At 45.8% G+C, this 60948-nt stretch overlaps 3 protein-coding genes across 3 annotated transcripts; 1 reads left to right on the forward strand and 2 right to left on the reverse strand.

Annotated features, from left to right (window-relative positions):
• Positions 1–21934: 21934 nt before the first annotated feature.
• LOC132456132 (aquaporin-3-like) lies at positions 21935–27614 on the forward strand. The gene is made up of 4 exons (XM_060050347.1): positions 21935–22156; positions 24362–24480; positions 25863–26080; positions 26871–27614. Exons 1-4 carry the CDS (start codon positions 21991–21993, stop codon positions 27046–27048), a joined length of 681 nt encoding a protein of 226 aa, XP_059906330.1. The 5' UTR covers positions 21935–21990; the 3' UTR covers positions 27049–27614.
• Positions 27615–36630: 9016 nt separating this feature from the next.
• LOC132454868 (netrin receptor UNC5D-like) lies at positions 36631–53562 on the reverse strand. Its single transcript, XM_060048417.1, has 6 exons — positions 53221–53562; positions 48053–48233; positions 39795–39910; positions 39586–39595; positions 39323–39444; positions 36631–36814 (listed from the first exon to the last, which is right to left on the reverse strand). Exons 1-6 carry the CDS (start codon positions 53421–53423, stop codon positions 36631–36633), a joined length of 816 nt encoding a protein of 271 aa, XP_059904400.1. The 5' UTR covers positions 53424–53562.
• Positions 53563–53618: 56 nt separating this feature from the next.
• On the reverse strand, positions 53619–60726 carry LOC132454869 (netrin receptor UNC5D-like). Its single transcript, XM_060048418.1, has 5 exons — positions 60493–60726; positions 59952–59984; positions 57384–57569; positions 53777–53935; positions 53619–53626 (listed from the first exon to the last, which is right to left on the reverse strand). Exons 1-5 carry the CDS (start codon positions 60716–60718, stop codon positions 53619–53621), a joined length of 612 nt encoding a protein of 203 aa, XP_059904401.1. The 5' UTR covers positions 60719–60726.
• Positions 60727–60948: the final 222 nt, after the last annotated feature.

Below are 60948 nucleotides of genomic sequence, written 5' to 3' on the forward strand. Positions count from 1 at the left end.
ATAGGCAAGGCAAGGCAACTTTATTTATATAGCACTTTTCATACACAAGGCAGACTCAAAGTGCTTCACATATAAACATTGTCATACAATCAAATAAAATAATAGATAAGTAAAAGAAAACATATGCAAGAAATGAGTAAAATAGAAAGTGCAATGTATTTAAGAGAAAATTAAATTGAAAGTTAAAAAGGCTTTTTAGTAAGTAAAATTGAAAGTGCAATGTATTTAAGATCAGATCAACAGTCTCTCTGGAACCCAAGTCGGGACTACAACCCGACCTAAAGGAACTTGGTCCTTTCTCTGGAACTCCAATCCAGATTCTAGGACTCTAACCCAGACAGAACTTGGAAACGTCTCCCACGGAGCTCGGTCTCAGAATTCCACCCACACACAAACTCAGGACTCTAACCCTTATACAAACAAACTCAGGACTCTAACCCTTATACAAATACAAACTCAGGACTCTAACCCTTATACAAATACAAACTCAGGACTCTAACCCTTACACAAATACAAACTCAGGACTCTAACCCTTATACAAATACAAACTCAGGACTCTAACCCTTATACAAACAAACTCAGGACTCTAACCCTTATACAACCTTTCTCTCTGGTATCAGATCATGTATTTTTCTGGTAAAAATAGAAAATAAAGAGAAAGTTAAAAACGCATTTTAGTAAAATAAAGGTAAAGTATTTAAGATTTAGCAGAAAGCTAAAGCAAACATAAAAGTCTTCAATCTTGTTTTAAAGGTGCTCAGAGTTGGGGCAAGTCTTAAATCCTCAGGGAGTTTATTCCAGCTATTTGTTGCATAGTAACTAAATCCTGCTTTCCCATGTTTCGTGTTTACTCTGGGGATAATTAACAGATTGGTCTCAGAAGATCTTAGTGTTCTAGAAGGCTTATGTAGTGGAAGCATATCAGTTAAATATTTTGGGCCTAAACCATGTAGGGATTTATAGGTTAGCAACATGATTTTAAAATCAATTCTCTGACCTACAGGAAGCCAATGTAACGATTTAAGAATTGGTGTAATATGTTCAAATTTTTTGGCCTTTGTTAAAACTCTAGCAGCAGCATTCTGAACAAGCTGAAGCTTCCTTAGAGTTTGTTTTGGGAGACCTGTAAGGAGACCATTGCAGTAATCAAGCTTACTAGTGATAAAGGCATGTACAAGTTTTTGTAAGTCTTCGGTGGACATGAGCCCTCTAAATCTTGCTACATTTTTAAGGTGATAATATGCAGATTTTGTAACTGATTTGATGCGACTTTCGAAATGTAAATCAGAATCCATGATAACCCCTAGATTTCTGGCTTTGATTGAGGTTTTCAGGGACAGAGAGTGAAGGTGTTGGGTTACTTTAAGCCTTTCCGTTTTAGCTGAAGGAAATTTCGGCACATCCAGTCTTTCACTTGCTCAATGCACTGGCACAGCAGATCTATGGGCCGATAGTCATTTGGTGATAGCGATACATAGATTTGCGTGTCATCAGCATAGCAATGATGGTCAATATTGTTATTATGCATGATTTGCCCTAGTGGGAGCATGTAGATGTTGAATAAAGAGGGTCCTAAGATCGAACCTTGTGGGACTCCACACATCACGTTGGTTGATTCTGATACAAAGTCGCCAATGGAAACAAAGTAGTTCCTATTTTGTAGGTAGGATCTGAACCAATTTAAGACTGTGCCTGAAAGCCCCACCCAGTTTTCTAACCTGTCCAAAAGTATTGTATGGTCTACAGTGTCGAATGCAGCACTGAGGTCTAGTAGCATTAGTATTGAGGTTTTGCCAGAGTCTGTGTTAAGACGGATGTCATTTACAACTTTAATGAGGGCGGTCTCAGTGCTGTGCAGGGGTCGAAATCCTGATTGGAAGGTGTCATAACAACCAGTTGATGCCAGGAAGTGATTAAGTTGCTGGAGGACAACTTTCTCAATGATTTTACTTATGAAGGGTATATTTGATATTGGTCTGTAGTTGTTATTAATAGAGGTATCTAGGCTCCGCTTTTTTAAAAGGGGTTTAATAACTGCAGTTTTCAGGGCTTTTGGGAAGTTGCCTGACTGGAGAGAGTTGTTAACTATCTGCAATATGTCTATTGCTAGGCAGTCAAAAACATTCTTAAAGAGGTTGGTAGGTAAAGAATCAAGGCAACAGGTGGATGGCTTTAGTTGTGTAACAGTTTCCACAAGAGTTTTAGAGTCAATAACATTAAAGCATGCCATCCCTGCCACGTTACTTTTGCCTGAACAGGGTGGTAGTCCAACATTTTTGTTTGAAGTGGAGATATTGATGGCGCGTCTGATGCCTTCAATTTTATCAGTATAAAAAGCTGCAAACTCATTGCATTTCTGCGTGGAATGGAGATCAGGTGGAATTTGTGTTGGGGGGTTGGTCAGTCTGTCAACAGTTGCAAATAGGGTTTTTGCATTATTAGTATTGGTTTTAATGATATTGGAGAAAAATGTTTCTCTAGCACTTTTTAAGTCTGAATTGTAGGCACGGAGGCTCTCTTTGTAGATATCATGGTGAATATGAAGTTTTGTTTTACGCCAGATGCGTTCAACCTTCCTGCATTCTTTTTTCTGTGCTGTTACAGAAGCAGCTTTTCTCCAGGGTGCCTTTTGCTTTCCAGAAATCGTTTTAACCTTATAAGGTGCAATGACATCCATGACTTTCAAAATTTTCAAATTAAAGTTTTCTACAAGATCATCAGCAGAACATGGGTTGAGAGGTGGTAGTAAGGAGATGGCCTTTCTAAAAAAGTACATAAGATTCTTCATTGATATACCGTTTTTTGACAGTATTTGATTTTGTCTGTATGTCGGGAATGAAAGATATATTAAAGAAAACACAAAAGTGGTCAGACAAGGCAGGATCAGTCACAGAGAGATCAGAAACATTGAGGCCCTTTGTGATAACCAGGTCTAGAGTGTGCCCCTTACAATGAGTAGTCTCTTTCACATGTTGCGACAGTTCAAATGTGTCCAAAATGGTAAAAAGTTTTTTTGCACACTTGTCATTCAAATCACCAGTTATAACTAGACAGTCAAAGTCTGTGGAGATGCTAGACAATAATTCTGTGACTTAATCGAAAAAATTTGCAGAGTATGTGGGTGGCCTGTAAATAATTAATAGGAGAACTCTGGGGGAGCATTTCAATACAGCACAAAGGTATTCGAATGATGGAAAATCACCAAATAACATCAGTTTCCCCTGAAAAACATTTTTAAATATAACAGCAACCCCTCCACCTCTCATATACTCCAGATATATTCTCACCAAGGCAGTATAAGGAGCATACACACAGCCATTGGGTCCTAGTCAATAATGATAATGTAGTGCTGGCAGGGGTATAGTGGATGTGAGATTTATGGATTGGAACCGACATTGACTGAACACAACACATTATGAAAATTTTAATTTAAAAATGAATAAAAAGGGGGTCGTATTAAGGCTTGACATGGGAAAGTGTAATTCCATTTGACACAGATTTCAAACGCTCTCCGATAAATTTACGAATACTTCCTTTAGCCATGCAATGTGAATGGGTAAAAAAAGGAAATAACCTACTAAGACGCATGTTTTTAGCTAGTTAAAAAGCGGCACAAGTAACACAGTGTTAGCGGCGTCATGTATTGTCCAAATATTGACTCTGAGTGGCAGTGGGAGACTTTCCTCTTTTACATTCACATAACCCCCTGTGCCTTCACGGCAAGAAGCAGAGGCAGCATAAAAAATAAATAAAACACAGACCAAACAATATCCAGACAAAGCCGTACATGCACTGCGGGCATACATCTGAATGTCATCCATGTCCTTGTGTAGACAAATGAATGGGGAAAGAATTGTGAATTCTCTTTTCCTTCCTTCCTTCTTTCCTTCCTCTCCCAAAGTCTTTATTTTAGGCTAATGGAAGAAGGAGTGAAGGCACCATTAGGCTGCCCTGTGGACTATGACAACCCCTATTACCTATCGTCGTGGCGTCGGCCTCTCGCCGCCACGGGCCCTGCACCACACTCTGTCACCGCGTAACCCGGGACCTCTGCGGAAGGTCAGCCTTCTCCGATTTCATTTCATTTATTTATTTATTTAAGGACAGTGCACATTAATCAACATTTCTGTTAATGTGCCAGTGTTAGCCAGCAGGCTAATTTTCAACTGTAGTCCTTTGGCAAGATGTTATACTAGGCACATGGTGGCTAAAAAAAATAATATATTAAATCACACAGCAATTGATATACAACAATAAAACAATGCCATAGGCATTGTGACGTGATGGCTCGTGACGTCCAGTGATCAGCAGAGAAGGACCAGAGAAGGAAAAGTGAGGGATCCTTATAGCCTCCAGGGGGAAAGGGATGGAGGAGGAGCAGAAGAAAGGAAGAAGAGGGAGAAGAAGAAGAAGGAGAAGAAGAGAGGAGGAGGTGGATGAGAAGAAAAAGAAGATGAAGAGAATGACAGAACAAACAAGAAAACAAGAGGTTCAAATGATGAGGGCTAGTGAAGGGTGTCAATGGAGGAGCAGGCACTTCCCCTTGAGGGATCATAGGGGCCAAAGCGTCGAAGGGGGGATTGTGGGTTCCGAAGGTCGTTCAGAGGTCAGGGTTTCATCTCAAAGACACTTGGGGAAACGTCTGAATCATCGGACCAGTATCTTAAATCGCCACAACGCAGGTAAAGCACTCAAAACTTACTAAAACCTCTTGCCTTGACATGGTGGCATACAACTGTCTGTGAGATGTATGTAGTCACTTCCCCTTGCAAGTCATTGACCTAAACCTGACATGAAGATAAACTCTTGGCACGCACTGCTGTTAAGTACACTCACTAGTCCCACCATCATAAGCCTCATACCAAACCCCACTGCCTTCAGATTAGGCCATACATTATGCATCTCTCTTTCCCCCTCCATCTCTCTCTCTATCCCCCCCCCCCCCCCCCCCCCCCCCAACAGCAATAAGATCGCATGGATAGGAACTATATTTCATGACGGGCAAAGTAGCGGTCTGAAGACTGGGTGGGGCTCACAGGGACTGTCCTGAATGGTTCACGTCACACCTTCATGGTAGAAGGCACTTTGTCCCCATGGGGAAGTGTGCCTCATCAACCGGCCCTGACCTGGGGTCCATGTTTTGGGGGGGGGGTCTCCCCTTATACAATCTCTTAATGCTCCCTATAGGACAAATCCTACAGGACATTAAAGTAGCAAACCCATAATTATCCAGATAACTATGGACCTGTTGAAACTGTCTCACTGCATCGGGCAAATCAACAACGTTTTCTCCAACTTAACAAAGAAAGAGGTAATGTCTGATATTACTTAAGAGTCAAGCCAGAGATCTCTCCATCACCCGGTGACTTCATCAGCCAGTGACTGTTTGAAAAACATTGCAAGAGTCAGGAGAATAATGTCCAAGAAAGACCTGGAAAAGCTGAGCCTCACCTTCATTTCCACATGCATATATTACTGTAATGGTTTGTTCACAAACCTCCCCAAAAAAAGCTGTTCAGAAACCCAAATTTATTCACAAGGCTGCTGCCTGACTTTCCAGAAACTAAGAAAAACTACTTCATTACACCAGCTCTTAATCCTTTGCACCGGCCACCAGTGGCTCAGAGAACTGTTTACAAACTGCTCCGTGGTTCTGGCCCTGGTACATCTCCGACATGCTCCCCCAAATAAACCTCCAAGGCCCCTCACTGCCTGCTCTCTGTCCCAAGAGGGAGAGCAGAAAATGGTGGTGCAGGGGTTGGTAAACACCCAGCAGTCCTGGTATAACCTCCATGAGGAGAGTGAGGACAGGGGTAAGGTTATTAGGCGGCCGCCCCATGGTTGAACCTCTTAAGGCTCATTTATGCTCTACGTTTGATACGCAAACGGACACGGATGGAGCCTTTTGTCCGTACTCTTCGTACCTTTCGTCCACACTCCGTGATGTATTTAGTTGTCTTACTGTCCTTCGCTGTCTACAACGCTGCCTGCGTTTTTGCCTACTTCTCAATAGATGCAGGACCCTTATCTGCCCCTACGTCGCCATGCTTGTTGTTGTCATAAACTTCTATTTATTTTACTTTAATCTGAACGACGCCCTCTAGAGGATGTTTTGCCCACCGTCCATTCCAACGTAAAGGATGCCTGAAAGTATGAGGGCAGTGACAGTTAGAACATTGATATTGTACATCTCGTATTAACGCACGAAATGGGAGCATAACTGAGCTTTCAGAGGCGAGTGAGAACAGGGTTTGGTTATCAGGCAGCAGTCCTGGTTTGATGTCTCAGAAGATGTCTGACAGGCCCCCACATGTAATGGAGAACCACTATTTTATCTTTAAGTCCTTTATCTTTTGAATGGTAATCGTGCACGTTTTTATACTAATTCGCTTAACTTTATTTTATAACTTGGAATAGCACTCTGAATTGCCTCTGCATTAAATGTGCTGTAGAATAAATGCTGCCTTGGCGATTATTATAAATATTCATTGATTATATCTGACAAAGATAATCATCATATTTATAGTATACATTTGATTCTGTTTCTATACTTAGTACCCATCCTATGTACCAGTGCCCATTTCTTAAGGGCACTACCTAACAAATAGGACAGGTCACTCTTCAAGCCAAGAGATATGTTCTCTGGAGGAGAAAATAGGTTTCAGGTTCAAAGCAACACTGTGGACTAAGCACTACGGCGGTGCAATTGGATGGGCGTCTCTCAACCGCTTCATTGCTTTGGTTTGATACCACATATCATATGAGGCCAGGTTTAAGTGGTGTGATTATAAGTAGAAGAAGTACCGTTATTTCAGTATCAGTAACAGGATTGGTGGTAGCATTTGATGTTAGCCTTTGTGTCAGTATTAGTGTATCAATATTATTCATAATCAAACCGATACTAATAATACTAATATCATTTTAATAGCATTATGATTAGATCAATTATTAATATCAGTATCAGTAATGTTAATATCATCAGTATCATTATTCAGATTAGTAATATTAAAGGCTGTAGGTCAGATTCAAGAGCTATCGTTTGAGTGTAATTTGTTGGAAATGCTCTATCAACCCGTCAACCGTTAGTGAGTGAAATACACGTTGAGAATATCTTCTGCTTTTTCCTCCGTGCAAGCCGGAGAGCAGAAACACACAAAAAAACAGCCACTCATTGCTTATTGAGTCTCTCTCTCTCTCTCTCGCTCTCTCGCTCTCTCTCTCTATCTCTCAACGCCGCGGCCTCTCGTGGCACTGCATTAATAGCTCCAGAGGCTGCTAGCCCTGTCCCAGCCAATAGCGGCCTCTGACAGAGAGTGGGAGTGTGTGGTGAAGAGACTCTCCACGTCTTACGAGGTCACACAGGGAAACGGGACTAGACTACACTAAGGGAACGAGACTCACAGAGAAGGCACTAGAACCATGGCGGGGAGGGGACATGACAACAACGACAGATGATGAATCCCAGGAGCATAGGAAACCAAAGAGCATAGATGATGATCTATGCAGAGTGCTGCCCATGCACCTTACCTCACCTCCAGCCGGGACAGAGGGGGCTCCCGGCTGGAGGTGAGGCCCAACCATCTACGGGGCGAGGGATCGGGCCCCAGGAGAGGGGAGGACATTCGCCGTCGCCTCTGTCCTCTGGACCGGCTCTGAGAGACACATCTTTCAGATTGTGAACTCACTGGGGTATTCAGACAACCCTGACTGCCTGACTGCCTGTCTGTCTGTCTATCCATCAATCGTAGGCTTCTACCTGCCAGCTTTCATGGTGGCATGACAAATGGAGACCATTTGATTAACGATTGGCAACGGAAGAAATATGCCTCTAGTAATTGAGACCGGTGAATGTACACCATTAAGTATTGCTCACATAGTTTGCCGGAGTAGTGTGCGTGTGTGTGTGTGTGTGTATTACGATTCGGGCAACAAAACTTTAGAAAGAAAACCCACATGGACCCTAGATATGTCTGTACACGGGGCTCTTAGGGCCCGTGAACCTTCCGTCCCGCTCTGGTGCCCCCGTCCCCACGATGAGCGGACCGGGGAGGGGGGGGGGGGGGGGGGGAGTTATCAGCTCTGGGCGACACCATGTGCATGCCTCACTGAAGACAGGACTTACACAGCGTCTGGCCTGATAGCACGCCGCCACCACCGGCTGTCTTATGTCAGTTTCATCGTATATATCATTGAGAAGGATTATATTTTGGGGAGGAAAGTGACTGCAGACTGGCTGTGACATTGGGGGCCGCTGATAAGGGGGCTGGCCGGGCGGAGCGGGGAGGAGATTCGGCCTCCTTTCAACAGTTACCTGGTTAGAGTTTGGCAGGCCGAAATAAATGACAAAATCATTCACACAGAAAAGGTGTTTGCCTGCTCTCATGTGTGTGTCTGTGTGCCTGCTCATTTGTCATTGCGTGTGCGTGAGTGCATCTTTGTGTGTATGTGTGTGTGTTTGTTTGTGGGCGTACTGACATTTAGCATGCACACGTGTGTATGTGAGGGTGGTGGAGGAGGAGGTGGGCCGAGGTTATGGTGAGGTTGTGTATGCAAGAGCGTTCCTCTTACTCTGGTCTGACCACCACCCACTGCTACCTGGTCTCTGTGACCGACGGAGGCTTACTCTGTAACAGGTGGCGTTCTACTCTCTCTGAGGGGTGGAGGCCTGGTCTGTGTGAGGGGTGGAGGTCTGGTCTCTGAGAGGGTGGAGGTCTGGTCTCTGAGAGGGACGAGGTCTGCTCTGTGAGGGTGGAGGTCTGCTCTGTGAGGGTGGATGTCTGCTCTGTGAGGGTGGAGGCTGGTCTGTGAGAGGGTGGAGGTCTGATCTCTGAGAGGGACGAGGTCTGCTCTGTGAGGGTGGAGGTCTGCTCTGTGAGGGTGGAGGCTGGTCTGTGAGGGTGGAGGTAGGCCTACATACCCAGCCAGCGGAGTCAGCAGTCAAGAAAACAGGCAGTGTGCGTCACTGTGAGGAACAACACAACGGGTGTGTGTTGGTTATGAAGAACTATTGCTGCTATCCTCATGGTAATAATATCGGCATTGCATTTGAATAATATGAATAACGTTAAGAACATAAATTACACCTTACATTGCAGCTTTTCTTGAAAGAGTCAATGCCCTTTCTTCTCCTCCAGGTTTAACAAGTCAAAGTAGCTTTAAGTGGTAACACGGCAGACCATTGAGATCTATAGTTTTACGGTTCCTTGTTTATTCTTCTCAAGGGACAGATAAATCCATATAGAACAATAGAAGAAATATGAGGGTCAGAACAAGGCTATTCCTTTACTGTGAATTCAGTCATTGACAAATCTTATGATTCATAGCCATTGAGCTGTGAAAGAATGATGAGTGTGAAAGTCATAGTGTTGCCTATTGATGATTCCAACAAGGATTCAGTAGAGATGTATGGGTGTAAGCATGTAAAGTCTATGCAAAGGGATTTCCCTTTTTTTTCTCATTATTGCTTAAACTTTCCCCATGTCACTTTTCCACTGGTGCTCTTTTACCGTATTCAACAATAACGAAGCAGTCTGAACTAGCGGGGAAGGCCATATCCGACGCGGGTTTCCCGGACTTCCAGAACAACATAGAACAAAACACAGTATTTTGGGGGTTTGATAAGGTCACGTAAAAAGTCTTCCGCTGTTACCTGGCTGCAAAACATGCTCGCAGAATTCCATTGCTATGGTTTCTGTAGTAAATATCTTGAGTCTTGTCATTCATAACTGCAAAACCTTTTGACTGTCTGAAAATTAACAGCTTTAACTGTTGCTACAACTCAAGCCACTAGGGGCTGCTAATTGAAAACATGGAGGCCTATAGTGCAGATTTAACATAGAAGGTATAGGAAAATATATAGGAATACCTGAATATATATATATAAGGTATGGATGCTTCTGAGCAAAACAGCAAGCCAAGGTTACATTATAGCAAGCTTCTGGACAACAACAGAATTCAATGCTACCAAATCTTTTTGACCATCCTCACAAAAAACACAAAAATGGACATTATCCTGAAAACTTTGTTTTTTGTTTCAAATAAAAAAACGTCCTTCCATCCCTGGCACCGCTGGCTTGAAGAGAGAGCGGGCCACACTGACTGCATTTGCGGTCTAAATCAACATACTTTGATTTTCCTCAGTCAGAATGCCAATTCATAGCGCATTGTATGAATATTGCCCATGAAGTATAGATTGAATTAGACAAAGAGCCTTCACGAGGCTCAAAGAGGGAACACAATCATATTCCCATTAGTGGCGTGGTGGTTGGGAGAGGGGCTCGGTGGCCTTTTTATCCTCCCACAACTTCCACATATTCAAACATTAACCACCGCTCATTTCACACATCCCTTCAATACATCCACTTTTCCGACAGAGCACTCTCCTAGCCTGCAAAACCCCTTTCATCACGCTACTAATCCACCAACGGAAAAAGGCTAGGGTTATTTTTCATTCAGCTGCTGAATAGCCGGCTGGACAATAGTCAAAATGAAAGGTCGCCTGCTTGAATGTTTTTTTATTTTTATTTTTTTTATTTTTTAAAGGTACCCTAAGAATCTCTCCACTGGCCCCTGTGGCCGGGAAGGGAACTGCAGACTCTGGAGACTGCATTCCGAGCACTGTAGTTCTGTCTCCATGCGTCGGGACAATAACAACTACAAGCCCACAGGCCTTCCTACGCAACGTAGAGTCAGGGTAGGGCTCATTCTTGGGTTAAATTACAACTTGATCATACATAGTTAATATAAAGCAATTCATGCATGTCATAATCCTGCAATTTATCACAATAATTTGTCATTTTTTGGAGTATTGTGAAAGTCTTCGAATCTTAACTGTACCAATATTTGGCGTTTATTTTATGACTCCTTACTGTAAAGCCCTTTTAAAATTGTTTTCAAATGTGCTTTATCATTCCAAACCGTCCGACGTGGATCCTGAGGTTCTTTTGAGGCGAACTTGACGTGGACTCCAGCCGCACCGCAGACCAGGTGGGGCTGCAGGAGGAGAAGGAGGCACGCGGCGGGGGCTCCTCCACTTCCTCTTCATGTTATAAGCTACAGATAAAGCCCCTCCCCCGTCTCTCAGCAGCTGTCTAAACGTCTCTCCGTCAGCCTCCTATCCCCATCCCTCATGACCGTCATCCATGGGCTATCACGCAAACCGAGACATGTGTAAAGCCCTGGAACACACTGGGCTGGTCGAAGCCATCCCTGTTGGATCGTTACTTTCCCCGGCAAAGAGAGATAAACGGGTCACAGGGATGTTTGTGTGTGTTTGAGGGCAGACCAAGACATGTACGTACGCGTCTTGGTCTGCCCTCAACAGGACACGTGCGTGCATGCATTTTGAGGGCAGACCCAGACACGTACGTTTGTGTATGTGCTTAGGGCAGACCCAGACCCATACGTACGTGCGCACGTGCAGGGCAGACCAAGATACGTGCTTGCGTGTGTGCGTGCTTGTGTGTATTGGGTTGCTCTCAATGCTGCTATGCTACAGTGATGCGAGTAGGCGAGTCTAAGTCTCAGATAGAGAGAGAGTAGTAAGAGTAAGTAGCAGAGGGACTGTAGGCAAAAGGTCATACCCTATCTTTCTCTTGCACTTCCATACAGGAAATGTCAACAGCACAGTGTTATGTAACTACGCAACCTGACAGCAACAGGAAGACTGAAAGTCACTTTTAGCAGATCTTCATTACAGATTTTGGAAGGGACTAATGTTGGCCTATATAATCTGTGTGTTACACCAACACAAATGTCCCTGATTGCCCTAGCTATGACCACAGCACTGTTGTACAAACCCTCAAACCCCACGGTTGAGCTGAACTCTTGAAAAGACAATTGTGGTGGGAATTCCCGGGCCACGTCAATCACAATTGTCTAAACTGACCAAACTGGGTAGAATAAAGACTCCTCCGAACTTATAACAATAACCGTCATATATTTGGGTAATAACGGTACAATAACATACAACAATCATACAACAAACAATAAAACATAACATAAACACAAAACACAAAACAATAAAACATTGTGGCATCCCGCCACGTGGTCCTCGGCCTGGACGGGCCCGGGGTACCGTGGAGGACGGGGTGTACCACCCCCACCCACCAGCCGGCAATGGAGAGCAGCCCTTTCGACACCCCAATCAGGGTGATTGGGGGACACCTGGCCGAAAGCACCGGAGCCATCTTAAAAGGAGGACCAGCACAGCACGGCTCGGGAGACCAGGAACAAGGACGTAGGAAGCGCTCTGGTCCACGAGCGGCTAGAGGCTCACGGAGACCCTAGGGACCGCGTCTCCTTTATTGTTTGTCTGATTTAAGTTGTCTGCAATAAATGCCTGCCATGGCTAAAAACCCTACGCAAAGCGAGTTTTGTAAGTGGATTCCGGCTCGACCGAGCACCGGGAGACCACATATGGTGGAGAATGCAGGCACGAAGATCCCACTACGACCCCCCGCAAGAGACGCTGCTGCCGCCGCAAGAGACGCTGCTGCCGCCGCAAGAGACGCTGCTGCCGCCGCAAGAGACGCTGCTGCCGCCGCAAGAGACGCTGCCGCCGCCGCAAAAGAGACGCTGCCGCCGCCGCAAGAGACGCCGCCGCCGCCGCAAGGGACGCCGCCGCCGCCGCAAGGGACGCCGCCGCCGCCGCAAGGGACGCCGCCGCCGCCGCAAGGGACGCCGCCGCCGCCGCAAGGGACGCCGCCGCCGCCGCAAGGGACGCCGCCGCCGCCGCAAGGGACGTCGCCGCCGCCGCAAGGGACGCCGCCGCCGCCGCAAGGGACGCCGCCGCCGCAGCGGGAGAGAAGGCCGCAGCGCGAGGCCGGGACGGGGCTGCGCCGCCGGCCGGCGCGGACGGGGGGACGGGTCGGCCCTGTATGCTGGCGACCTGCTGGGCGCAGGGAACATCTGGTAGTCCGACCATCCCGGTGCGGGTGATGAACCAGGACACGCAGGCCCTCCTGGACACCGGCAGTGCGGTTACCCTCCTTCGCCCCGACCTGGCGGGTGGGAAGGCAGGGGAGCCGATGGAGGTGGCCTGCGTCCACGGGGACACCCGGACCTACCCCACGTGTCACGTGGTTGTCCGCACCACACACGGTGTGTTTACGATCCGGGCGGGGATTGTCCCCCACCTACCGGTCCCCGTGGTAATCGGGAGGGACTGTCCGACTTTCCGCCGGTGGTGGGACCCGGTACTAGAGTCCCGGGGCAGGAGAGATGCGGTCGCCGCCGCGGCAGGAGAGGCAGCTGCCGCCGGCGCAGCGGGAGACGAAGCGGCGGGAGACGAGGCGGCGGGAGACGAGGCAGCCGGAGACGAGGCAGCCGGAGACGAGGCAGCCGGAGACGAGGCTGCCGGAGACGAGGCTGCCGGAGACGACGCTGCCGGAGACGACGCTGCCGGAGACGACGCTGCCGGAGACGACGCTGCCGGAGACGACGCTGCCGGAGACGACGCTGCCGGAGACGACGCTGCCGGAGACGACGCTGCCGGAGACGACGCTGCCGGAGACGACGCAGCCGACGCGAGGGACGCAGCCGGCGCCGCAGGAGACACCCGGCCCCGGCGAGACACCATCCTGGGCGGGTCCCTCGGCTACCTGGGGCTTGGACAAAGGGTGGAGGAGTGTGGCATCCCGCCACGTGGTCCTCGGCCTGGACGGGCCCGGGGTACCGTGGAGGACGGGGTGTACCACCCCCACCCACCAGCCGGCAATGGAGAGCAGCCCTTTCGGCACCCCAATCAGGGTGATTGGGGGACACCTGGCCGAAAGCACCGGAGCCATCTTAAAAGGAGGACCAGCACAGCACAGCACGGCTCGGGAGACCAGGAACAAGGACGTAGGAAGCGCTCTGGTCCACGAGCGGCTAGAGGCTCACGGAGACCCTAGGGACCGCGTCTCCTTTATTGTTTGTCTGATTTAAGTTGTCTGCAATAAATGCCTGCCATGGCTAAAAACCCTACGCAAAGCGAGTTTTGTAAGTGGATTCCGGCTCGACCGAGCACCGGGAGACCACAACATGCACAAGCTGAAGTCTCACGCATGGGAAATCAACCTGTGGCGCTCCAAGAGCTGCGCAAGCTGAAGTCCGACGTGTTGTCTTATGCGAAGACTTCTTAAACCGTGGCACATCAGCTCTGCTCCACAGATGAAAAATCATGTTGTTTCCCCTTCATGTGAGCTCTGTCTCCTATTCCTTGCATCGTCTAGCCACTCCACGTGTCCCCAGCGTTATCTAACTTTCAGCTTTGTGCCAGGGGTATACCAGTCACGAGGGAGCAGAAATCTCCTCATGCATTCTTCTCCTTGATGAGAATACAGGACACTCTTTCCTTTAAGTAAACATTATTTGATTTGATCATTGACAATTATAATGTGGGCTCTCATAGTGATGACTTCTCAGTTGAAACCTTTGACCCTTGAGCACCACAAGCGTGTCAGTGAAAAGGCATTATCAACAAATGGCAGTTATAGAAACAGAATGTGAAAATATAAATTTTCCATGACACAATCCAACCATCCGCTTCGAATGAACAAACTGATTAACTGTCACTTGTAATCGTGAAGCCTCTTCATGCAACGACCAACATTGTTTCCTGATTGGTTATGATTATGTTGGTGAAACGGCCGCAAAAATACACTTTCTAAAATCGATCGTTGACAGAGATGCTTCTAAAAAAATTAAGATCATGTAATTACTGTTATCCTGCAATTGCGCTGCCAAAATAATTCACTTAGTTTTACTGTTCTTTGAGTTGTAGTCGAGTCACTTCCTGTTATTATTCCATCTGTTGACTCATGATCTACACGTCTGATCCTGTGTTGGGTTACATCAGCGCAAACCAGAACATTTTAAATACAATATTAAGACTACAGTGTGAATACTGATCAGCCATGAATGGGAGCTTGTCATAAATATTATGCTAATGCCCCGTACCCACCCACCCACCCCCCCCCCACACACACACACAATTTATCAAAAGGGGTTGCAGGACACCAACGCTATGACTGGTATGTAAATGATAAGGTGTAGACGTTACCTGTGCATTTGTCTTTGGCTTTTGGCCTCTCTCGGTTATTATGCTAATAACCATCCATCAGCCAACTCGTAAAATCCCTCGCATATTTTGTTTAACAATTACAAAAAAACACAGCTTTTACACCACACACACTAGAATTCATAAGGTTTTTGTAAGGCAGTGTTGGTGTTGGTTGGTGTACTGCATCACCTGGTAGGGTGTTGTGGTTCATCCACCCCTCCATCCATCTGAGTGGACACTCCACCTTGTTGTGAGGGCACAAAGGGATCGATTGTGTAAAAGAGGGCTCCTTTGACATCGCAAGAACCAAATGTGACACCCACCCCTCTATGGCCACACACGTTTCCATGGATACGTGCTATTCAACTCCCCCTATATCTCCAGACCAATTCGCGAATGCTTTTTCAACCCCTCTTTTTGCTAGAGCAAGTAAAATATGAGGCCCCAGACTCTACTGTTTCCCAAGGCTACAACTCAACCAGAGCAGCTCTGCTATCCCAGGGATGGACGGACAGATGGACAGAGAGACAGACAAAGTCATTAATTCTAGAGGTCAAACACTGCAGCTGGTGATGGCCATGACATATCCTCCCTCACAGACAACGTTTGAAAAACGGGATCTACAGCCAACTTTGTCAGGCGGGAACATCCTATTGTAAGTGTTGTGGCTCTCGATGGTTGCTTTTGTCTCTTTAAGGGGACCAAACCCAGGGTAGGTGTGGGTCGCGGGCCTGAACAGAGGTACCCAGTGGGGAGGCCGTGTTTAGGTTTGGCGGGACAAGGAGGAACCCAAGGTGGGCTTCTGCACGACCAACCGTCAAAGGAAAAAAAAAAAAAAAAAACATTGGAACCTGGTTGGAGTTGTGGTGAGGAGGGTTAATTGGCCACATATGCGGTACATCGGTCCACTGTGGGCTCTCTCTGCGCTCATGCTAATGAGCGTTAACGAGCCATGCTAACTCCCTTCCTCTTAAAGGGATGAATAGCGCCAGACAGAAGGCAGAAAGGGCGTTATGCTAGTTATCATTATATTTTTTCACTGCTACCGCCTCGTACTTTGGTAGAAAATAAGAACCTCTATTAAATCGAAACATTTGAAAAGACTGCCGTTTGATATTTATTTGCAACACTGTTAAGACCCTATGCATTTCAATTCAGTGTTATTTGTATATCGCTTGATCACAATACCATAGCTTATTTCACGGTGGCGACTCTAAACAAGTGACCAATGCATTGCCAGCAAAGCAGAAGTAGTTCACCACCCCCTTAAGTGTATATGATTATAGTCTATACGTTACCATGGGGACGTTGGATGCTAAACAAACAAAGGAGGGGAGATTGGACAATAACATGGGAGTCGATGCTCATTTATATGCTGCCGCCGTGGTAATCAATGGTGCTTCGCGTGACGGCTGTGTGGGTTGAGGCTGTTGATCTCAGCTCAGCCTTTGTTTTATACCGTCTTTAAGTGCACAACAAAACATTGCATTGTTGTGGATTGATTTTTCATCATAAAATCACAGCAGTGGGATTAAATAGGTGGCTCCTCCCGCCTGTCTGTCACAAGACGTATTTTATTTAGCTTTTGCCGTCATCGGATACATGGTACTCCGTGGGGGGGGGGGGGGGGGGGGGGTATTCATTGGCCACATTTTGTGCGTGGCAATCCTTCAGTGGAATATAAAGATAAAATACCTTCAGCAGAACGCATTGCCTAATCTGAAGGGAAAAAAACAAGCGTTGCGCGTAACAAATCGTGATGGGTCTGATCGCTGGGAAAAGTTGAAAAATAAAAAGCAATTATTGTAACGATCATATCCGGCACGGAAATGACCGAGTGAGGAAACAGATTGTTCCTGCGTTCCGACAGTGGGCAACATTCACAGTCGCTTTTAACAGAATCTCACGCAAGCTGCTGATGGTGATGGTTAGATAGAAAAATTGAGCAATATATTTCAAAAGAGTTTCCTTCCAGGCACTTTAAATCATGTATTTGCTACCAAACAAGGTGTTAACCAGTGCTGCATCCAAATCAAGCCTGTCAGACGTCCAAGTGCTGGTTTTATTTTGTTTTTATATTGGAGTTTCATAACCACTCCATAAATCCTCCCCAAATCTAAATATTTCACATCCTCCTGGGATTAAAGACGAGCTGGCGTAGCAGAGCCATACCTTGATAGGGTTGCGGCGCTTCTAAGTTATATTTTCATCAATAAAGAGAGAGCCGCCTAAAAGCACAGGCGGGAGCATTATCCATTTGTGAGGCTTGGGGGCTCTGCTGCGTGGGGTGTAAAGGCCAGGACCAACGTGCTGAGCTTTGGCTCAGATAATGTCCTCTCATATTGTATTCCTCGCACAACGCCACAAGCTTCCAGCAAATGAGACACTCTGGCTTGGAGGTGACTGCTATTTTGCATGTCCAATCCATCCGTACACCTCGTTTTCATTGCTGTCTTTTCTCTTCCTTTTTCGTGACATTGACATTTTGTTATGCAGAGCGTCAGTCTTTTTTTTGTGCAGCTTTTCTGAGGACTGCCTCTAAAGTGCAGCTTACTCAGCGCGCTAAACTATACAGGCTGCTGTGTGTGTGCGTGTGCGTGTGCGTAAACTTGACTTGTATTCTTCACTAGTGGGTTTATGCCAGTGCAATCATGGAAAATGAAACCTAGCTTGCTGTAGAATATTGTAGAACATTCAATCAATAACAGAAAATTGCCTTTGTGAAAACAATATTTGCAGCACTTTGCTGTGTGTGTCGTGTATCGGTCTGTTCAGCTACAGTCCGGCAAAAGGAGCCTAATCACTGTTTGGGCTTTGGCTCAATACATAATATGCCTCTAATATGCATTCTTCTTAATATTGTCAGTTAAAGCAAATGCCTTTGTCTATGTCCTTCACCCTCTGCTCGCATCAAGTTCAACATCTCTCTGTGTGTCTGAGAACCACCGCGGGCTGTGTATACATATATATTATCATACAGTCTGACTATTCGCAAATGTCAGGCACATTTTTAATAGTGATCCCAAACTTCCGGAGACTATTGAACCGACTGTGGTCTTCCCAACACAGAATGTTAGCCAGTAGTTTTTATCAGTTTGCAGGTTCCCAATGTCATTGGTATGTATTAGGTGGAGGGTATCATTAGTTATTCGTAGAAGTATATTAGGCAGAATCGCCATCAGGGAGCTCTCTTGGTGCTCTGCACGGCCTGGATAGCACACGCTGGTTGTTACCTGGATTTTAATAATGCATACGACATTCAGTCATAAGTCTGCCGTGTGCGCTTCCAGTTATCTGTTTAAACAGTTTAGAACTAGTATTTGAAACACGACACCGACCAAGCCAACAACTCAGATTTGAAAGCCTTAACGCTTTCAAATCTGAGTTTTGTTATTTACTGGGAGAATGGACCAAGGTGTATTGAAGAATACATTTTCAAAGAAAGGATGATGGGAGGAGATGGAGTTCGTTTTCAGAGACACCACTCTGTTGTCGATGCTTGGTGACGTCAGGCCTTTCTATACCATCCTCCTTCACAAGAAGCAGTCAGAAAGAGCTCATGTCAAGAACAACTTCATAGTCGTTATGGTCCATCACACGCCCGTTTAGAGGAGATTAGTATATGCTAAACATGAACCTCCTAACATGCTCAATTTGATTGGTTCGCTATCGCGGGCTATTGGGCAATATCCCACGATAGAGATCTCAATCTCGGGATATTGCGTAACGTTCGTCTCGTCACGCTAATAAAAATGATAAAATAAATAAATCCCGACAATAGGTGTTATCTTGTTTACTTCGAGTGTTCACGTGTAGTGTTTACTAAAACAATTATTCGCCAAAGGCGAATAATTGTTAAATATCTCGCAATGGCTACAGGTAATTATCATCTAAATTATCAAAGGTGTCAATCCTGTGTCCTTGTTCACAGCAAAGACAAAAAAGATAGCTTTATAGCCTAAAGTCAAGCAGGGCTTTAATTTTTCGGATGTCTGGCCTCCTTATCGGTATCGGCGTTGTCGGCTGTAAAATATCCACAGTCTCTGAAGCAGAGATACGCCACCAGCCCACAAAACTAAAATGACTTCTCAAAAGTCTTCTCTCCAATCCTACCAATTCTTTCAGAAAGTGGTAGGATATTATGTCGATAATTAAATTAGCATAATAGCTATGCCAATGCTAATTCGGTATTATGCTAATCACGTCCAGGCATACGGTGTGGATATGGCCTATTGTTTTACGCAGAGTGGAGTTCTTTGAAAAAGATAAATTGGCTAATAACTGCTCATAAGCTAATGAGTATGTAAATAATATATATTTTTCTGGCTGATTTGCCAGTAATGGCATAGAAATGAGGAAAAGATCAAGTTGAAAAATAAAGGGGTGTAGACCTTATACAAGGGCCTGTAGAGAGGGTATGAATGGGTGGAGACAGAGTCGTACTCAAGTCAGACATTTCTTGAGCAAGGAGGACACAATCTCTTACCCATTGAGTAGATCACAGCTGCTAGCCAAAAAGAATATGAGCCATTTCCTCATGATGGATAAACAGAAGGCAGTTCTTGAGAAGCTGGCACAGATCTTCCACATCAGGCACCGGATTCTTCAGCAGGGTCTGGCAGAGTGCCTGGGGACCCTGGTTCTTGTGGTGAGTGTACGGGGCCCAGCGGGGCTTGTGGTTTCAAAATAGATCTATATTGATTGAGCAGACACTTTTAGCCAAAGCAACCCAAGTGAGGCTGGGGGTATATCAAAGAGTACCATCAAATAGGGGTTATCTGCTTTGTCACAAATCAATTAAAACATGGGCCGTCTTTTCTTACATGCAGACTATTGTGGTTTTACCACATATTTTTGTCTTCATTTAGAAAGGAAAGTGTAAATGCTCACCAGAATGTTATTGCATTGCATTACTAGTACAATGATTGGATGACATAAACATGTGGTGCGAATGCTTTACTATCTGCAATGACGATATTTATTCATTACCTAGAAGATTAGAATATTCATTTATCTTATCCAAATATCGGCATTGTCCTTTCCAAAGCCTCTCCGGTTGCCAGCACACAGCTTCTGACCTTTGACGGTTTAGAATTTCCACAGCTCTTGATGCTACTGAGATAAGGTCCTTTTCTGGTCCGATTTTCAGATTACTATTTCCAACATCAGATTATTTATTTATGGCTTGGCGTACTTGCAAAACTGCTTTTAAATCCCCCAAAATAGACAAGATCAATGTCAGACCTGTCAGGATCAATTTGAAACCGTTTGACTTTCAAGACGAGTTGACAAGTAGCTTTCAACATTTCCCTTCCTCCTCATCCAGCACATCATTCAAAACATACAAGGTAGATAACTGTTCAACTTTTATTATTGAAATCGAAGAGATCCCAGAATGCAAACCAAGAGAAGAGAAAATAGTCCAACCAGGCATTCTGAGTTCCCCCAGACCACACATCCAGAGAGGTCACTAGCTGGGTGGGTCTCTGTGATGTCTGCAGCAGGCGGCTGCTGTGAAAAACACAGAATAACAGAGAGGGAAACCACTCCTTGACACCAGGAAGACCCAAGCATGTGTCTTCCTGTTTAAAGACGTGTTTAAAGACGCGTTTCTCAGGTTAAATGTCCCCCCACCCCTCTCCAAAAAAACGAAATAACATCACACCCAAAAAAAAAATCTCAATGACCTTCGAGGTTTAAAGCAAATAACTTTCATATAATGTGAATGATTTTTAAACAAGAATAAGGTGTAGAGAAATGCGTGTCTTTATTTGAAGCACAATTATAAATAAAAATAGTGCTTCACTGAGCTGAAATTGAACATTTAGAACTAAACCATTAAGCAAGATAAAACTTTTTTTGCGCTTAAAGTATTCAACAATTAAAATGTTGACCGGTCTCCCTTTGCGCAAAATGCGGCTGTAGACGATCACACACTCTTTGGTAGGGACGTCTGTGTCACCGTCAATCATGAAGGACATGTATGTGGCATTTCCGACATCAGCAGCTGTCTTTTTTCTTCAAGGTGTCGCCTATTACCGCAATGAATTGTGCACATGCCATCTCATTGCTATACGTCGGGTTGACGTTTAATAAATTTTTCTTCATGAGAATAATTTCGGATTTAAATTTGGTGAATGGCAACTCCTCTTTGGCAATGTTGTATGCAACATTAAATTTGATCATTTCCAATTCCTTAGAGAACCTTATTGTTACTGCCGGTCGCTGAAATGCAGCTGGGAGAGGGGCCACTTTATTTGCACACTTGTCACGTCGGATTATTTAGACATATGCTTTTTTAACGTTTCGATACGAAACGTTGTTGACCCGCTTACAAATTCACTATTACCGGCCATATTCTGACCGCACTCCTGACAGTAAAAGCAGTGCGTTCCGTAATGCACTGCGTAATAATAAAATGTTATATAGATGAGTCAGCATTGAATTAATTTGTGTGACAAACAAAATTTCATGGATACATTTAAAGTTTATTAATTTATTTAAATAAATTATAGAAACGTTTAAAAACATAAACTACACATACGCCATACTGCACACGTCAATGGAAGCTTACGCTACTGTGCTTGGGCTAAATTAAATTAGCCCAAATGGGGGTGTGTCCCGACACCTGTCAATCACAATGAAATGGCCGCTTACGCTACTGTGCTTGGGCTGAATGACTTTAGCCCAAATGGTAAGCATATGAAGGGGGCGTGTCACCATACCGGTCAATCAAAATTTAATGGAAGCTTACGCTACTCCGCTTGGGCTGAATACATTTAGCCCATTCACAGGAAAAAACCCAAGATACATCATGTATCCTGGGTTTTTCTGTCACTTTTTGGTGCCGTTGCTGCTTTAGGTTCTACCAAATTTATGTTAGCCCATTTATACCAGCCATCCCTGGCTAAGAGGACATCTCCTTTAGGAGTCCTGTTTAGAAAGTCATGTTTCTGTCCTTCTCGCCCTCCGTAGGTGGTCACCTGAACCCGACCGTGACCTTTGCCCTCTGCCTCCTTGGGAGAGAGCCATGGAGGAAGTTCCCGGTTTACTTCCTCTTCCAGACATTAGGGGCCTTCCTGGGGGCCGGGATCATATTTGGCATTTATTCTGGTAGGCATCCTTGAGTTGTAGAATTGTTACGCTTTCTGCATCCCTGATATCCACGGAGAACCTGCATGCTTCCTACAGCCAGAGGCCCAACCCCTACGTCACTGAGGGGCCAATTGCAGACACGCGGACAATTCGAAAAAAAGCCTTTAAAAATAGTGCTTTGTTCCAATCGCTCTGAGCCCAATCCTGCCGTTATAAACTAAATAAATAAACTTAGCACAAAAAGTAATGAAATGTGTTTGGTAGATAATTTCTCTGTGGTAACAATGCTTTTTGGCAATAAATCTTATACCGTTGGAAAGCCTGTTTAGTTCCCTTTCAAATGCCCCATTTGTAAGGAACATGCATTTACGGGATGAGCAGCAGCGTATGATGTGGGTTGCGCCCATGAAAGATTTGCCAATTATTTTCTGCCATTGCCAAACAGGTTATTTTACTGTTGCTATTGACACTTGTTTGGAGCTTCTGGTATCCCCCGGTGCTGCCAATCAGGTGCCTGATTGGCACTCGATTGGTAGCACCTGCGAGTATGGGCCCTACTACTGTAAGTACAGCTACAGTCAGTAAGTGTCTGCTCCAAGAATCGGCATGCCGCGTTCGGGCAATCGGGCAACTTCAAGCTGGTGTTGCGAACCCCAAGAAGACCATTTCATCACCCTGTCTGCACTTAGGTGCCCTGGGCTGTCATATACAGATTTGCAGTCAAGGTTTGCAGGACGATATGGCGGACAGCTCTCTGCCCAGACAATCCGGAACAGACTACACGCAGCCAATCTCCGGTCTCATAGGGCTGCCAGGAGTCCTGCCGTGACTGCACTTCACCGTCAGGCCCGTTTGCGCTGGTGTCGGCAACACGTGCACTGGAACCTGAACATGTGGAGGAACGTTATTTTCAGTGATGAGTCCAGATTCTGCCTACGGCAGTTGGATCGTAGGGTCAAAGTGTGGAGAAGACATGGAGAACGCTATGCTGATTGCTGCACCGATAGCATAACATATGTTGGTGGAGGCAATGTGATGGTGTGGGGCGGCATCTCCCTCACTGGAAAAACGAGGCTTGTCATCATTGGAGGCAATCTCAATGCAGAGAGATAGAGATGAGAGCGGGGTTTATCAGAGACTACCTCCATAATGTGGGAGTGGAGAAAATGGAATGGCCTGCTAGCAGTCCTGACCTCAACCCCATTGAACACTTGTGGGATCAGCTTGGGCGTGCAGTTCATGCCAGAGTGACCAACACAACCACGTTGGCTGACTTGCGACAAATGCTTGTTGAAGAATGGGATGCCATCCCACAGCAGTGTGTGACCAGGCTGGTGACCAGCATGAGGAGGAGGTGCCAGGCTGTTGTGGCTGTGTATGGTTCTTCCACACGCTACTGAGGCTCCTGTTTGTGAAATGAATAAATTGTTAAATTGCCAATATGACTTGTTTCTTCAAACTTCAATCATCCAATCCACCAAACACCAAACGAGCCAATGTCAGAATAAGTTGTTTGGCATTGGCAGAGAAGGTTTGGCAAATTTTTCATGGGCACAACCCACGTACTCAGCTCTGCTGCTCATCCCACAAGTGCATGTTCCTTACAAATGGGACACAATTTGAAAGGGAACTATACAGGCTTTCCAACGGTATGAGATTTATTGCCAAAAAGAATTGTTACCACAGAGAAATAATCAACAAATTTTATAATTACTCAACAGCGAATATTGATTTGGCAATACGCCGTGCCTTTACGTTTGATTAGATTTAGATTATCCCTACCCCCTCGAATCAATTGCTTGAAATTTGATCAAGCCCTTTTCCACCTTTCATTGTGAAGTGGCGCTGTTCCGCTCCCGGCACTCAAAATCGAACATATATCAACTGTTGAGTATTGTTAAGAAAAAACATTTGAACTTTGAGGTGCATCACAAGAAGTGGAGCAGGACCAGCAACGACCACAGTCCCATGGACACAGCGGTGAGGCCGGTACTTAGTGCTGCTCTGTGTGATCGCCCCCATATCGAACCCATTTGTTCCTCTTAATGTAATCTGATAATACCAGCATCGCCGCGGCACCAACAAACACACAAGATCAATGCTTATTCAATATTTACCCAGGTGCCTGCTGTCAGGCACAGATGAGATTCTTGGAGGCCGGTGCTTACAGTTAATGAAGCTGCTCATCAACACTCAACACGGTAATGTGTGTGTCCCCACCAGATGCGCTGTGGGCTTACGGCCAGGGGACGCTGTCTGTGGACGGGACCAACGCCACGGCGGGGATCTTCGCTACGTATCCCTCCCCACATCTCAGTCTACTCAATGGATTCTTCGACCAGGTAAAAAAAAGTGTCAGACATCTTTTCGTCACGTCCCTGAGTGCACAACAAGGGTACGATTAAATCTGAGTCACACCAATTGCTCCGGATCACATCGCAAGAACAACATACATGTTTGAGAATTGCACAATGTGACCCGGTGCTCGATAGCTACAGGGCCCAGATGGAGCTCTAAACCACTCCATCAGTCCCCAGGCCCTCTCCCCAACTCCAGCCCCATTTAAATGATCATTGTTTTGTGAATCCTCCCAGTGGAATCGCTATCCGGCTATTAAAGTGCCCCTAAAGTCAACACTTAAAGTCAAGTGAAATTGTTATTTAATGGAGAGCATGTCATACAAAACAACAGTTGTACTCACGCACGCTGACAGACAGGCAATGAGCACAGCCTCCATTCAATCTGCTTTTTATTGAGTTAGTCCTCTGAAGTGCGCTGGATGCGATTTTATTTTAGGAAATATAGATAGGGGGTTGGTTCACTGAGGGGTGGTTTAGCTGTCAAGTTGCTGCACAAGATCGTTTTTGGAATGTACTCCCTTTCTCCTGTGGTGCTTGGAAATGGATTTATGCGGCTTTTACTTTAGATGTGGAAAAAGGGAAGGAAATTAAACTTGACATAAATGCACACCTTAATTCCGAGCAGAAATAGTGGGGATGCCATAAATATATTGAAATAGAAATGAATAAAGTGAAGCATCTTTGAATTAGGGTTTGTCAGTCTACAGCGTTCAGCTATCAGGAGGTAAACAAGCCCAGTGGAGGGGTCACTGTGTGATGTCTTCAGCTATGTCGGCCTCTTCTGATGCTCTGCGCTTTTTGAAGGAAAAGAGGTTTGCTTGTGTATACACGGTTATACCATTTGTTCAGGAAGAATATCTGCCGTGCTTTTCACTAACTAAATTGACCAATCGTTTTCTTCCAAAGAAATAGGCCATTTATTTTGTTCATTTAGATCGGAAGCCACTGGCTTGTGATTGGTTGAGAGCTGATGGTGATTCCTTCTCCCTTATATAACTAGGGACAATGTTCCCCGTTAGATAAAATGATAAGGCGTGGTGTCTGGCCATTTAATTACGATTTTAGTCCTTAAAACATTAATTGTATAACATCCTAGACTCTACAAAAAACATCAATGGCAAAACCATTGCAACCTCCCTGAACTAATCGTCTTTGTATCTATCTTTTCATGTATAGGAAGGCCTTCAAATCAGTTTTGGTTAGTTTCTAGTTTGTGTTTATTCTTTTAGGCTCTACTTGCATGTTCGGTTTCAGCCCTGTACAGCACTTTGAGATTTCTTAAATGAAAGTGCTTTCAAATCAAATAAATCTTAATCAACTGACATCAACACCCCACAATGCATTCTGTGTCCGCTGTGTGTCAGGTGATCGGAACGGCCGCATTAATCGTGTGTATCCTGGGTATTGTGGACCCCCACAACACCCCGGTCCCGGCGGGTCTGGAGGCCTTCACGGTGGGGCTGGTGGTGCTGGTCATCGGCCTCTCCATGGGCTTCAACTCGGGCTACGCCGTGAACCCCACCCGGGACCTGGGGCCGCGCCTCTTCACCGCGCTGGCGGGCTGGGGCAGCGGGGTGTTCACGTGAGTAGCCGGAACATTTTAGATACAGCAGGGAGAATGTCTAACCTGTACACCAAAGGGAGGAGTTTGGCTGTGGATGCGTTTTGGGTTGTAACCGAGTAGAACACATGGTGGAATACATTGAAGGACTGCACTACAACAAAGTATATTATCTTCTATGAGTCTGAATAGATTCACAACCTCCAATTTTTTTTTCCATGAAATATATTTTTTGCCTAGGTTTTATTTCAATATTTTGTTTGCGTTTGTCTGTTGACATTATTGCCATCAATTCATAGACTATTTCCGAATATAAAGACAAGGTACTCTATTCAAAATGTCAAGGAACAGTTCAGTTAACCCTTGTTCGGGACCCTATACCAATGTACCATCCCGAATAAAACATAATACCTCTTGTTACCTTACCGATTTGCTCAAGTGAACTTTTACAATTTATTTCACACAAAAAGGAGTTAAACCTGCCCTATTGCACTTTTGTACTGCAGCTTTTTACATTTTGAGAAATTATCCCTTCCATTACTACTCGTACTACTACTCCAGAAGCAGAAGATCACTAAAGACCTGTCGCATGAAAATATATCTAGAACCTTAGCTACAATCCAAGCAACTAGAGTGTGCTACAATAAAATATACATATTGGGTTAAAACAAGTTAAAGTTATTTCAATAGAATTGTCTGTTGCGAAATGACAACATTTGGTAATACATAGCAATTAAAATGATTGAATGAATCCTAAAGAAAATGTATCCAATTTGTCTGCTCTAAACAATGCAGCTATTTTTCTCCACAGGGTGAAGGGCTACTGGTTCTTGGTGCCCCTGTTCGCCCCGTTCCTAGGGGCAGTGGTGGGGGTGGTGATTTACCAGCTGATGGTGGGCTATAACGTGGAAGGAGAGGCACGCATCCAGGGAAGACGAGAGGAAGAGGAAAGCCTCCTAACTACAACCACCATCAATGAAGAGGCATAAGACATTATGTGTCCTTTGTTGCTACCATATAAATATTTTACGTTGTATATTTTTGGTAAAGGTTTTACGTCTCCTATGTATTATTCGGCAGATTGTCTTGAAGTTTGCTTGGTTTATTGATTGAAACTAATATCCTGTAATAAATTGTTGAATCCTGTTATAAAATGCAGTTATACATAGAAAGTAACAGCTGAAACCAAATGCTTTTCAATTTAAACATGTGGATCTTCTGATCTTGTTTTGTAAACCTTGGTGGTAGAGTGGACACTGCATTATGTCTCAAGGCATCTCTCCTTTCCCCTCTCTCCTGTTCCCTCTCCTCCTCTGTTCTACCTGTTTCCACTCCTCTCCTTTCCTTGTCTCTTAAGACAGTCGAGACGTTCACTTTTCACAATGAAGTTAGGTTGTTCGGAAAGGGTCAATCTTGCTATCTTTGCTTTTGGCGACTCAGTTGAAAGTAAAGAAAATAAACCTCCTTTGAGGAAAGCCTTCCATGCAGATTTATTTTCATCTTTTAACATCGTTCATGACATTTAAAAGTATGTTTTGGGGGGTTTTGTACCTGAATTAGCCCGCCCCCTTGCAGCGCCAAAGGGGTCACGGTAATCTACATCTTCAAACTCCATTGTGCTGTTCAAATGCATAAAAAAAGAAATATATATATATATATATAGACACAACGTGTAGACGCAAACCATTATGATTGATGCGATTAATAAGATGTAACAAGGCAAACCCACTCGAGCCAACCTCGTGCTTAAGCAAATAAAGGAATGAAGAGAAAACGTGTAGAGTGTGTCCACCGGGTCTGATGACTCGTTTTGAGGTCACAGACCTTTAACCTTTTCTCTGTGCATAGTGTTACGATGCTGACCTACCGTACTGATCATTACCTGGGTAGACAGCCCGTAACCTATATATGTCTGTCCCGACGTGGTGTGCTGAACTTGAGGCATGCTCCTAATCTTTCCCTGAGTTACCAGGAAAAGATCTTACCTATCTAGGGGTGAGGTGTGAGGTACTCACCACAGGTCCACAGCCACTGTAAGAGAGCAGCTCTGTGTCACCCAGCACTGGCACCCTCGTCTCCAGTTGACCAGCCTGCCCTTTGTATTCCGTCTTTCATTTTCCCTGTGTATTACAGCACAAACAAAGCTCTCTAATGGAAGCGTGTGTCCTTTCAGTTAGGTCCTTTGACTCCGAGTCTCCCCTCCAGCACTCCAGAGACACTCCACTCAGTCTCAAACTCTGAGAGACTCAGCTGCTGCCATTTAACGCTAATGAGCACCTCAACACCGCCCCCTCTGTGTGATGTCAGTACTGACCCTAACCATAATAGGGATGGCGAAAATGTAAAATATTCTTGACCGACCACCGAGCCTCATTAACCGGTTGAAACCGGTTAACTGATCAGATTGAAATGTGCTATTTGAAATAACAGCTATTTCGAACCGCGCCAGCCCCCCGCTATTTCGTAACTCTCTCCCGTTCTGCCTCCGACTCATACACACACACTCTGCCCCTGCCCCACCCTTCCATTCTCGTCACTTTTTTTAAATCCCCTACAGCGCGATACATGGAGTCCAAATGGATCCATCGTTTGGAAATGGTTTGGGTACAAGGTGATAGCGTTGAAAATACAGGTTTGATATGAGCGGACATGGGGATAGCCTCAGCACGTCCTGTGTTTGAATTGAAACACGAGGCATGCTTACTGCAAGTTGACCGTGTGTAGAGAGCTGGCTCGAGCGCCCACAATGATCTGAGATGGCACGGACCTGGTTGAGACCCTGCGCGGGATTCACCAGGTGCCAATTGGAAGAGGGCAGCGTTAGGAGCTCATTTGAAAATTTGCCACGGCTCATTTAAGAAAATGACAGCTCTGAAGAGACGCTGCTTGTTTAGTTTGGAGGAAACGGTAGTGCTAATAATAATTATGCAAATGATGATTATCATAACCTTATCTGTTACCATTAAATATCCTGAAATGTAGTAATTTCCAAATCCAAGCCCATCTTATGCGGAGTATTGCCTGATAGACCTCAACATGATAAAACAGGCATTTTCAGAATGAATAAAAGACACACCGGCCAAGGCAGGTCTTGACTTTGTGTGTCTTCTAATAACGGACAGAACAACTATTTTATGTATAATCATTTTTTTTTTTTCACAAAGACAGGTGTGAACTTCTGTCAAGGGTTAACTTCTCCTAAAACATAACAGACAATATTGGCCTACAGCTATTCTCACGAAGAACATTTTATTAAACAAGAAATGAGTTTAATCTAGGAACGAGAATACTGTAGCCAACAAACAGCTCACAGAAGGTGTCAATGGTTGGGTCGCACACCCTTATTATTAAAACACAACACAATGGTTTGGCCATCAGTTATTCTTGGAAAATAAATTAACGACAAACAAGTTAAATAGAGAATATACTGTGGCCTACAAAATAGACTCTGAAAAGAGTTATCTTTAATGAATGCCTAAAAGAAAAGATTGGCCTACAGTTATTCTTAAAAACGTACACATTAAAACATTAAATAAACTATGAGTTATCTATGAACGAGAATACTCCAGCTGTAGCCAAATAGATTGTACAAAATGGTCAGCTTTGAATGCGTAAAGACGCCATAGGCCTACCTCACTCCGAGTCCTCATCTGGCTCCTCACATGGAGCCAGATGAGGAGAGGACATGGAGAGGACATGCAGTCACACGGAGAGGACATGCAGTCACTTATTTTTTTGACACAATGTCTACGTGCTCTGGGGTCAAGCGGGTACGCAGTCGATTAACTACAAGGCCCGCTCAGAGAAAACCCTCTCTGATGGAACAGAAGCCCCGGGAATGCAAAGGTAGCGCCCGCCAAGCGCGTCTGGTTTGCCCTCCACCAATCAAGCGGATTGCTTTCTAATGAGGGGCGACTGTCTTTCACATACTTATCTACCTCCAACTGTGGATCCGTGGCATCGGCTGTGCTGTAATCATCTCCCAGAAGCAGACTCATTGCATTCTCCTTGTGGCTGGCTCCACTGGATGGACCCGCTGTCACAGCATCATCATCATGATCTCCTCCTGCTGCGCCAGGCTCATCTTCCCCACCCATGTCCGTCTCAATAGCTGCAGGCTCCACGTCAGCACGTTCCTTGAGTTTACCAAGCACTGCTGCTCCTTCTCCCTTCTTAACAATACAGCTGAATTAATGTCTATAATTCATTCATTCATAAAACTGGATATTTTGAATTGTAGCCTATTATTATATAGCCCAATAGGCCTATAGCTTGACTATGTGTAGTGTACGATGAATGAATTATCTAAAAAAAAATATTACCCCTAAAGCCAAAATTATAGCCTACCTCCATGCGTTCACTTAAGGTCTTTCGAACCATCGCCTTGAACTCCGCTACCCGAGGTCTGTCATCGGTAATGATGGCCATATGCTTGTTGATGATGCTGAAGGTGATGGGGTAGATGTGGGAGATCGACACGGTCTTCTCAGAGGACATGATGGTGGTTGCGCATTTGAGGGTTTCTAGGGCAGGTTTAAGATGAGCAATTATTGCCCAGTATTCGTCCTTGAGCTCGAGGATTCTGGCATCCTGCAGCTTTGTGACGGTGCGGTCGGAAAAGACGGCTGTCACTGCCCATCGCTGTTCGAGAAGCCTCTCAAATATGTTGTACACCGAATTCCATCTAGTTTTACAGGACTGGATGGGCTTGTGTTTGGGGAGCTGTATCTGCTCTTGTTTGGCCTTCGAGTGCTTTGCAGGCTACAGTGCTGTGGTTAAAATGGCTTTTTGCCGGCTGCAGATATAACTCTATTTACAAACAGCTTAAATGCGTCATTGATTGCCAGGTGTAATGTATGTGTGAAACACGCAACTGATACCCAGTCCACCCTTACAGGAATGTTGGCAGCCACGATGTTGCTCGCGTCGTCGTGGACACATGCAACCACTTTTCCTGTTATTCCCCAGGCATCTACCGCTTAGTTTAGTGCTGCAGCCAGGTTGTCAGCGGTGTGTCTGCCTGTTATGCTCTCCGTCAGGAGTCCTGCTGATTTAACCTGCCAGTCCAGGTCAGTACAATGGCAGGTGACCGTCACATAACTCTCTGTGGTTAGTGCTATCCAGCAATCCGTCGTGATATGTAGTTGGGTTCAATAAGTTGCATAAGCTCTAGAAAGCCCTCTTCGCTTACAAAGTCAATGGGCAACACCTCCTTCTCAAGCATTCCGCATACCTTTTGGGAAATAGCCTCTGAGTGCTGTTTGTCATCTTTCCTACCAACTAGCATAGCTGACAGGGTCGGTTGGCTTTGATGAATTTTCTTGCCCGTAGAGGCTTGCGGGTGTCGCGTTTTCAGGTGATACATCGTAGATGATGTGCTACTACTGTACTTAAGCACTGTATCACACAACTTGCAACTTACATCTGTGTCATTCTTTTTGGTGAAATGGTACCACACACTAGTTTTCTTTGCACGCCTCATGCTGTCGTCTTCGCAAACGTTATGAGCTCACGAACCCTATAAACCCTGTGACCTTGCGGCAATTTTTTTTATTGGTTTATTAAGTACACACAGGCGAGTTATGAAATGTTGATTGTGAAGGATAATTTTTTTCACTTCACACAAAAAGATCTTGGAATGAGATGGCTAACTGTAGTCTTATAGCGTTTAGTATACTGTCCATAATAATTTAGAGATCATATTCTCCGCCGCTCGCATGCGGGAATAATTAAGACTTGAGGAGAAATTAAACAGTGGGCTAGAGACGCGGTGTCCGTCCAACTTCCAATAAGTCACCTCATCTGATCATCTTTTTATGTGAAGTGAAACCAACACACAGTCCACACTGACCCCACATTTTTTTTAACGGTTAACGTTGATACAGACAACCATCGGTCAAACGGTCATCGGTTAACATCCCTAAACCATAAGCACCCTAAAGCTAAACCAGATCGTAACACTAGGTCAGCGTATGAACGCAACATATTTCAACGAGCCGTCTTCACAATCCTCCTCTTCACTTCCTGTTCTATTCAACCACAACACCCACCATCATATTATCCTGCAGCCGCCGCCAAACTTATTAAGCCAATGAACCCAACCTTCAATTTTTCCGACCTCATTTGTTTGGCTTTGCCGCTCTAGCCGGAGCCTTTTAACGGGGCCAGGTGGGCCTCTGACCCTTCACTCTAACGCGGTAATGGTGGTCGATGGGATGGGAGGGGGGGACGGACAGTGCTCCATACCAACTAGCATTAGCTTTACCCAAGAGGGCTGGCTGGCTGGCGGGCAGTTTGTCAGTCCGTGCTGAGGTCAGTCCTTGCTGAGGTCAGTCCTTGCTGAGGTCAGTCCGTCCTTAGGTCAGTCCATGCTGAGGTCACTCTGTGCTGAGGTCAGTCCATCCTGAGTTCTGTCAATAGTGAGACGCTGTGGCTCCATATTCAAGGAGGGACCTTCTATTAGTTCATTCATCTAATCGATGGACAGACAGATAAATAATTGATTGCACTTTGAGAATGCGTGCAGAGTGCCGACGAGAGCCTAAGTGCGGCGGTCAGAAGCCCACCGCGGGGTTGAATACCCCCGGGCTGTCGCTCATTTCAAGATGTCATGTGGTCCCAGATCAGATGTCAAACTCGTCTCCCTCCCGTCTTCGTCTTCCTTCAGCGGTTGACCACATTTACACGGTCGGCTAGAAACCTCCAGAACCATGATGAAATATTTATATGGTATTGAATGTTGAGTATTCTAATATTTCCATCTGCTGGAATGTAAATCAACGTGCTTTCATCTAAATTATTGTAAAGTCCTAACTCTTCCTATTAACTGCAGATTCTAGTGACATAGCTTCCAACATATAAACATTTACATTTATAGATTTATACATTAAATGTATGTATTTACTAAAAATATCCCTAAACAAAATCCCCTTTTTACCACTCTGATGCATTTTTCTTAATCACAACGTTTTTTTTTCATTTGGATATGCCAGAGATTTTTGAATAACCTGAAGGCCCTGACAGCAACTCGAAAACAAAATCGATATCCCCAATCGTTTTTCTGTAGGCTGTGCAGTCGGCCACTCTGTCTGAACGCTATAAAACGGACTCAGTGCAGGCTGAGGGTTTTATGCACACATTAGGATGAAATGGACATCCACTAACAATATGTAAGTGAAAAGCCTGTGATAATCAAACACAAGCTACTCTTACTTGTTCGCAAAAGAATCATGTCTGAACTTGATTTGTCAAAAAGACGCCTATGCTAACTAGCAGTTGGTTTTTTTGAACAGATCACGCACTCACCTTGAGTGCAGAGCAGTCAAGGTGAAAGTTCAAGTCAGCAGTATGTGACTCTAGGGAGGGTCAGATTGAACAACATTTTAGCGTTGCTTACCGCGCCACTTAAGCAGCAATACGTCCTTTTGGTGTGAACATTTTGCTAATTAAGTTAATAGTTTTCCTTTCAATCGGTGCAAGGAGGTCAGGAAAAGTGAAAGTGAAACTGAAGAATACCTGGCCAGCGGTGGAAATACATAATGCATGACGAGAGTCCTGCGACCAGGGGTCACTGCAGTCCATTATGGTTCACTGAGTAGGAAGGGGCTTCATTTCAAGATGTGCTCATTACTTGGTTGACACTAAAGATTTTCCAACACTAGTCCAGATTAACTCCTAGTGGTTGAGTGCATTGAGGTGTTGATGGATATGAAGTTCAAAAGGACAAAACCATCTTTGTAGACGACAGGGCTTGGCTCTCAAATTCTAATTGACTAAAGTTAAAGGGCCCTCGTTCAAAATATATCCATTTGTGACATCACAAGTGTGAGTGTGACATATGTTAGTTAACTAGTTGAAGCAGTCAACCAATCAACTCATTCCAGCAGCTGGCCAAACCCACATTATGGAATAGATAGAAGGGATACCTTTTAAAAAAAGTAGTTCAAAATGTATAATTGGGGCTCTTTTAGAAACCATCAAAGTAAAAAAGTGCAAATGCACTGTGATTCACAAATCACACAAATGCACTATTATTAGGGTTCATAACTAAAATAACTCCATCTCTGCATAGATCAAATCAATGCAATTCCCAATGGGAAAAAAACAAAATAAATATCTATCAGGCAGGTCGATGTGCCATTCTGCTCAATCTTTGGAGAAGTGTTGTTTTGACATTTCGAAGTCCTTGTTGGCGTGACCTTTGCTGTATAGTATTACCAAAAAGTCCAAAGGTCTATCCCAAATATTTCTCTGAAAATGCCACTATTTACCTATCAAATGGATTTCATGATGGGCACAAAGTGAAGCATTTATGTTTGTGAATAGTTTGGATTTATTTACTCAAACCCGCCAATCATTCTTTATCCTTAGGGACATCCCGTCCTCTGATCTACACATGGGCCGGGGCCGTACCAAATGTCACCATCAGAAGCCCACATGATCTACGGGCTAGTAACTTACTCCAGTGTGTTACACATGGAAACCGTTCGTTACCCAACCACCTTGCAATTAACAAGAGTTTATACAACACAAAGTAAGATCACACACATACACACACAAATTATGACCTTATGAAATCGAAATGGCATGATATAACGTTATATCTAAAGGGGAGCTTTAGATATAACGTTGCAATAATTATCCTCTATTGATCATAAATTATAAGTTAATGGATTGAACACTTATTATACAACGTTTTTTCATTCATTAAGTTATATATTAATGATTTATCAAGGCTGATATGAATGTAATGGTTAAACAGTATCGGATTCAGATTGGATGCAATCGTCATTCAATAACTTATATAAATTATCAAATTTTATTTTATATAAAAATACATAATCAAAAAAAAAATATATAAATGATGATTGCCATATATCATCCATTAATCGATGGTGTAAAAGTATCTTCATTTTCTAAAGTGGACCAGAGACAACATAGGAGGCAATACACGTCTTCTGGGCAAGCAGTTGTCAGTCCTTCTCCTCGGAGTTGGCCGAGTCGAATGTGGCACAGATGCGCTGATGGATGGACGGGGGGATCTTGAAGGCTGAAGGCTGGAAGAGAGGAATCTGCCCCTTTTCGGATCCCCTTCCAAGTGCAATCACCAGATTTTAATCCTAAAATACGGTGTGTTCGCTATCATTTATTTAGGATTAAAATCTGGGGATTGGATTTAGAACTTAGTTCTAGAGGGTTCTGCAGGGGTACCGGGCCCTGCCTAGCGCCTTGGGGTGGGAGAACGTGTGTTGGCGGAGCAGGGAGGTAATTGGAGGAGAGATATCTCCAAGGAGAAACCGCATCTTGGAAGAGGATCCGAGCGAGGCTCCTCTAAAGTAGAATCCCGATGAGGGCTAACACAAGGTGTTCCTCTGCAAAGCAATGGCATGGTACCACAAACGGAAAATAACAAAAATATCTCAAAGCAAAGTGACGCCCAACGGTATTATCTGCAATATTATAAAACTTTACGACAACAACTTCATATGTATGTAAGACTAGTATTCTGAGAGTTAGTTAGTTGTTGGGGTGTGTGTGTGTGTTTGTGTGTTTCCACCTATGTGAGAGTTGTCATTGTGTGTGTGTATGCATGTTTTTTTATACCTGTGAGAGATAAACTGTTGTTTTGTTCCTGTGTGAGTGTGTCGCTTTCTGTGTGAGTTGTTTTTCTGTACGTGTGTTCCATGTATATCTGAGAGAGAGAAAGCCTTTCATTTTGTGTACGAGTGTGTTCCTGTGTGTGAGAGAAACTGTGTTTATTTTACCGCAAGATGATATTATAATGCTTCCCAAAATCCCTAAAACAAATCCATCCTCTCTGAAGGTCTTTCGTTTCACCGTGTTATCCGTTTAGTGTTTGATGATTGGATGAACCGTTCATTAACTCACTATCGGAGCGGAGTCAATTAGTGAGTCTGGCTGAGACTCACTCTGTCTTTGTAACATTAGAAACACAGGGAATAATAAAATAAAATAAAACATGATTGAAAAGAATACGACCAGAGGTACAAAACACTACGATTTTGGCAGACACCCCCAAATAAATAAGTAGTGTGGTCGGTCCTCAGGGGTGCAGCGAGAGGCGGTCCGAGCTGCACGCGTTTCTTAGCATTCTTGAACCATCCCAGCCCCCCAAGGGAAGCCCTCTCTTCCCTCTCTTCCTTGCCTGCGTTGGCATTCCTGTTCCAGCGTTCACCGTGTCGGAGCATGGCGCTCCGCTGGGACCAGAGCCGAGGTTATTATCTTTTTGTTTCGACATAAAAACAAAGTGAAGAAGCTCAGCGTTCCTTCTCTTCCTCCGAGCTGTTTCCTGTGGCTGCACCGCGCAGCTCGGAGTGACCAACACCACAGGCGAAACAAAGCCTACAGGATCTCATTCTCTCGTCTTCTTCACAGCGGCGTTCCTCTTCCTCGTCCCCACCTCTGGGCTGAACTGTGAAGCGGGCTCAAACACCATCACTGCTACTGCTACTCCTCTTCCTCCTCCTTATCCTCCCATAGCTCCTCCACGGGATCCTAACCAGAGTTCATGCAACTTAAAAGTCCCCCACCAAGGTCTGGGTCTGGGTGTTTTAAGAGAATCCAGAGTCTGGCCGGTCGCTGCCCTGCCCCAGTGGGGTGAGTGTCCCGGGTGACGGGGCCCTGTCGATCTCCTCCAGAGCACAGGCCAGGGAGTCCACGTCCCCCGAGGTCTGGTGCTGGGTCTCCCACAGGCTGAGGATGACCGCTGACGGGCTCCTCTGGCAGGCGAAGTAGCTCAGGTGGAGGAGGGAGGGGGGGAGGGGGGAGGAGGGAGGAGGGAGAGGGAGGAGAAAGACAGGGGGAGAGAGGGGGAGAAAGGAGCGTGAGGGTTGGGTGATGTGGTGGGAGAGAGAGGAGAGGGAGGGAGGGAGGGGTGGGTGGGTGGGGTGGGTGCAGGAGGAGGTAGAAGGAGGAGGGAGAGGAGAGGGAGGGATGGATGGGGTGGTGGGAGAGGGAGAGGGAGGGAGGGAGGGATGGGGTGGTGGGAGAGGGAGAGGGAGGGAGGGATGGGTGGGAGAGAGAGAGAGAGAGAGAGGCCGTTGGAAAGAGGAGAGGATGGAAAGGTTAATATGGAAATAACTGCTGTTCAAATCCACTTCATGCTCAAAGAGCATAAAGTTGCAACGTTGCATTACTGTTTTATACTAAATGTTGAAACATTTCCAACAATATTCCGAAGGCAAATTTCATCAAGGTCCCTGGCCATATTAGAGGTTTGTTTCCTTTCCAAGATTTTCTGTATTTTATTCCATAATTGAGGGTGGTTAATAATAACAAACAAGATTGTCTTTATTATCGAATTAAACTGTACTATGTTGACAATTTTTTAGAGTTTTCTTTGCAGTTTTCATATGAGTCCTTTGCAAGGATCCACATTAACACTCAAATTGCTCACAGGCAAAAATGCATTAGAGAATCAAATCCCCTATATGTCGGATCGAATTGCTGCCTGCATCCAGTAGAGGGCACTGTTTCCCACGGTCCGGCCTTCCGACGCCCCACCCTCTGATAATTAAAGTGAGGACGCTTTAATGAAGCCATAGCACCCTTGAAGAAATAATTGCAAAGAAAATATGCTTAACAAGGTATATACTACTTTATTACACCTGCTGCTGGGCTTTTACTGGGTTCCACATGCAGTTAAACTCTTGCTACTCTTGCCACGCCAGGTGTTGTCGTGTAAGAATCCGGCTGTGGAAATGTTCACACATTGCATCTTTTTTGGAAAACACAGCGAGGTGAGGCCGCCAGTAACGTGTGTCCGTTCTGAATCATGAACATCGTGTTTCTCGAACGATAACACCCCGTTGTTTCGGAAACACGTCACAACCTCAAAGTTCGTGTTGGAGCCGGATGGAGGAGACGTAGCGGGTGAGAGTCTGTGTTTGTGTTTTCTTGAGTCATGCGCAGCATTGTTAGTTAGCGCTGGCGCGACGGTGTGCTAGAGTTGCCGTTCGTACGTAAGCCTATATACCTATATAAATCTTAATTTCAATTGGGGGACAATTTGCGAAATAGGGACTTTTCGGATATTAATCCGGAAAAAGTGGTAATGAGTCTTCGGCCCCTATTTTAGCGGTCTGAAACGCAACTGAGAAGCGCGACGCATATCTAAATTGGGTTGATCTGAATACCCGTATGTGTGTTTTTGGCGTAACATGCCATATAGACCAATGAGAGTTCCATCGTCCATCCCCTTTAAGAGTCATGAGCGCATTTTAACCTGACATGTTGATATTTTGACGTTATATTGTGCGTTTGCAGTCTCCGATGAGACAGATGCATGACCACATGAATTTCAAACTTCAAATGGCTCAGTTCATGGCCAAATAATATGGCCTAATTCACACATGGATAGCGTTTTCTTCTACAACATCAGAAATACTGAGTCGTCATGTAAATTCCGGCAAAGAAAACTTAGCACACATATAATATGCGGTGATGTGCATATGATATGCAGCAATACATTAACAAACATCGTTTCTTACCAGTATTGTATAGATTATCGTTATCGTGTTCATAATATGCACATGTTCATAATATGCATGTGTCCCCCCGTTAATATACATTGCCATGGACTGAATTATGCGTCACGTGTTTAGTTTGCATGAGTTTAAACAGATGTGTGCACACACGCCCGCCCGCATTCATTCATTCTTTTAAACATACACACACGCGCACCCACATTCATTCAGATCTGTAAGATAGCACCATGTATCATTTGCGCCGGAAAACGGCTCTGCTCTTCGCCGACATGCCTCTCTGGGCGTTTTGCTGCGGGGGAAAATCAGCTTTGCGCCGGGTGTAAACTAGCAACAATACATGCCTCGGTATTGAAAGTCAATTGTGCTGCGTGCAAGATAGGGCCCTTTGTCACATAAACAAATACACAAAAGTTCTCAATCTAATTCTGGTCCAAACTAAAGAAATTGCTCTGTTGGCATGACAACGGTCCTTATATCGCCTAAGGGTTGAGTAAACAGATAAGCATACAACGCGGCTGTTTAACATGACCTCCGCTCCATCCTATGAAGTAATCAGCAGCTGTGATAATTAAGATACATCTGTTGCCTGCGACTTAACCATCAAACCCGCATGGTGAGAAGTCCTGTGTGGTCACCTGTCTACGTTGTGTTCACCCTATCTACCTGTCTACGTGGTGTTTACCTGTCTACGTGGTGTTTACTATCTACGTGGTGTTCACCTGTCTACGTGGTGTTTACCTGTCTTCATGATGCTTACCTGTCTACGTGGAGCTTCTGGGCCAGCAGTTGCCAGTCCCTGCCCTTGGAGTTGGCCGAGTCGAAGGTGGCACAGATGCAGTGATTGATGGACAGGGGGATCTTGAAGGAGGTGGACCCCGACTCGGAGGTGAGGGGACAGTGGGACAGAGGGAAGAGAGGAATCAGCCCCTATTCACTCTGTTGGACGAAGAAAAGGAGTGAGAAGAAAGAGGAGGAAGATGAAGTAGGACTATTTGCAGAGTAATGGAACAATAATCAGACTGAAGCACGTCTGGTTTGAAAACGGTGTCTTTAATGATGAGTACATGCCTTTCTTGCTCCGTTCTCCCCCTCACTCCCTCTTTCTACCTCTCCCTCCCTTTTTCTCCCTCCCTCCCTCTCCCTCTTTCTCCCTCCCTCCCTCTCCCCTTTCTCCCTCCTTCTCTCCCCCTTTCTCTGTCTTTTTCGCACCTCTCACTATCTAGGCTCACCTCTGCCGCCGGCATGTAGGATCTGCTCGTGACCTTTGACCTGCCGTACGCTGATCTTGCAGGAGAGCTGCAGGGGCGTGGGCGCCGAGGCCCCACACCTGGGCGAACGAGAACTCCTGCCAGAGGAAAAAGAGAGAGAGAGAGAGAGAGAGAGAGAGAGAGAGAGAGAGAGAGAGAGAGAGAGAGAGAGAGAGAGAGAGAGAGAGAGAGAGAGAGACGGGGTCAGACTAAATAAGCACAGAGCAGCTGAAAAATTAGTTCTAACCCTCACTTTTAAGGCTGCTACACACTGGCCCAACCGTTGGCCGTCTGAAACGTGACTCGGACGAGTTTGGGAACAAGTCTGTTCCGTGTGTCCAGCTGTTTTGAAAGCTCTTGGAACCCCGTGGACGGTGTCTGGTCCAGTTCAACATGCAAGGTCTGAGAGTGTTGGCGGTCTGAGGATTTAAGGCATTGGATAATCTGATTGGTTATGTGCTGCTAGCACACAACCAGCGAATCTGCGCGGTGTGGGAGGGGCAGACTAGCGCCACGAGACTAGCGCCATCCATCTCGTGCATATGCAGGACGCACACTCTCCTGTGTAGTGGGCAGTAGTATTTTTTCAGAAGCACGAGGGCCTCTGAACCTCTGCCTCCACTCATAGCCAGTCATACGTCCCTTCGAAGAGCCCGCACTCCCAAGGATTGAGGCCACGTCCGGGGGTTGGGGAGCGGGGGAAGAGGCTTAATCCGCTAATAAGATGTCACTGGCGGGTTCAACATCACGGATCATGGGGAAGGACATAAACACACACTCATACACATACACACTCATACACATACACACATACACACACAACCCTCGAAACATCACTAGGATGAGTGGGTGGTGTTCATGTCCTAGTCAATGTGTGTTTGAATGGGCCTCGAAGTTATAATTAAAGTTGTGCGTAATGTGTTTTTGTACATTGTGCAAGTGTGTGTGTGTGTTATCTGTCTGTGTGTCTGTGTGATAATATGTGTATGTGTACGCGTGTTACATGTGTACGTTTGTGTGTGTGTGCGTGTGTGTGTTATCTATATGTGTGTGTGTGTGTGTGTGTGTGTGTGTGTGTGTGTGTGTGTGTGTGTGTGTGTGTGTGTGTGTGTGTGTGTGTGTGTGTGTGTGTGTGTGTGTGTGTGGAGGAGATAGTTCTCGCTGATGCCCCCCTGCTGGGGCGTACCGCTCTGCCTTTGCTTTGATGTGACCTCGCGGGGACGCGGAGTGGAACAGTGTGTGTGTTGGGCGGGGGGGGGGGGGCGGGGGGCCGGGGGGCGGTTTAGAGGAGCGGTCACATGGGTTGGAACAAGCGCCACACACATCGCCACACTGGGTCTCAGAGGACTTCAGAAACATCCCGGTTGGAGGCCATGCATGTAGAAATGAGACTGTTTCAGTCCTAGTACAGTGACAGTGTACACTGTTCTGCTGGCTGGTACACTGGAGCCAGTGTTGTTCAACTATGAAACGGCATTACAATGCCGCACATAAGCTTCTGCACGCACACATACACCCACAACTGTGCACTCATCTACTCAGTCAATCACTCGCACTCGTCACCACACATACACCCACACTAACTAACTCACCCAGTCACTCAGACACACTCTCTTACTTACTCACACACACACCCTCACACCTACACACGCACACACCTACACACACACCTCTTTTTGTTGTTGGTTCGAGTTTAAAATAACACTCAACTCTGGACTGAAAGCGCCCGCCGTCATGGCGGGGTTAAATGCCGACGTTCTGCGGTGGCAGCAGTAAAAACGTCTGCTTTCATCTGGGCTTCAACAGAAAGGCAGGGTAACACGGCCCCCGCTCTACAGCCTCCAGAGCCTTCTGTGTGATCACCCCCTGAAGGCCGCTGCTCTCACTGCGTATTCAGGGACAGATTAGACCAATGGCGATCGGAGGACGCGAGAGCTGAGCGAGATACGCTACAGAGCTACTATGGGAATGCAGCCGAAGTCCCTTTGTGAAGATATCCTATTCAGAGGCAAAAGCAACTCACAGCAGTCTTCTTCAGATCACTTAAGCATTCTCAGTCATTGATTAACACAATTAATGCATTTGTGCATCAACTCAGAAGACCTCACTGTAAAACGAAAGCTGCTTTACTACGAACAGGAGGGCAGTTCACTTCCACAAGATGCATTATGGGAAGAATGTGCGAAACATTAGTCTGAATGTAATTATCATCCATCAACATATCTCCATGGAATAATAACATGCTGTGCCGGTACCATAACAGTGATTACAAATAAATAAAACAAGCACCGAAAAAAATTATTACACAGCAGATTGAAAATAACGAGTCACAACCGTTCAAAAAGAGAGAGAGAGAGAGAGAGAGGGAGAAAACCAAACGAAACCAGCAAGATAAATCGGAAGGGGGGAAATAGTCCATCTGCTCAACACTGATTAATATCAATAATGCATGTGTGTAATAAACTCCACCAACCAGTGATTCTAGGCGTGATTCTACATTGTGCCAACAGGGGCGAGCTCAGACTGGAAAGTGCTCACGAGTATCGATGTTTTACTCATTTTGTTATATGACTTCTGTAGTTCTCTCACTCGCTCTCTCTCGCAAAGTAGCAGAGAAGAGATGCAAAGTGTACGAGCAGGTACATTAGGGGTTGATTCGTGGGACAGGGGCTCACAAGGGAAATTAATTATCACAGAACGGGGACAAACAAAATTCTAGCTGAGCCTAACCCGACTTAAAAGCAGCACAAACGTACAACTAACCGTCGTTGACTGAGAGACGGAGTAACTTAGTGGTAGGAATACAAATATCTACCACTAGCAAATAAGTTTTTGCTCGATCCACGTTCAATCTTATCTTCTAAGTGAAACCTGCCGTTTGTGAGGAGCTTTAGGGCTGCGCCGTATTCAGCATTCACACCAACTCATGGGAGGAGTGGTTGTGTTTTCTGCTGTTTTTCAGCCCCTGGATGAGAAGGTTTGTATGTTTGTGACTGTATGTCCATGTTTTAATAACCTTTTATTCGGCTGGTATTTAGTGATGAAGATTTAGATCTAAAGTTTGATGGATGCATAGATAAATACAGTTTGAAACACGTGGATATTAAGTTTAAATTTCTTGATAACATAATGTTAGTTCACGATGGTAAATAAGAGTAGACGACATACATTTTCAAATATATATGATATATGATGTGATATGATATATGATACCATATATGCTATCAGCTATGATGGAATATTACATTATTCATGTATATTATATCATATTCAACCTTTTTTTTAATCCCTTTGTTTGTAGCGCCCACAAAGTGCACTCAATAGAAATGGCCTCAATAGAAACGGAAGGAACTATTGATTTTGTAAATGTCAATGACTGTGCTAATGACAGACAGCATAGCCGTGTGGCTTCCTTATTCGTTCAATTGCCTTCCACGGCTAATCGTGTGACCTGCTAATCATATTAAAGAAAAAAGTAAATAGCATGACCGTTTAAGTGAACCGCGGTCATTAAAATAAATGTATTCTACTTCATTTAAGAATGCTCGATTCTGATTGGCTGGGAGGAGTGCATTAATCCGGCATATTGCCCACTGACTTGTCGGTTCTACTTGCTGCTGACTGAGCACAGTAGATCAATACGCCGCTTTTATCATTTTCTATCACATACATTTCAAACATGAGGTCCATTGTAAAAATAAACCTTGTTTAAAAAAGTTTCTAAAATGTGTCGGAAATCTATCAGAGGGTCAGTCGATACAATGTAACAACTACGTTATTAAACTAGTGATCAGATGCAGCCTTATGTGGTTGCTATAGAAACGAGTTACCTACAGCTGAGCTAACGTTATTCACTGTAGTTCTAAAGGGAACTACTTTTCGAGGGAGATGAACTTAAACAGAGTAAACATTTAATAAGCATGCAATAAAAATAAGAAAAAAGGCTAATTATTAAAGTATTTGAATTGTTTTATTTTGTTGGCCGGTCGAGAAGTAGAATAAACGGAATAATCACCTCAAGGCAGGGAAATAAACAGTTTGATATGCCAGGCTCGTGGAAGGTTACCGCCCGAGACTTTGTCTCGGGCGGTAAGCCGTCCACGAGCCGGGCATATCACACTGTTTATTGCCCTGCCTCTCTGTGATTATTCCTTACGTATCGATCCGCCCTCATTAACCTTAGCCTAATTGATCTAGAAAATTAAACCACTTGAACAATAAATACCTTAGATGGATCATCTCAGTCTCTGGTCCTCGTCAGCATGCTTTCTTTTTCAAGTTCAAAGTCGGGCTGAGATCTTCTGAGCCCTTTAATGTTGTCATTTCCTCATCGGGCGGTGTGTGTGAGATTTACATGTGTAGGGGAGGGGAATAGCGATTAATCTTCCCTCCAGAACTCTTTAACAGCCAGATAATGGCTGGTGTGAATTACCTCAGTATGCTGGCTTCAGCTGCCGCATGCTGGTGTTCATGGTTCTAATCTATTTCCTATGGCTACGGTCAGACCCTAACAAAGGCCTTTCTGAAGACTATAACAGAAGCACAATTATGTTTTAGTCGTACTAATAGAGACATCCTTTCACAGGTCGTTTTCAGTGAATACTAAAGCGATCATGACCTTTATTCGTGTGATTCCGACCATGGTTGAAATCCTTTCTTCCTCAGATTTTCTTTTGAAGTTTTCAGTTGTTCTTAGCATGTAAGACCTGACAGATGATCAGGAATGACCTCCCCAAGATGGCTGCTACTTGTAGATCATTACTGGCTTTTCTTTCCTTCAACCTTATAAACATACAATTAAGCCTCATACCTAAACTTAACAAATAACCCCCTGAAATCTTGACTAAACAAACTATAATATGCAACTTTTCCCTAAAAATGACAACACTACTTTTTCTAAGTGACAATAAGATCCATTGAATAAAATTGGAACGTATCAGTATCATAATACCATCGCTCGCTGCACAGATAAAATTACCCACTGTCTGAATGCACTTCATTGCGAAAACAATCTCCATTAGTCAATATGTACGATCGGGTTTCAACGACAGGAGACATCATCTCGTTGACAGGCCTGCACAATGAAACATGAGCACACGTCTGCGCGCTGAAGAGGGGAGGATGCAAGTGCTTTTTATCGTTTCATCCAGAAAGAGGGACAGATTAGTCACGGAAATTTATTCATAATGCGTTTTTTGCAAATTTGCGAGTCGTACACGATTTTGAAAAGTTGGTGACGAGACATGGTCTTGTTATGGGACATGCTTGTGATGTGCGATTTTTTTCTTCGGCGACGTTCGAAAACGCCACGACGAAAGTTTGGCATGCCAGAAATTTTGGGGAATCGCATGACGTATCCATTGTTGATATGGAGGGAATTCCGCGAACATCTGGAGTTCACGGGCAGTGTTTACTAACTAGTAAAGAACCAACTAGTAAAGTAAAGAATAGTAGAGATGCGCGGTTGGCGTCATACCCGCGGACACCGTGGATAATCCACGGGTTGGGTGGATTGCGTTAAAAAAAAGTAGTACTTGGAGAAATTGCAGGCGGGTCGCGGTTGAAATGAATAAATAAATATATAATAAGTAGGTTAACATATTGACTATACAAACGGCAAACTGACACATTTTTACATTATATTTTTCTATAATCTCCCTGCTTCTGAAATCTCCGCCCGGCGCTCTTCCGCTGGTTTTCCATAAGCATTACACTGTGCGATCATCCCTGATGCGTTTGCTATCACACATTGTTGAAATCATATGCTGGATGCTGCCGCGAATGTCCGGTACTTCATGAACTAGGGCGTGGCTAGGCTCCCATGATGCGGAAGCAAATCTCTCCTTGATGTTGCCCTGCAACATTGAGCAGTTTCATAGGAATGAATGGGTGCCATTTTGGAACCCGGGTCCATTCTATAATAGGTCCATGGACGTCGCATGTGGCATCACTCTCTGGCCAATCAGTGGCCAGCAGCCTGTTTATGTCACACAAAAGTATCGGTTCAGCTCTCATGGAACCGAGAGAGAGAGAGAGAGAGAGAGAGAGAGAGAGAGAGAGAGAGAGAGAGAGAGAGAGAGAGAGAGAGAGAGAGAGAGAGAGAGAGAGAGAGAGAGAGAGAGAGAGAGAGAGAGAGAGAGAGAGAGGTTGAGAGCGCTTTAATGTCAGTAAAACCCGGGGAGCGGGTATCGTGGAGGCATTTTGCATGAGATAAAGTGCTCATTACTTCACACTGACAGAGAGGGGTCACGCTGTTGCTTCTTCTTGAGGGACCACTCATTCCTTCCCACCCCTCCCTCCCCCTCCTTCTCCCTTCCCCTCCCTCCCTCTTTCATGCCTCCCTCCTTCAGTCTCCTGCCTTAATCCTTCCTCCCTCCTTTACTCTCTCGTTCCTTCCCTCTTTCAGTCTCCTATCTTCAGTTTGATCCCTCCCTCCCTCCCTCCCTCCCTCCCTCCCTCCCTCCACTACTCATCCCTCTTTCTTTCTGTTCTTCCTCACTGACTCTTTTCTTTTTCCTTCTCTTCTCATCAAATTTTTTCCCGATGGCATAAAACACACATAAATGATGGATCTATTCATGGCTCCCCTTTGTGCAACACGTTTCTGCTGTCAAATTACATCCTGTGTAAATGTCACCCACACACGCCGCACACACACACAGACACACACACACACAGAGTGACAAGGGGAGGGGGGGGGGGGGAGGTCCCACTGGCTTTCTCCGCAGGCAACACAGAAGAGTGTGTGGCTCTTGCGGGGGGTGGGGGGGGGTTATTCTGCCTTATGAGGTCCCCAAAGTATTTTGAAGGGATTTTGCTGTATTCATATGGAAGGATGGATGAATAGGAAATTGATGGATGGATTAATGGATGGATGAATAGGAGATGGATGGATGGATGTCAATGTGTGTATTAACTGATGTAAGTCGCTTTGGATAAGAGCGTCTGCTAAATGCCCTAATTAACTGGATAATTGGATGGATGGATCGAGGATGGCCGGATTGATAGATGGATAAATGTTAAGATGGATGAATGAATGGATGGAGAATGGGTGACTTGGAGATTCATAGATGAATCAGGTTTAAGATGGATGGTTCGATGGATGGATCAATGAATAGGGCTTTAGATGGATGGATGGATGAACTGGAGATGGATGAATGGATGGATGGATCGTTGAATCAGAGCTGGTTGGATGGATAAAAGGCTGGATGAATGGTGGATGGATGGATGAATAGGGGTTTAGATGATGAATGGAAGGAACGATGCATGTGGTTCAGATTGATCTCAGAGTTGTGAACAAATTGTCTCCCCGTCTGTTACTCTACGTGTCTTGGGAGTTGTTTGAGGTGAAGCTAAAACAGCTCTGTGGTATGGTATAGGTATGGGTGTGGCTGGATGAGGTGTTTGAAGGAGCTACATGTGAGCAGCCTCAAGCTCACACGTTGCTTTACCACCCCGCCTCAAAAACAATTGCAATAAGTATTTCAGTTGGAAATAATCTTCCTCCGACTTGCAATGATAGCGATACAAAACTGAGAATGTGATTCTATATTAAAACAGACATGTGTATGCCATGTATATCTCAGGTTAGATTGTAATACAATCCCCAAACTTGCAGGAATACTTAATCTTCACTTCATCACAAGGACAAGAAATATAGTGTAGTACGCCTGCACCTTTCAATGCTTCTCTCAATCCATGTTATTAGCCCAAAGAAGAGGGTGTCAGAGTGTCGGCCATGTCACTTTATGGATTTAGCCGCAGAAATATTAAACAGGAGCCGGCTCCACGTCCTTGACAGCCCAAAGGCTGGAACACCATTTCCATGATAGATGCAAAATAATTTGCTTGTTCTGAAACTAACTGCTTTGAGGACTTACTTTAGAAGATCCACCGCCCCATCGCTATCACATCGCACCGCATTCTCCTGGATTTATGTCGACAGTGTTACATAACGCTCAGGGTGTTTTTGGGACGGAAACCACGGCTCTGAACTCACTGCATTTATCCTTTTGTTCTTATTGCACTGTGGGTCAGACATAACCGCAATTTTGATTCCTCTGTATGTCTGGCACATATTTTGAAATTGACAATAAATTTGACATTGACTTCTTTGACGACTATCGTTTTCCATGTTCTCCGTCCGAGCGAAGGAGGAGAGAGACGACCGGAGCATTTCTCTGGCGTTGAGCTCGTCTCTCTCCTCAATCCTTCGACGTTTACGGTGACGGTGAGGTTACCTCCCACTTGTTCTCCGGGGTCCGCCTCCTCAGACGGACGGCCCAGGTGGCGTCGGCGGGGCCGCTGAGGTCGGCGCAGTGCGCCACCGACAGAGCAACAGGGCAGGACAGGTCCAGCCCCGGGGGGCCGTAGGTCACCTCCGGGCTCAGCAGGACCTCGTCCTCGTCCTCTGGCGCCGTGCTATGGGGGGGGGGGGGGGGGGGAGAGACAATAAAGACAAGGAGACAGGTGTGAGACGCCGGGTTTGATCCCTGGAGCAGAAACAGATTAGACTCGACACGACACAGAAGAGATGGAGATATACAAGCACAATGCTGGAAGAGCGCTAGGCATGGACATAGACAAGGAATACAGATGGGACACGTGGAAAATAACGACACACACACACACACACACATACACACTCACACACAGAAAACGACTCTTTATATGAATTAGAACGTGTCACGGGCGCTGAGTCCAATACTTGAGCAGGTTGTGGTGTGGAGGGTCTGGGTGGAGGGGGAGCATGATGAAACGCTCTCAGCACCTTCCCGTCCGTGGGTATAAAGGACAGGACCCCCGGGCGACATTTTGAAACATTTGGCTTTTCCTCTTGACGCATTGGTGACCATGAAGGACATGGAATGATTCTGCTCCCTCGGAAAGGACATCATAAAAATGAATACTATAAACAATGGATTACTGGCAATTCTGGGGGCTGTTCTAAAGCTGTTAAGAGGTTAAGCACCTTGGCAGGTCAATATTTCTGTATGCTTCAGAAACAACGCCAGCAAATTAATTTGTGTTACATGGTTGATGAGGACTTGTTCTTCAGCCAGGACACACAGAACGTCCAAGGTCAGAACCGTCTTGTGATCATGCTTGTATGTACATATATATATATAAATCAAAGCCAGAGTTACATTACATATAGTCCAGGTAATTTTTTCATACACACACCCTATGAAGTATCTAAACCCCCTATAAGTGGTGCTAGAGGAGTAGGGGTCTCTGATTGGGCGGTACCGTCATTCTTAATAAATCATAAAGCAAACAGCTGTTGGTGAGACGGTGCGATGGAGTCACGGACCTCCCTGCTTCACAGTGTGGACACAAACACAACACAAGCGCACAAACAAAGCCAGCAATATCTCCACCAAGCACAAAGCGAACTGATAACGCTCTGAGCTCTACTTAAAACACACACACACACACACACACACACACACACACACACACACACACACACACACACACACACACACACACACACACACACACACACACACACACACACAGGCGTGAGAAAGTGAGGGGCGAGCATGAAAAAATCGACCGTCAACCAACTCCGACCCATAGACGTCCCCCCCCCCCCCCCCCCCATCGCCAAGCAGGCCTGCTGGGGTCCATGGCCGGCCCCTGAAAGCCCGGCTGGCCCCCGGTTCTGTTCACAGATTAGCTGGGGCCAAGGCAGCTCTTGGCCAGGGGCCCGGTCTTGGCTGGGAGCCCTAAAGACTGGGCAGTAATTGATAGGACCACCATCAGTCATGCAGCTGGGCTGGACACACACACTCACGAAGAGGACCGAGAGAGAGGACACACACACACACACACACACACACACACACACACACACACACACACACACACACACACACACACACACACACACACACACACACACACACACACACACACACACACACACACACACACACACACGTGTGTGGCCTGCTGTCGCCAGGCCCTTGCAGGATGGCCGGGCACTATGAATGCAACATGTCTGACCACAGTGGCTGATTTAGAATCTGATTGGTGCGTGCGCTCAAGGCCGCCTTAATGCACGGGCTTACCTGGGCTGAAGCCCCAGGGCCTACGACGATCAGGGGCCTATCATGAGCTGCAGTAAATGTTTTTCTTTTTGGTTGCTTTCTTTTTTATTTTTTTAATACTGGCTCATGATAGGCCCCCCGATCGGCGTAGGCCCAAGACAATGTGATTTTTTGTTTGGGGCTTACAAAGATCAGAGGCCTATCATGAGCTCACGGGGCCACTAGTGGTAGCTGGGCCCAGTGGCCACTTGACACCACAGCCACTGTCGTCTAACCCCCCCCCTCAGGGGGCCCCCCTAAGATCCCCTCTCAGGGGGCCTACGAAACCTCTCAGCCCCAGGGCCCAATGGCAGGTTAATGCAGGCCTGCGTGCCCTCACACTCAAATTCACACACACACACACACACACACACACACACACACACACACACACACACACACACACACACACACACACACACACACACACACACACACACACACACACTATTTGGGATTTCTTATTTTTGTCTTATCGCTTACTTAATATCACATCACCTACCAAGAGGAATAAACTGCTGGCATAAATGCTCCCGTTTTTACTCTCTAAGCGGTTTCCCCGAGGCCGGTTCCTCCAGAGGTGAGCGGATCAGTCGTTCCTCCAGAGGTGAGCGGATCAGTCGTTCCTCCAGAGGTGAGCGGATCAGTCGTTCCTCCAAAGGTGAGCGGATCAGTCGTTCCTCCAGAGGTGAGCGGATCAGTCATTCCTCCAGAGGTGAGCGGATCAGTCGTTCCTCCAGAGGTGAGCGGATCAGTCGTTCCTCCAGAGGTGAGTGACATAGGTGGTGATTGACAGATGGTTTATCCAATCAGCTAACCAGTATTGTCGCCCCTTACCAAAAGTTTTCAAACGGAAGATTCCCAGATGGATATGCTGAGCAAATGCGAATCAATCAATCTGGCGGATTAGGTTAGTGATGAGGACCTTTAGCAACACAATATGTCAAATTAAAACAGGAACCCCAATAAGTCGTTGACATGGTTAAATGCCTCACAAGGTCCAAAACTACGTCAGCCACCACTCTGTCGCGGTACGACTCTTTTAATGAAGCTACTCTCTAACGGCTGTGACCGGTACGGATTATGCTAACATACTCGCCGTTACCCCGAGCTATAAAATAACCCGCAAATCCACCCCCCCCTCCACCCCACTGCCCCACACCCCGAAGAACCGCCATGTGTGATGAAGCGCTTTGATTCTAATGAATGTCCCACCTGTCGGATGACATTAGATCGTGTGTGGGAGTGTGGGAGTTTGACAGCGTGGTCTCATTATGCTCCGGGGGTCCCCTTAGTAGACAGCCAGAAGACCCCGACGCGGCAGGGATGTTCAGAGGAGCGGCTCAGAGGACATCTGAGACCGCCGGGGAGACGGGGTGCGAGCGAGCGACGGACCCTCGATCGATTCTTATTCCTTAACCTTGATGGAGAGGAAGAGAGGAAGAGAGGGAGCGAGAGAGAGAGAGAGAGAGAGAAACGTATCGCATGCAGATGGTCTCACAAGCATCTGGTTTCTCCTCGGGTTTCTGTAGATGATGAGGGAGGAGATTGACTGACAGCTTCTGGTAGGAGCCCGATGGAGCGCAGGCCCCTTGGCTCCTCCAGCCCAACCAACTCCTTCTTCTCCTCCTCCCCTACCACCTACTCCTCCTCCACCACCACAACTCACTCCCACTCCACCACACACTCTTCCACTACCACACACTCCTCCACCACCATCACCACCCAATTCTCCTCCTCCACCACCTCCACCCACTCCCTGTCCTTCACCACCACCCACTCCTCCTCCTCCTCCACTACTTCTCCTCCTCCTCCACCTCCACCCACTCTTTCAGTGGTCTTTCAGGGAAGAGATGGTCACCAGAATGCACCACCATGAGTTCCCAGCATAATAATAAAACCTATCAACCTAAACTTCGGGGTGCGGCAAAAGGGAAAAGAGGGAGAAAGTGTGTGTGTGTATGGGGGGGGGGGGGGGGGGGGGGTAGCACAAGTTTGATTCCCAAAGATGCAGGCGATGCGGACTCTAACGTCTCCAGCGGAAGCTACGGGTTAGCGGGGTGACGGCTAACTGGTGGCAATGACTGACCAGACTTAACGTCTTCTGCTCTGAGGCATGAACGCACCGTGGCCCAGGAACACATTTCTTCAGTCTTTCTTTCGTTCCTTCATCGTATCTACCCCTTTGAGATGCGCGTGCCTCTAACACAGCAAACAGGGCCGACACAAAAATCCACGAGTTATGATTGTTTATTTGTTTCTCTTCTGGTTTACCCCCAATGAACCCCCAAAAGGGGATTGTCATCACAGAGAGAGAGCGGAGGAGAGGAAACAACAGCGTGGTTGCAACATTTGCCACTTTAACCAGTCATGACAAAAGGAGAGGGTGACATCGCTGAGCTGTCTCCAGGCGCAAAGCACACTCCAAGTATAGCCCTCCATTCTGCAGTGTTGCGCACATACACACACCCCCCCCACACACACACACGTACATACTTCTATTGGTTACACATTACGTCCTACCCTGCAGTGTGTGCAAGATGAGCAAAGACCACATTCCGTGTCAAGTAAGTGTGTGTGTCTGGCACTCAGTCACGGTGAGTGGTGTGTATGCATGACTGTGTGTGTGTGTGTGTGTGTGTGTGTGTGTGTGTGTGTGTGTGTGTGTGTGTGTGTGTGTGTGTGTGTGTGTGTGTGTGTGTGTGTGTGTGTGTGTGTGTGTGTGTGTAAGGAGGGGGGGGGGTGTGTGTGTGTGTGTGCGTGCGTTTGTATTAATGTGTTTGATAAAGAAAAAGAGAAAAAAAGGAAAAGAACAAAAGGAAAAGGAAATTTGAAAGACCAAAACGGAATTAGGTATTAATAAGGAAAGGAAGTAAAGAAAGACTAGAGAGAAGAGCACAGAAATAATAGGAAGAAGAAAAAAGAAAAAGAAAAGAAGCTCCACTCCGACCAAGGAACAGGTGTGTGTGTGTATGTGTATGTGTCTGTATGTCTGTATGGGTATGTACTGTATGTGGATGTGTATATGTATGTGAGTATGTGTGTGTATGTGTATGGGTGCATGCGTTTGTTTGTTTGTTTGTATCTATATGTGTCTGTATGTGTCTGCGTGTCAATGCGTTTGTTTGTGTGTGTGTGTGTGTGTGTATGTGTGTGTATAGGTGTGTGCGCGTGTGTGTATGTGTATGTATGTGTGTGTGTGTATATGTATATGTGTGTGTTTGTGCGTGTGTGTGTGTGTGTAAGGAGGGGGGGGGGTGAGAGAATAAAGGGGTTGGTGGGAGGCGGCCTCAGAGCCTCAGTGTGGGCCTCACCTGCTGTCCTCCTGGTTGATGATCATGTACATCTCCCAGCTCGTGTCTTCAGCTATCCCTCCGCGGGGCACCAGCAGGCTAATGCCTACAGAGAGACACAAGCATGGCTGATGGTCCAGACACAGGAGGTAAACACACACACACAGACACACACGCACGCACGCATGCACCAACCCACGCAGAGACACCAATACACAATGCATATAAACTTGTACAAACACACACACAGACACACACACACGTACACACACTAGCACACACCCTCACACGCTAGACACACGCGCAAACACTCATGCAAACACACACACGCACACACTCTGACGCATAGCCACCTCCTGCCACAATCAATAAATGTCTGCTCGTCAATCTTTGTATCAGTAGACTCAAACATGTCCCCGCTAGGGAACTTGGGAGAAAGAAATCATATTTGAAGCTCCTGCTCTTGTCCTTCGTTCTTTTTGACATCATGGTTCAGAATAATAACACTCAAAGTGCGACAAACCCAGCGAGCTGCCTTTAGCACTGCTACCGTCTTTAAAGGCGTTGTGTGCCGTACCTTTGACCATGATGTCGGGCAGCGGGTCCAGCAGAGAGTGGTCGGCCATCAGCTCCTTGTCCATGGAGTCCTGAAAGCACATGGGGCTGGTGTAGGTCCACGACCCGCTCAGGTCAGGCTGCATGGACGAGTTCATCAGGAGGGGGTTTCCTGACCACACTGGACACACAGAAACAGGTCAACCCCACCCAGGCACCGTGACCATGCAGCGCTGCTGTTGAGTCATGGTGAGTGGGAAATGGACTGCGTTTATATGTTCTTCTAACCAGTGGCCACTCAAAGCGCTTTACTATTATAGCCTAACATTTAGCCATTCACACACCAATGACGGTGTCAACCATGCAAGGCGACAGCCAGCTCTTCGGGAGCGGTTTCGGTTTGGTGTTTTGCTCAAGGACACCTCGACACTAGTAGGAGCCGGGATCACACTAGCAATCTAAGTTGCTAAGGCTTGATCTAGTCCAGCTCTGCCTCTCTGCACCTAGTCCAGCTGGTTGGGTTTTATGCTAGCCAATCAACCCGGTTATGTGCTGTGTTCCGATATCCATACTTCCCGTACTTCCTATACTTAGTTTGAGTACATAGGGCGTTCCAATTCCGATCAGGGCGAAAAGAAGTGCACTGAGAGGACCCGGATGGTTTCCTAAAAACATTCAAAACACTGAGTGTGGATTGATGTACACTTTTTGTACTCAACGGCAGCCATCTTAGCTACGTTGCGGAAGAGGCGGAGCCAACGTCGGCGCATTTTCCACGTAGCCTGCATTAATGGAGTCATTTTGTAGTTTTTATAGCTGGTAGGCGTGAAGGGTTCACGAGCCGTGGCGGCAGTCGCGATCACGATTTCTGTGTTTTGGGCTGAAAGTTCGAGGAAAGAGGGGGGTGTGCTATGACCAAAGGCAACTTTGTGATACTCATTTCGTAGCGTTGTTGTGTATGAGCGTTATAAAGAGCGATGTTGTATATGAACTGCGGCACACACCGTGGCGTTATACTGAGAAGATTAACCCCTCACTCGGACACAGAGATAAACTAAAAATAAGCTGCTGCTGATACAGAGCTCCACACCTCAACACACCGTAGTGTTAAACTATAGGGGTCCTGGAAGCCTAATCCTCTCTCGGTAGCCATCATCAAATTCAACGTCCGTCCAGATCAAGCTCCACACATCCACACATCCCCAAACACCGATGTGTTATCCTATAAGTGTCTGAGAAGCTTAACCCCCTCTCTCTGACAACGCAGTCATCCTCTGCCAAGACAGAGCTTGTTCTCCGGGGCTATAACTAGATGCTACTTGAATGGTGGGTGACCAAGTGGCATGAATGAGGTGGAGAGGAGCTGGACCTGAGCCAGGGATGAGGCTGGACCTACAGATGGAGCTGAAATAAGTCAAGCTCAAGCCATCAGCTCCAGCCATTGGTTGAGCAGCCTCTCAGTCAACCCACTCTACTTCCTGAGCCAATCAATGTTGCAGTGGAACTACAGTACAACCCAACTCTATCCTCGTCTGTATGGGTTTTATGCATTGTATAAATTTGTGTTTCTTGTCTTCAATTTCTCTTCATATTTTGCTGCGATGCCTAAGTGTTCCCCTTAGGGATCAATATAGTATTAACTTACAATATATTTGTAGTAGTGCCATAAGAAATAACAAAAAAGTATATAAGAGACAGAGAGAGAGAGAGAAATTTGGGGCATGGATTGATTATAATAATCTATGAAGTTACGGCTTTATTGGCTCTTATATCGAAAGAGGCCCAGAGCAGGATAGTAGTCTTCGATGTGTCCTGCTGGGTCATCAAAATGCAGTTTCTGCCACTATGCAGAATATCACTGTTGTGTTGACCCATCAACTCAGGCTTGGGAAAATAAATCCCCTGTTCTGAGAGTGAATTACAGGGTATTACATGAAATACATAAACACAGTCATTTGGTGACTACATCTTAACTGTAACTTTCTCTTGATTATATAATGGGGGTATTTCTTATTCAAACGTTGATACTTATGACCAATGTTATTCTAAAGTACGATTGGTGATTCGATATGGAGTGCAATCAAAAATAAACTGTCAGAGTGAAGAGATGGGAGAGGATGTTTCTTCCTCATTTTGAAGGAATAACAAATAAATTAAATAGTTTTTGTGTCCAGACTTTGCAGACCTTGAATCAGGCTCTCGGTCGGCAGTACCTTAAGTGGTGGATTAGTCCTAGAACAAGGCCTGTGTGAGACGCCCTGGCCCCTCCCTTTCAGACCAACAGAACAAGCAGCAGCAGCGCCACAGCTAAGGCCAGGGATTTGACCTCGCCAACGCATGGAGCTTCCCGTAGATTTAGATTGTCCATCGCTAGCATGTTCCTTCACAACAGACAAGAAAAAGCCACTAAGGACCAACCTACGCCCTGCACCCGACCTGAAGGTTGGGATCCATGCCGACAGCGGATGAGCAATTGTTATCTGACAGTTGTTATCTGACAAGATTCTCAGAGGAGGAGATTAAAGAAAGCGTTGTTTTTTCCCCCCGAAGAAATCTCTGGATTGTGCACTCATCGAGACGGAGAACGACCCATCGACCGTGTGATCAAATAACAGGAGCGGGAGCGACCTGTCTTGTCCGTAAAAAAATAAAAAGTGCCGTAGTAGTCGTGGTCGTGGTCGTATCCCAGTCAGAGCCAACAACGCTAGCTACTGTCAAGGGTTAGAGTAGACAAGAGATGTGCTGAGACGGAGCAGGCTGAGCAGACTGTGGTCAAATAAACTGTCGTGTTAGATATGCAGCTTTAAAGCCCTGAGACAGCCCAGGCTGAGACACATTCGTTTTTTCCACAATCATTATTTAAGCGCCTGTCACTAGATCTGCTTCTCCGGCGTCGTCGATTCCCACAGGGTTTTACCGAGCGGCTGTTAACACTACAGTTCTACGTTTATGGAGCGTCGTGGAGCTTTCCTCTCTTTACATTCACTCGAGTTTGTGATGAATTCATTCAGTGCTTAGTGGACTATGGCGGTTCTGGTGAACAGGGCTTTTGATTCATCAGGCAGCGCCGGCAGCCGGGAGAGAGGGAGAGGGCGGGGTGTATGGGGAGACGGAGCGCCAGGTCTGTCATCATAATGAGACACCAGATCATCGGCGGCGCCCTTAAACGTGTCCTTCTTCGTCTCCTAACGAGGATTGAGGAGGCAGGTGGGGGGCCAGAGTTTTATACTTTTATGAGGTTGAGAGGCCGGCTGGAGGCAGCCCGTTGGTCGTTACCCTGTGACTTCCTGATTGGACGATATAACGGGGTCAGGGTTGGCATAACAAATTTCCATTCAACTTAGAGTGTGCGTGTCTTGTGAACAAGACACGCACACACTAAGTTGAATGGAAATTACTAAATAATTAACTAGTTTAATTAGTTATTGTAGTAATTATTAGTATTGACAAACTGTTAATTAACAGTGAACTTATGGTATGATTAATAATATTCTAATGGTGATCATGTGAATTAAGGTACATTATTTGGGTTATGGTTAACCCATGCTAATGCTATATAGCAATGCTTAATACTGCATTAACTAATGTTACTTAAGGTTTCATGCGTGCGTGCGTGCGTGAGAGCTCACCTTGGCGGGACGTCTTGTAGGTGAAGGACTGGAAGCCGCCGGTGAGGGCGGAGGAGTCGATGACGTCCACGCTGTACTCGCTGTAGCTCCTCTGGTAGAGAGTGACCACCACGATCAGGACCACCACCATCAGGACCCCCGCACTCAGCCCAGAGTACAGCACCACGTCACTGCTGCTCTCCACCTCTACGGGGGGGGGGGGGGGGGGGAGAGAGGGATGGAGGGAGGGAGGGAGATAGAGAGAGGGAGGGAGGGAGGAAGGAGATAGTGCAAGGATGGGGGAGGGAGGGTGGGAGGTAGGAAGGGACAGAGGGAGAGGGAGGGAGAAAGGGAGAAAGAGGGAGAGAGAGAGACAGAGAGAGAGAGAAACGGGCAGAAAAACGAGAATAAAGAATTAAAGATAACGATCCAGACTTAAATAAGTTTATTTGGGGGATATTACAGATAAGAATGCCTCTGGTTACTAGCACCCTTTCCTTTAATCATGCTACAAATAAATATTATTCTGTTCGAAAATAAACCAACAACTGAAAATGATTCCAGTTTTGTCTGCTAGAGGACTGTGAACTGTGTGGTAGCTTCAGTGGGTATTGGACAACTTTATTTTCGGTTTTATTCCTGCTGGTGTGAAAGTGCATCGTGAAGATTCTCGTCGTGGAATCGTGGTAGTGTGCTGGAGACAGAGCAGGAGCAAGAGTGTGTGCTAATGAGGAGCCACACAGGGAAAGCACTTCTAATCAACCCAACACCTGAAGGTCATTTCACAAACGGCGTTTGGGTCTGATGTGTGGTGCCACGGAGCTGTCCGAAGGGACCGTCTGACAGAAGCAATTCATTGAATTAGCTCATCACGGCGATTACCCTGTAGCCGGTCCAAACGGCACGGCAGCATGAGACACATCCCCCCACCAAAAAAAAGAGCCGAGAAATGATTTGCAGTATCAGTTCTTCAAGAAAATAATGAGCTCCATTGTACCAAAGAAAAAAGGAAAGGTGTTATTTTCTGGGGAAGCCGGACAAGTAGCCAGAGGCATTATGGGAGGAGAATTCACAGCTGCAGCAGCCTGGTCTCACAGGAATCCGTGAAATGACCACGGACGCTTAACTCGAAATCCGTGGCCACATCACAGAAACACGCCGATTTCCGTAACAGGTTAATTGAGGGCTGGGGAAGTTTCGACAGATGTGGCTGCATCTGGTTCAATGTCACCTATTCCTCTCTAGCCGACTAGAAGATGGACCCCCACTGTCATGTGACCCCTCTCAGGGTGTTCTCCTGGCTCGTTGTTCGATGCCCAACGCTATTAGGCAGGTCAGAGAAAGTCGTCTCATCTCGTTTGGATACGGACGTGTTTGGAGCCCTTTGTGGCTGTAATTGTGATTATGTAAAAAAAACCTGACCTGACTTTGAAAGATCATGTGACTTTTGGATGGCCAAGTTCAGAAGCCGACGCCCTGTGAACTTGGAACTTGGCCGTGGTCACCATCGCGATGACCTGCGGGTCCCGTATACTGATTACATAAAACTAATCTCAACTTTATTTTCTAAATTATATCCCTGAAAATAATGGATCATCGGATACTTTCCCTGAAGCCCTGTTTCAATTATGCGTCACAATTATGCATGCAATAATATGTTAGATCACAATGCATTCAAATTATGTTTTTCTGCATAGTTTAGCATTTTCACATGCATATCATTATACACCATGAAGCATGATGATGATCATAATGCATTAGAAGTAGGAATTACAATCACGCATAAAAAAAGGATATACTTTGACATTATATGACTTCATGAAACCATGCATACCCTTTAAAGGGCCAGAAATGGGCTAGGATGAACTGCCGGATAATGAGAAACATAGCTTTAATACAGCATTCAAATTAAACATTGTAGCTTGATGAAACTCATAATAGGATTACGAGTGGTTCAAACGGAGGCGATTTGAAACCGATATGAATAATCGCTGCGTGCTTTATGGAAAGCACTGAAACAATGCGAAGAGTCCAGCTCCACGTAAAGACAAGCAGAGGGCCTCGCTCCACCGACGGATGTCAGAACGGGATTGAAGTGGTCCGTGTACCGGCTGTATATCAGTGTTACTGACAGTCGTGTCTCCGTCAGCGCTCCATTTGATACGCCGTCAGGGGAAGGTTTCCATGTACCGTACATACATACGCCCGCCGGCAGCAGAGGCCGGCAGGGTTCTCAGCCGTACTTCGATTCGCTCACTTCTGTATACCGTACAACGGTTGTGAGTGGCTCAAAAACATCTGCACTGCCAGGGGCTAGGGGTCCCACTGCCACTGGGCAGACCAATGCTAGGAATGTATGACTACAGGGTATTTTTTATCTAGCTTTATATATGAGCGATCACGTTCACCCATTTTGTCATGTTTTGCGCAATTGTATAAGTTGCTGTACAGCTTTACACTCAGTGGATATGAGGATGTTGGTCTGTGCCCTGATCCTACCATGGATAACCCTAGCCCTGGAGAACCCTTACTCTGGATAACCCTTACCCTCACCCTGGAGGACCCTGACCCTAACCCTGGAGAACCTACCTTGTGGCTTGATGTCATGAAGCAGCTTTCCATCTGCAATGACAAGGACACAATGAATGTCTGGTTTAGTCTCACGTCAAAGCTTTTGCACATGTGTGTGGACATTTATTTGAATTTGTGTGAGTGAGTATTTACGTGTATGTGTGGTGTTTTTGTGTGTGCATGTGAGTGTGTATTTATATGTGTGTGTGTGTATTTATTTGAGCATTTGCATGTGTGTGTTTGTACGAGTGTCTGTGCATATTTATAAGAGTGTATGCATGCGCTAGTGTGTACATGAGTATCTTTGTGTGTTTATATGAGTGTGCTTGTGCGTCCCTGAGCGCGTGTGTGTCTATAAAGCACAGCATAGCGCTGATTGCCTACAAAGTGTAATCTACGGCCACAAAGCCAGAGGCTCCCCCTGCTCCCTCCTGGAGGACCACTGAGTCCATAAAGGAGGGTAAGATAGCGTCTCCGTCCTGAAGACGTTTAGCCCCAACGGCCCCTAGAGGCCCAGCGCTGTGGCCCCGGGGCCTCAGAGACGTCCGGCCCCACTCACTCTGTATGCAGAGGCCCCCGGTGCAGTTGTCGCCCCCCAGCCCGGGACCGTCGCAGGGCCGGCCCCCGTGCCGCGGCTCGGGCTCGGCGCAGTCCCGGCTCCGCTGGCGCCCGCAGTCCACGCCGCACGCCGTCCACAGGCTCCACGGGCCCCAGCCGCCGTCCACTGCAACACACAGGGAGACATGAGAGGGGGAGACGTCCATACACACACTAAGGAGGTACATACATACATAGATACAAATACGTCCGTACAAACGTACATACATACATGCATAGACACAAATGTAAATACATACATAGATACACGTATGAATGTATGTACGTGAGTACGTACGCAAGTACAAACATGCATCAATACAAATGTAGATAGATAGATACATACATACATGTATAAATGCTTACATAAATACACATACATACATAGATACACGTACGTACATACAAGTTCATACAT

Source organism: Gadus macrocephalus, chromosome 4, assembly GCF_031168955.1.
Source record: "Gadus macrocephalus chromosome 4, ASM3116895v1".
Lineage (NCBI taxonomy): Eukaryota > Metazoa > Chordata > Actinopteri > Gadiformes > Gadidae > Gadus > Gadus macrocephalus.

Excerpts from the sequence above, each read along its gene's own strand:
- LOC132456132 (XM_060050347.1), top strand. The coding sequence starts at position 21,991 with ATGTTTCTGTCCTTCTCGCCCTCCGTAGGTGGTCACCTGAACCCGACC. Across the intron at positions 24,481-25,862 it reads TCAATGGATTCTTCGACCAG|GTGATCGGAACGGCCGCATT; the intron begins GTAAAAAAAAGT and ends GCTGTGTGTCAG. Across the intron at positions 26,081-26,870 it reads TGGGGCAGCGGGGTGTTCAC|GGTGAAGGGCTACTGGTTCT; the intron begins GTGAGTAGCCGG and ends TTTTCTCCACAG.
- LOC132454868 (XM_060048417.1), bottom strand. The coding sequence starts at position 53,423 with ATGCATTGTGTATTGGTGTCTCTGCGTGGGTTGGTGCATGCGTGCGTG. Across the intron at positions 48,234-53,220 it reads ATCAACCAGGAGGACAGCAG|CACGGCGCCAGAGGACGAGG; the intron begins GTGAGGCCCACA and ends CCCCCCCCATAG. Across the intron at positions 36,815-39,322 it reads CAGAAGCTCCACGTAGACAG|CTACTTCGCCTGCCAGAGGA; the intron begins GTAAGCATCATG and ends CCTCCACCTGAG.
- LOC132454869 (XM_060048418.1), bottom strand. The coding sequence starts at position 60,718 with ATGTACCTCCTTAGTGTGTGTATGGACGTCTCCCCCTCTCATGTCTCC. Across the intron at positions 59,985-60,492 it reads CGGGGGCCTCTGCATACAGA|ATGGAAAGCTGCTTCATGAC; the intron begins GTGAGTGGGGCC and ends TTGTCATTGCAG. Across the intron at positions 53,936-57,383 it reads CTACAAGACGTCCCGCCAAG|TGTGGTCAGGAAACCCCCTC; the intron begins GTGAGCTCTCAC and ends CTGTGTGTCCAG.